The sequence below is a fragment of the Pristis pectinata genome, chromosome 8 (genome assembly GCF_009764475.1).
Source record: "Pristis pectinata isolate sPriPec2 chromosome 8, sPriPec2.1.pri, whole genome shotgun sequence".
Lineage (NCBI taxonomy): Eukaryota > Metazoa > Chordata > Chondrichthyes > Rhinopristiformes > Pristidae > Pristis > Pristis pectinata.
The window spans coordinates 77,012,942-77,074,142 of NC_067412.1; the positions used below are offsets into that span (position 1 = coordinate 77,012,942).

At 40.8% G+C, this 61,201-nt stretch overlaps 2 protein-coding genes across 2 annotated transcripts; both read left to right on the forward strand.

Moving 5' to 3' along the window:
• Window positions 1-8,445: 8,445 nt before the first annotated feature.
• Window positions 8,446-26,590, forward strand: LOC127573261 (cysteine and histidine-rich domain-containing protein 1-like). Its single transcript, XM_052021306.1, has 12 exons — window positions 8,446-8,631; window positions 9,363-9,530; window positions 12,310-12,359; window positions 15,737-15,793; window positions 17,163-17,326; window positions 18,048-18,151; window positions 18,735-18,796; window positions 19,497-19,567; window positions 21,218-21,323; window positions 24,016-24,135; window positions 24,874-24,936; window positions 26,097-26,590. Exons 1-12 carry the CDS (start codon window positions 8,517-8,519, stop codon window positions 26,397-26,399), a joined length of 1,383 nt encoding a protein of 460 aa, XP_051877266.1. The 5' UTR covers window positions 8,446-8,516; the 3' UTR covers window positions 26,400-26,590.
• Window positions 26,591-30,394: 3,804 nt separating this feature from the next.
• On the forward strand, window positions 30,395-55,820 carry LOC127573265 (ras-related protein Rab-38-like). The gene is made up of 4 exons (XM_052021313.1): window positions 30,395-30,652; window positions 31,402-31,570; window positions 49,273-49,553; window positions 54,380-55,820. Exons 1-4 carry the CDS (start codon window positions 30,617-30,619, stop codon window positions 54,533-54,535), a joined length of 642 nt encoding a protein of 213 aa, XP_051877273.1. The 5' UTR covers window positions 30,395-30,616; the 3' UTR covers window positions 54,536-55,820.
• The last annotated feature ends 5,381 nt before the right edge of the window (window positions 55,821-61,201 follow it).

Consider the following 61,201-nt stretch of genomic DNA (forward strand, 5'->3'; position numbering starts at 1 on the left):
CATGTAAATAATACCCTTGAGATGAAAAACCCAATTTGAATTCATTCCAAGTAAGAGGAAGATGTTCAGAAGTTGGAATCCAATCCTTTAGGAAAAAACCTGACGTTTTAAACTGAATCTTATGAAGGAGGATTGATCTCTATTGATGGGTTCAGTTTGTAGGGAATGCCATTTTAATTGGGGAGTTGTATTTTAAACAAAAAAACAAATAGAATTGTTACATGAAATAAGTGATTTGAAATATTGGCAGAGAAGGTTACTGAATTAGCCTCCTGTGGAAAATGCATTGAGCGTAATTCATGCCCTTCTAGAAAGGAAAGCTATGCAGGACCTAGTTGATACATTAAAGAATATGGAGTAAATTCATAAGAAACACACAGTCTGCGTATAACTCTGACTTCTACTTGTTAGAAGTGTTCTGGGAGTGGTGAATACAGTAATAATTTTATGGACAAGGCAGATTAATGTGAAATCAAATGTTTTGTTGAAATTGACTTTTGAAGGAAAATGATTACAGTCAATGATAATTTCACATTTGTATTGGGCAAATCTGGGTATTTATGGAGATTTAATGTGAGAAATTGTGTGGATGTGTAAAGTTGTCTTTTGAAAGTATTTGAACACACAGGAATATAGATCAAGAATTGTTTAACAGATTGATGACAAGGCTGCTCATGTGGAGAGTTAACATCAATGTGGACAGTTGGGCTGCAAGGTCTGTTTTGCAATTTCTATGTAGCCAAAGTCAAAAATCTGCACCTGGTGAAAATCTAAATAGATCATTGAATAGATGTGAAAAGAATAGTTGTGTGCTGGTTATCACTCATGGAACAAAGTGATTGTGCTGGAGAGAGTGCAGAGGAGATTTGCCAAAACATTACCTGGATTGGAGGAGTTTTTTTTAAGTAAGGGGAGATATTAAGTAGACTTGATTGAAGGAGCTTGAGGGGTGACCTGATAGAGGTATACAAGGTTTGAGAGTCTAAAATTTATTCCCCATGATATAGGTGTTGAAAACAAGAGGACATAGTTTTGATGTGAGAGGTAGGAGTTTTGAGGGGGATCTAAGGGGTGAGTTTTTTTTTCTGGAGTGGTTGATGTATGGAATATGCTGCTAGAGGTGGTGGTGGAATTGGATACAATTTCTTTGCTGAAGAGGCATTTAGACAGACAGTTAAGGTAAGCAAGGTATAGAAGGATACAGTCCTAATGGAGGCAAGTGGGATTAGAGCTGATGAGCAAAAAGATCAGCTAGGATGTGGTGGGCCAAATGGCCCATTTCTGTGCTCTTGACACCATAACTCTAATACACAAGTTAATAAATTGGTTGGTTTCTTATTGTCACATGTACTGAGGTGCAGTGAAAAACTTAGTTTTGCATGCCATCCATAAGGATCATTTCATCACATCACTACATCAAGGCAGTACAAGGGAAAACAACAATGCAGAACAAAGTATTATAGTTACAGAGAAAGTGCAGTTCAGGAAGACAATAAGGTGCAAGGCCATAACAAGGTAGATTGTGAGGTCAAGAGTCCATCTTAGCATACTAGGGGACTGTTCAGCAGTCTTATAACTTGGATAGAAGCTGCCCTTGAGCCTGGTGGTATTTGCTTTCAGGCTTTTCAATCTCCTGAAGTCTGTGGGGAGTTGGGTCTTTGATCATGTTGGCTGCTTTACTGAGGCAGCAAGAAGTGTAGACTGAGTCCATGGAGAGGAGGCTGGTTTCCATGAAGTGCTGAGCTGTGTGTCCACAACTCTCTGCAACTTCTTATGGTCTTGGGCAGAGCAATTGCCATACCAAGCTATGCTGTGTCCAGATAGGATGCTTTCTAGGGTGCATAATAAAAATTGGTGAGAATCAAAGGGGACATGCCAAATTTCTTTAGCCTCCTGCGGAAAGTAGAGGCACGGGTGTGCTTTCTTGGGCAATGGCATCTACTTGGTTGGACCAGAACGAGCTATTGGTGATGTTCACTCTGAGCAACTCAAAGCTCTCAACCCTCTGTATCTCAGTGCCATTGATGTAAACAGGAATATGTACATCACTATCCTTACTGTAGTCAATGACCAGCTCTTATTTTGCTGACATTGAGGGAAAGGCTGTTGTCGTGACACCATGCCACTAGGCTCTCTATCCTGTAGTCTGACTCATTGTTATTTTGAAATTTGACCCACTACGGTGGTGTCATCTGCAAACTTGTAGAAGGCGTTAGAGCAGAATCTGGCCACGCAGTCATGAGTGTATAGGGAGTATAAAGTAAGGGGCTGAGGACACAGTCTTGTGGGTACCATTGTAGAGGATAATCATGGCAGAGGTGTTGCTGCCTATCCTTAGTTAATTTGACGCAGGCACTGTATTTGAAATGTAAATTTGACCTCTGGGATATTTGCCTTCTGAGCAATATAGGGAAAAGATTGATACTATTTTAAGGTCCTTTTTTTTTTAAAAGCAATTGATTTGCTGAACCAATTTCATGGTTTGAAAACTTAAGTTAAAGCAGAAGCCTCTCCCTGCCTATAATTGTCAAAAACAACAGCTGCATATTCCACAGTGGGGTATTTGGTGCAAAATGTTCCATTAATATTTTCAAGGAATTGGTATTGGTTTATTATTGTCACTTGTACTGAGGTACAGTGAAAAACTTGTCTTATAAACCACTCATATAGATCAATTCATTACACAGTGCAGTTACATTGAGTTAGTACAAAGTGCATTGATGTAGTACAGGTAAAAACAATAACAGTACAGAGTAAAGTGTCACAGCTACAGAGAGAGTGCAGTGCAATAAGGTGCGAAGTCGCAACAAGGTAGATCGTGAGGTCAGAGTCCATCCCATTGTATAAGGGAACCATTCAATAGTCTTATCACAGTGGGGTAGAAGCTGTCCTTGAGTCTGCTGGTATGTGCCCTCAGGCTCCAGAATCTTCTACCTGATGGAAGAGGAGAGAAGAGAGAATGTCTTGGTGTAGCAGCCAGCATAATCAAAGACCCCACCCACCCGGGACAATGAGAGGTAAAGAGAGAGTCCAAGGAGGGAGGCTGGTGTCTGTGATGCACTGGGCTGTGTCCACAACTCTCTGCAGCTTCTTGCAGTCCTGGGCAGAGCAGTTGCCGTACCAAGCCGTGATGCATCCAGATAGGATGCTTTGTATGGTGCATTGGTAAAAGTTGGTGAAAGTCAAAGGGGACAAACCAAACTTCTTTAGCCTCCTGAGGAAGTAGAGGTGCTGGTGAGCTTTCTTGGCTGTGGCATCTATGTGATTTGACCAGGACAGGCTGTTGGTGGTGATCACTCCCAGGAACTTGAAGCTCTCAGCCCTCTTGACCTCAGCACCATTGATGTAGACAGGTGCATGTACACTGCCCCCTTTCCTGAAGTCAATGACCAGCTCTTTTGTTAACATTGAGGGAAAGGTTGTGTCATGACACCATTCCACTAAGCTCTCTATCTCCTTCCTGTACTCCGACTCATCGCTGTTTGAGATAAAGCTTACAACAGTGGTATCATCTGCAAACATGTAGATGGAGTTAGAACAGAATCTGGCCACACAGTCATGTGTATAGGGAGTAGAGTAGAGGGCTGAGGACGCAGCCTTGTGGGGCACCAGTGTTGAGAATAATCGTGTCGGAGGTATTGCTGCCTATCCTCACTGATTGCGGTCTGTTTGTTAGAAAGTCAAGGTTCCAGTTACAGAGGGAGGTGTTGAGTCCTAGGTCTCGGAGTTTGGTGACGAGCTTACTTGGGATTATTGTATTGAAGGCAGAGCTATAGTCAATAAACAATGGTCTAACGTAGGTGTCTTTACTGTCCAGATGCTCCAGAGCTGAGTGTAGGGCCGGGGAGATGACATCTGCTGTAGACCTGTTTCGCTGATAGGCGAATTGCAATGGGTCCAGGTTGTCTGGTAGGCTGGAGTTGATGTGTGCCATGACCAACCTCTCAAAGCACTTCATGATGGTGGATGTCAGAGCCACTGCTGGTCAGTGGTCATTGAGGCATGTTACCTTGCTTTTCTTTGGTACCAGGATGATAGTGGTCTTAAAACAGGAGGGAACCTGAGATTGAAGCAGGGATAGGTTGAATATGTCCACAAATACTTCTGCCAGCTGATCAGCACAAGATCTGAGCACGCAGCCCAGGACACCATCTGGGCCAGGTGCTTTCCTCGTGTTCACTCTCCGGAAGACTGATCTTACATCCTCCACTGTGATCACAGGTTCAGCTGCATTGGTGGCTGTTAGGGTGGATGGTGACAATCCACTTCCCTTTTGTTCAAAACACACATAGAATGCATTAAGTTCATCAGGAAGGGGATGCGCTGTTGTTAGCTATGCAGCCCAACTTCATTTTGTAGCCTGTTATAGCATGTAAGCCCTACCACAGCTGGCGGCTGGTCAGGGACATCTATTTTGAGCTGGTATTGCCTCTTGGCATCCCTGATAGCTTTCCGAAGGTCATACCTCAATTTCCTGTACAGATTAGGATCACCCAGTAGGGAGTGGATCTCCTGGTTCATCCATGGTTTCCTGTTTGGGAACACCGGTATTGTCTTTGGTACACAGTCCTCCACTCACTTGCTGATAGTCTGTGATGTTGGTGACATACTCATCAAGGCTGGCAGCTGAGTCTTTGAACATGGACTAGTCCACTGTCTCAAAGCAGTCACGTAGGAGCTCATCTGCTTCCTCAGACCAGCACTGCACAACTCTCAGTACCAGATCCTCCCGTTTGTTTCTGTTTGTATGCAGGGAGAAGGAGCACAGCCTGGTGGTCTGATTCCCAAACTGAGGACGAGGGGTGGTTCAGAAGGCATCTTTGATGGTTGTATAGCACTGGTCAAGGGTATTGGCGCCCCTGGTGGAGCAGGAGATGTGCTGATAGTATTTTGGTAACACCGCTCTTGAGGTTGGCCTGATTGAAGTCCGTTGCGATGATGAAGAGGCCTCGGTATCCTGTCTCAAGGTTGTTGACCACGGAGTATAGCTCATTGAGTGCAGGCTTCATGTCCATCTGTGGTGGGATGTAGACTGCCATCAGGATAGCTGAAGCGAACTCCCTTGGCAGATAGAATGGTCGACACTTCACAGTTAGATATTCCAGGCTGGGTGAGCAGGAGCTCGCCAGGACCATCACGTCCAAGCACCACAAGTTATTAATTAAGAAGCAGACCCCTCTGCCTTTAACTTTGCCTGAGGACTCTGTACGGTCCATTCAATGAATTGAGAAACCATCAGGTTGAATAGCAGAGGCAGGTGTGAGCATGTTTCAGTGAGACATAGTACACAACAGTCCCTCAGTTCTCTTTGGTAGGTCAGTCTTGCCCTTAGTTCATCAACTTGTTCTCAATGGACTGGACATTAGCTGGGGGGGGGGGGTGGTCTTGTAACCACGCTGTTTCAGCCTCATCTGCAGCCCAGCCCTCTTGCCACGTTTCCGAGATACACAGCGGTGACTCTTCGTTCTAGAAGTGGAGCCACCAGGTAAGTTATTGTTAGGGTCAGACCTGTATGACCTGGAGTGGATTTCTCCTGGACTGGATGGTAAGTATTTCTTGCTAGATGAAGACCTGGGCAGATTCACCTGGACTGGTAGGTAAGTGATTGCCAGTGAACAGACTTGGAAAACCTGGACTGGATCCACCCAGACTGGGAGGTAAGCTTAGAAGACCTGGAGTGAATTCTGCTGTGAATTCCCTCTGTTTTGGAGCCCACACCAGTCCAATCTCGTGGATCAAGGCAAGAACTTCAATTGATTTTGTATCCTCTTCATATGGAGAAAAATATGTACATCATGCTCTAATTTTGACTTAACTGGACTGAATGCAAGTTAAACACTTGGATATTTTTTACTTCCTGGCAAAGTGGACAATGCCACAATTTCCAACATTATATTCTATTTGCCAGATCTTTGCCCACTAACTTAACCTGATTTTGTAGCCAGCTTTGTGTCCTTTTCACAACTTACTTTCTTGTCTATCTTAATCTTCAAAGAGCTCCAATATATCAAACTTCTTTCCTTTCACTTTATCTGATTAGCTTGATCTTTTTTGAATCCCCCAAGCATCCAGCTAAAACTTGCATTAAATATTTTCTCTCCTTGTCTTCCTCTAAATATATCATACCAACTTAAAGGTCCATTAGTCTGACACAAGGGATTGTTGGACGTGATAGCTCATGAAGTGAGGCATTAAACTGAAACCCTGTCTGACTACTTGGGTGGATATGATAAACCCCACACTGTCTGTCAAACATCAGGGAATTCTAGCCAGTATTCTTCCTTATCCTAGAGCATAATACATATGGGTTGGGTTTTTCTGGCAGTTCCACATGGAATTAGTGGCATTTACCCATATAAACACCAAGCACCAATTTTGGACTGTCACGTTAATGTGGATATCCTGATCTTGCTGGATTTCTATTGCCAGTAATTTTATCTTCCTCTTTCCCTCCAAGTTGTGGTCCACTAATGTAGTTCAAGGAAAGTGGAAGCCTGCTTGGATATACATCTGCATTTATGTTGGGGAATCTGCTTTTGAATCATGAGCTGGGTTAGACTTGCCACATGGTCCATGAGCCCCTTCATTTTCAATGGTGGTTGCACAGCTGCAAGAAAGATTTAATTTTAAGTGATTTGTTTTAGAATTACTTTTTAAAAAGGACAAAAAGTTACTGGAAGAACATACTTGACAGCATTGACATGAGATTTTTGTTTGCCAGGAGTTTTGTGGGTGGGGCTTGTTCTGGCCCACTTACATGCATTGGTTAACATTGTTCATGTCCCATATCCCACAGCAGGCCTTGTTGCTTTTGCGCCAAGATAATCTCAGCTGGTAGGAGTGGCTGTGCAGACCTGAACTGGGTAAATTTGGAGGATGTTGACAGTTGACCCCACTCAGAAAATTTAAAGTGATTGCAACTGTACCTCTAGGGCAGGAAGAACCTACCAGCTGGCACTGGAGGAAGGAGGGAGAAAAAGAAATACAATCTCCTTGCCATTTCCTGGTATTCAGTCCTCCCAACCTCCTGAAGAAAAACTTAGTGACTGATACAGGACAGTTTCACAATCTCAACATGTTTTGGGACAGAAGCATTTCCTATATTTTATACCTGATCTATTTCTTTCCTGCTCTTAATCTATCCTTCAACCAAACATTTTTTTTAAATCACTATTCCTTAAGGGGATTGGTGTCAATTTGGTTTGATCTGGACCTCTTGGCCTTGGATAATGTTTTTTGCCCAAGTTACAGATGCAACAAATGTCTGTAAGGCTGCAAATGGATATTGAAGTTTTGAGGCTGGAGGTTGCTCAGATTTAAATAAGACAGCATTGAAAACCATTTCTGTCCTCTTCAATGTTCTCCTTTGATGCCATGATCAATTTTCATACCTAACATTATCTTGCCTGATTCAGAAGGTACTTCAAGTGTGGTGGTTATGTTACAACTGTACCTTACTGTTTCATTTGTTGCATATGTATGCTGAGTAGGAGTAATTCAGAACACCATAGGCAGATGTTGATCTTGAATTCATTTCCATCTCTGATAATGTAGCATACTACTTAGTAAGATTAAGGGTGCTCTCTGGGGTATTGTATTGGATGACACAGTGGGAAGGAAAAAATTGTACAGCAACAAGAAAAGTTGTATTTCTTTGAGCAATTTAGGTCCTTGTATAATAACAATGCAGAAAATAAACTGGTTACAGACTTAATGCATTAGTAACTCTTCCTTTTATATTGCATTTGCTTGCTAGAGTAAGGAACTAGAATTTGTCTTTTAACTTTAACCTGACTCAGAAGTGGAGTGCAACCAGCATGGTTTCCAGTGGAAGTTTGTACAATAATACAGCTGTGAAAATAATTGCACATCACTCATGTATTCAGGGTCATAAATAATGGAACATCTGTTGGGAAAACAGTTCTACAAGCATACTTTTCCCTTGGGCAATTTTCTCATTGGTGGAATGGCCATCAGGTGAACTAGAAAGGGGAGGTTAAACTAATGCTGATAAAGTTAATGAAATTAATTGTATTTTGTACATTTCTTCCTGTGGTAGAGTTAAACAATAGTTCAAGTAATCGTGCAGTCAAGTCGATTAATAGAGAACCAAATTAATAGCGAATGGTGATCACAGCTGAACGCTGGCTAGCGAAAAGTTATGACGCTGACTAACCAGCACTTATTGCTTAAACTCGGCACTAAAAATAAAGTTTGTTCTTGTATTGCTGTGCGAAGAGGTTCGTCTCCAAACAACTGCATTTCGTTGAACAATGCCGAACTACAATGGCTGATACAATAATGTAACAGTTCTTAAAGACCAGGAGCTAGAAAAGGAGAAAACAGGCCGTTGGGTCTGTCGAGTCTGCTCCGCCATTCAATCGCGACTGTTTTTATATGAGGTACTTCGTCGTCCGGTGGCTCGGCTTTAGCTGTACTTGTATTGTCTTATGACCTGACTCGCCTATGAGGAAGATGGTTAGTATTCAAATCGCTTTAGGCAGACGGAGGAAGATATGGTTGGAAATAATGAAAAACTGGAGAAGGAGAACAGTGTGGAAAATAATTTCTGTTCTCGGTCAGGACGAATCAGAGCTGTACTGAAAGGAAACTCAATATCCAGAGGGAAAGGTAACCTCAACGAATTCGTAGAAACAACCAATTTGAATTATTACAACTTCTTAAGAATCCACCCAGTGTCACTGTATTGATGTATTCATTCGTCAACACACGTATTACTACAACGGTTATCCCAGTTCTGTGTGAGTTTACAGTCCTCCAACGAGGTAGACGAGTGGGAAATTCCCGGGGGACTGGCAGAGGGAATAATCTTTCCCAGCTGAGGAGAGATCCAAGTGGTCTCAGCAGCTTGGGTTGGGATGCGAAGATCAGGCCGGGAGGATTCCTCCGCTTAATCACTGTCCATATATAAGTGTGGACCTTGGCTGAAGAATGCGGGGGTGTTCTGCAATGCCTCGCATAGTCGAATCCCCACCAACCGAGCTCGGATACCGGTGACTCCCGAGTGCCCAGCCGGCGGCACAGTCTAGAAAATAAAATCGCAAGGAAAACCATGCGTCCACTCCTGGGAAATTAGTGAGCGGTTCAGAATGTGAAGAGGTCATGTGAAATGCAACAACACGGCCTCTGCTCCTTTTAAATGTTTGTTGAGAAGGATTTTGACTAAGCTCCGCCCCCCAGGAAAAAACAACCGGCCTGGCTCCTGCCAGTTGTCTCTCTCCTGGACACTTGGCGGGTTGGAGCATGTCTGGCCTGACTATCTTTGGGCAATACGCACTCCTACCCCTCCCCCTCCGCGCTGCCATTTCTCGTCATTTTTATCTTGCTTCTTAAATTTCCAGGCCGCAGAAGATGCTTCTGGAACAGACTGCAACCATTTAAGTTCTGCGGAACCGGATCTGACTTGAAATTCCTGGGTCAAAGCGCACAAAGTGAAAGTGATTTGATGTCCGAGCTGTGTTATAACCGTGGCTGCGGACTCCGTTTCGAACCGCACAGTAACACAGGCGGTGAGTCACAAACACTTCATGCTGGAGATTTAATCCGAGGGTTTCTCTATAATCGGGTGTCCCCTCCTCGCAGCTGTCGACGCTCTGGACAGTTTATTCTCGTTTACTGTATTTTGTCCGTAGCGCGGTATCATATTCAGACAGCTTGCCATATCTCAGTTCAAGCCTTGCGGTCGCCGCCTAGGTGAGGGTCCGCCCGCCTGGGTGGGGGGTCCGCCCGCCTATCCCTGTCCTGTGATCCCCGTCTGTTCCTCTCACCAGATTCGCTCTTGTTACTACTCGCTACAGTAGGCATTGATATTTTCCCTGCCCCCTCCCGTAGCTCACACTGTTAAATCCCTACCGATCGATACTAAAGATCCTGTTCTGTGTCGTACCGCGCCGTGCCACCGACAGAAAGTTGTCGCACATGGGGGTACTTGTACATTATTTCAGTACCCTTGATCGGTTGATAGTAATATACCCCAGAGGTCAGTACCAGATCAGTTATATCCTGACAAGCACATATAGTTTGACCCATGTCATTAAAGCATAAATTATCTGGTCCTTATCCCTTTGTGGTAGCCTGCTGCACGCAAATTGCCTATCGTGTTTCCTGCAGTGCAACAATGACTGAACTTCTACTTCATTGCTGTAAAGTATTTTGGGACATCAGAAGGCGCGAGGAGCTCTCTGGAACTGCAAATCTGCCTTTCATTTGAACACCAGCCTTTCGGGATACATTAAAGGGTTATTTAGCCCACATTATGGAAGCAGATTAAGCAGTAGATTATGGCATTAAGAAATAAACAGAATGTGTACACAGATTATATCATTTTGATACTAATTCAATCACCCATTTATCCTGGGCTTGCTTATACAACCTAAAATAAACCCCTTTCCTTTGCTGTCCATTTCGAAGTATAATTTCCTTATTCAGTGATTTTTATGTTGTGACTCTTTCTGTTTCCTTTATATACTTCATAGATCTGGCCTTTAGCTCATTCTCATAACTGAAATTTATTGTTTATAGTTTGCATTGCCACACATTCTGCTTATAGCAATATCTAATAAAACATAAAATTATTTCAGTTTTCCAACATCTACAATTTTTTTGATTATATAATAAAATGGGTCTATATTGCCAGATCCATATTTAAAATGTATGAGCATGATTCCCTTCAAAGCTTCCCCACTGTATTTCCTGAAAACAGTTTCCCCTATTCCTACACTTACTCTGAACAGTAACCATCTTATAAAACTGAGTCCCCCCAGTCGATGGATATCCAAATTGCACAAAGCTACATGTAGTCAAAGAATATTGTGGATTTCCAACTGTTTAAAACAAATCCCAACACTGTTTGGTGCTAATGTGGTGCACTGGGTTTTGGCTTATAGTAACCAAGAGTTCATTGCTGAGCTTCCTGAGCTTTAATCACTTTAAATTACTGGAGATCAGTTGAAATGCAAACAGACACTAGATGTGCTTTAAGCTCTTTGAAAGAGAAAAAATATTTTTATGGTGGCCTTATGCCTTAAGACAATGAAGTATGCTTGAAGTGTTATAATGTAGGAGATGCAGCAGCTAATTTGCACATAGCAAACTCCTACAAACTCCAACATCACAATGTTCAGGAAATCTGTTTTATTATATTGATTGAGGAATAGCAATTATCTATGGGGGAATAATTCCTCTGCTGCTCTTCAGAATTGTCATTGGTTCTTTTGCATCTGAAGTAGAGAACAGGGTGGGGCTTTCATTAAGCTCCCATCTAAAGTTGGATGCTGGAGCAAGCAAGATTATTCCCACTTTTCCTGCCCCTTTCCCAGAGTCTTATGTTTTTCATCTGACAACCCATTCCATATTTTAGTAACTGCATAACTGCACTTCTACTATCCCCTCTGAATTCAAATTAAAATTGAAATGTGTATCTTCTCAAGACAAATCCACAACGTAACCTCTAGAGGAAACAATTTTTCTGACAGACCGTATCAAAATCTTCTGTTATTCTAAACATCTTTATTAAATCTCTTTCCTTACTACCATGGAGCCACTGTTATCTGACTATAATTTCTTATTCCCAGCATTATCCTCTGATATTTAATCCAATTAGTACCTTGTAAAAAGTTGTTTTTACTTTGCTGCTGCAGCCTTTGCCCTGTTTTTAAGATGCTATTAGACTTATTATGACTAAAAATGCTCTTGCATTCTCTCTTCATCCACATTGTACCAATGCCTTCCTATTGCCTGCCTTCTGTCACTCTTTGGTTTTCCTTCCCAAAATATATTACTTTGTACATTTCTGTATTAACTTAAATGTCTCACTTGCTTACCCATTCCTCAGAGAACTCTCATTCATAGGGAATGAAAACCAGAATGACGTATCCAGTGTTGGCATTCTAGTCTGCATAATACTGTAATGCAATATTTTGCTTTCCCAGCACATAAATGTTTCAATTGAGAAATCTGTATGAAGGCCAATGCCAACCATGTTGGGACTCCATCAATTTTGGTAAGAATATGGAGAAAGTACCTGTAGATTGTAAGTGGAAAGGGAAACTTCACGAGTTTCAGGTGCTGCATAAGAGTAAGAAGGAGTTGAACTGTTGATTGTATCTCATTTTTGTGCTGGCTTATGAGCAATTGGATAAAGAAGATTACAGTTTATTCGCTCCTCTTCCTCCTTCTCATGAAGTGACTGAAAGAGTGCATTAAATAAGGTCTGTTAAGAGACCTTGAGCTGCTTTTTAATTGCCTTCCCTGTTCACCTTTTTAAATATATGACTTTTTCTCCAACAGATGCTTGCTGTTACCATCCTGGCGTTCCCATATTCCATGATGCACTCAAGGTAGGTTCAAAAGTAGAGACTATTTCTAGATACAATTAAAACACATGCTCTAGAAATTGTCCTGAGCTTGAAATGGGTGTGATCTGGGTGCAGCTTCACCATATGTACTTAAAAAAAACAAGCCACACACTAGACCCATAGCTTTCACATATGTAACTTTTCATGGTCTTGTGAGTTTGCAGTCAAAACCCAGTGGTGCCATATTGCTGGCAAGGATGATGCACAGTTGCATCACAATAGAAGGACAAGTGTGAGCAGCATCTGCTTTCACTCCATGTCCAAGATCTACCAACCCTTGCATCCCATGGTCTTTGGAGCCCCTAATATAGTTAAAAGGGACAGACCAGACCGGTTTCACACTACTTCAACTGAGCTATATCATAATTTACTGGGAATTACATGCTCTAATGCCTCCAGGATATTTTTTTAAGGTAGAGGTAGATAAATTCTTAATAAGCAAGGTGTGAATGGAGATAGGCAGGAATGCAGAGGTGAGATACAATCAGATGGGCCACATTCTTATTGAATGGTGGAGCGGACTTGGGGAACTAAGTAGCATATTTCTGCTCCTAGTTCATTTGTTCAAATGCATGTATGTTCATATGTACAGTTGAATCTAATTATATCCTCATCTGATATCCACATGTGCATTTCCTTGCACAAGTCATTGGAGAGTTATCATGAGCTTTTACCCTCCCTAGACTGCTGGGGTCATGTGTCATGCTGCTGTCAGGAATTTAGAAGGTCTGCAAGATTCAGTACCACTGATCTATAAGTGAACAGCACACTCAGACTTTTATTCAGTTCTGTTTGGTTCTGTGTAATGTATATATGATTTGTAAACATGAAACTCTTCAGACCCTTTCTACCTGATTTGAATTTAGCACCAAGATTATTCTTTGGAATTTGGTTGATTTTGCCTTCAAAGAACTTACAGGCCTGTACTTCTTTACTTGCACTCCAAGGGCTAGAAATTTAATCACTGGTGCTAAATGGGTGCTTCAGGTTTAACTACCCATTGCAATCCCTTCCTGATATTCAGTTTCATTTCAGTCAATAGCAGCCAAAAAAATTCTTCCCCCACAGGTTTTCCTTCCACATTTACCTTGTGCCATGCCATATTCCTGGTATCAGTGTGGAAATGAAAGCTCTCACGCTTTGATCTGTAATCCTAAATAAGCCTTTGCGTGGCTCAAGTCTTCACCTGTTGCAGTACTCAGTGGGTGAGGTAGAGAGTCCACCAGTGGCAGTTTGCAGTTAGAAAGCTCAGCTACTTCTTACATCAATAATACATGCCCTTGATAGAAAGGCATGAATTCAAGCCAATGAATAAAGTCAGAAATGAACTCTAACAGGTGGCCATAAACTTCACTGTTTAGTTATCCCAAGAGTGAAATAGGAGAATGCTCCTTGAAAACTGAATAAGAAAAATGTAACCAGGATGAGCCTCTGCTTGTGCCTGGTAGCACAGTTTATTTAAAGTAATGCACACATTTCTAAACTTGTGTATATATTACAATTGTATAATTAATCTTTTCACTAGAATTTCCCACCTTCTCTCCTAAGCCAGTAGGACACAACTCCATCGATCTGGCCACCTCCATGATGGTCACCCTCCATATGGGAACCTAAATAATGAATGTTATCTGGCTATGTCACAACGCAGATTAAAAACAACCCGCTCCTGTTCTCACCTTTATTTCCACACACTTTTAATCTGAGATCACTGCAATAAGATTAGTAAATACACGGACTATAGTAATAAGTCATTAGGGCACAGAAACAAGGAGTTTGACCCAAAGAGTCCACATTGATGTTTGCTGCCTATATGTCTGTAGTATCATGTTCTCTTTTCCTCCAATCACATTGCTAATCTTCTCATAAAAAATGACATAACCTGCACTGTGATTATTCTCTCAGTTCAGGTTATGACTCTGGACTGCACAATGTATATGTAAAAAAAAAGTTCTGTTATCTGCCTTAACTTTTAAAAAAAATATGATCTTCTGTGTTGGGCAACAGGAACCCTGACTGATATTGTTCCTGAATAATACAAAAATTAAATATCGTGGATGCTAGAAATCTGAAATAAAAACAGAAGGTAGCCAACACCATCTGATGGAAGGTTATCAACCTTAAATACTAACTCTTGATTTTGATTAACATTGATTATTGAAAACTTTGATTAACATTGTCCCTCCTCTTTATTTTATGAGAGCTAATGTAGACCAACTGTAACCTTAGCTAAGATCAGCATTGACCAGGGCTTAAATAGAAATATCGAACATGGCATTGCGATATAGAATTATATGTTTGCTTCATCATCACTGGACTTCTGTCTTACTGACATTTCCTATTTTTACATAATATGTTAGCCTAGAAAGGAAAAACATTGTGACAGGCTAATCACACTCAACCACTGAGAATTGAACTACCCAACCAGCATTTTGAGGATCAGCTAAAATCATTCAATGTTAAGGTCTAAGGACTGAGATTTCGAATCTTTGATATCTTATCATTTGGAGAGCCGGAAGTTATGCTGCAAAACCTGAAGGCCGGCCATCTCTGATCCCTTTATTGCGAAGTGTGAGGATTCTTAAAATAGGACATGCAACTGAAAGATATCCAAGGCAAGAGGTTCACATTGATAGACCAAGCAATAATCTCGTTCATTGCCACCACTCTGGCATTAAGTGTATGCACTTGCCTTTAAGATCAGTTAATTCAAAGCCTTTCTGCCTGCTTGGGTAGGTGTTAACATATGCCACTTCTCAAAGACCAAGGTGTGTCCCTAATGCTTAAAACTACTGAACAGGTCGTAGGCCTCATTGCTGTTTGTAGGACCCTACATCATGCAAATTATCTGCTGTTTTCCTTAAAACACAATCATGAATATTTTTAATGAAGTACATCATTGGCAGGAAGTAAGTTAAAACCTTGAGTTGGTGAAATTGCCATACAAATATAACTTGCTTTCTTCCGTGAATGGGGAAACATGGTAAAAAGCTGGAGAAATCTTTAGCAAGTTTTTTCATTGCCACCTCATTTGTAATTGGTGGTAATGGAGCAAGAACACATGGCCTCCAGCATTTCCTTCGCCAACATATGGAAATTCAGGAATCGAGCACTTGGGGAAATGCAGAGAGATGTAATACGGTGCTATAATAAGTAAACATAGAAAATGCTCGAAACCCTCAGCAGGTCAGACAGCAGCTGTGAAAAGAGAAATAGAGTTAATGTTTCAGGTTGAAGACCCTTTGACTGAACTGAGAAAGGTAGAAAACAAGTTGGCCATCAGACCTGCAGCCCTAATGCTCATCAGAGTGGGCAGGTGGAAAAAGAAAGGGGATGATTATAATGGTTTCCTGTTTCACTAGGGATGGTCATGCTGCAAAAAGAAGACAACTGACTTTTCAGAATTTCTGGCAATCCCGGTAGGTAAACCTTATTGTTCTCATAAAAATATAAACTCAGTTGAAGTCTGAATTAAATGTTAGTAACTTTTTTTTAAGAATTAATGGAGCCTCTTTTCCTTCCTCACTGAGTGTGTGGACTTTGTAAAATGGGTCATGTGTCCAGCCCAGTACTGATTTATGTGGTATCCCACTTGTTATAGCCTGCCAATGTGAAAATAACTTGTTAATGCCTACTGTCTCGTTTCAGTGGTTAACCAGACACCTACCCAGTCTAACTTATTACTTGCAACCCTGTGAGCTCTTATTTTGTATATCAATCTCAGCAGAACCGTCAAATATCTTTCAATAATCTAGATATCTTACATCCACTGGTTTCCCTTTACTTACCATGCTGGTTATGTGCCTTGAAAGCTCTATAAGATTGGTTAAACAACAGCTTTCCCTTTGTTGAATTCTAATCGTATTATACATTTCTAAGCACCCTCTAACTATGACCCTACAGGACTCCACATAGGATGAGTAAGTAGTCAAATGGACTTGAATAAAGGAAAGTTTAAGGTCATTTTGGTCACTTTTTGTGTTCCATGCACAGAGGGATCTAGATGTTCTTATGCATGGAACACAAAAAGTTAGTATGCAGGTGAAGCAAGTAATAAAGAAGGCAAGTGGCATATTGGCTTTTATTGGTGGAGGGGTTGAAATTTCAAAATAGAGAAGTATTGTTACAATGGTAAGGTCATACCTGAAGTATTGTGTGGTGTTTTAGTTCCCTTCTTTAAGAAAGGATATACTAGTATTCCAGAAGAGATCCACTCGGCTAATTCTTGAGATGAGAAGGTTGCCCTGTTCAAGACAGCTAAAAAGTTAGACCTGTATTCTTTGGAGTTTGGAAGAATGAGGGGTGATGTTATTGAAGCAGATAAGATCATAAGGGGACATGACAAAGTAGATTGCAGACGTAAGAGCCTGCAGATGCTGGAATCTGGAGCATCAAACAATCTACTGGAAGAACTCAGGAGATGTTGAGATTTTTCCACCAGTGGGAAAATCTTGAATGAGGGTACATAGTTACAAGAAAAGGGAGTGGTCATTTAAAACTGAGGTGTACAGACCTTTGCGTCCCCTCCATTTTTGCGACATTTATTGTGTTCTCTACAATGAAGATGAGCACAAAAGATTTGCTTAATACCTCTTATTTCTTTATTCCCAACTATAATTTTTCCTGCCTTTGCCTTCACGGGATTCTCATTTATTTTTGTAATTATTGTTCTCCACTGATATCTGCCTTTTAACGTTCCATATTTAATTTTACTATTTAGAATTGTTTTGTCTTAAAAAGTGAAGTGCTGATTTACCTTGTTTAATGAAACATTCACACGTGCCCCAGGGATGCACCAAAGGTCGGCACTCCAATGTGAAGCCGCCAGAGTCCCTGAAACCCGAAATAACATGTACCAAGGATGGAGCAGATAACTTGAAGCCAGGGACTGCCACTGAGTACATCATGAAGGGTCCCAAGTCAGCAGAGCTGATGAAGAAAGAAAGACCAAGGTACCATGGGTGCTCTGTTTACACATTATAATTGTCTTAAACTTTAGCGATGACCAGCACAGTCTGCAAATACACGCTTGACTCTTGTTGAAACTACAACAGCCACGAATAAAACAATATGCTGAATGGCATGGACACTGCCTCCTCAGTCAAAAGGTCGGGATTAATTGTTGAGTGCAATTTCGGTATATTGCTAATCTTTGTACTGATTTTGCTATTGCCATGTAATGAATATTTGCACTGGATTGGTAATCTTTATTCAACGTACCTATTCAGGAGACCAAATTTCCCATTAGTGCAGAAGGGAACCACTGTCTGACATTAATTTAGGACACCTTGTTGGGATAGTGTGGAGTTTTATCCTGTTGCTAACTGGTATTAGCTCTAAGCTGGAAGTATCTGATGGAGCAGCAGAATTTTCCTCTGTATTGAATCCCTGCATTACCCAAGTTTGAAGCAATTGTTGACTGAAGGTGCATGATAGAATAGCATTGGAATTATTCACAGTCTCAGACCAGCTGACAGAATAATTTAACTGATACCTTAATTGACCTGTATCTATAAGTTCTGCACCTGGCCCGTTACTAATTTTGGAAAGTTGTCCTATTTTCCACCACTGAAATTCATCGCTTTGAATAGCAGACATTCACTTGTTAAGCTCATTAGATCTAAATACCATGCCTGATGTTTCCCCTATTAATTGATTCCTTTATTGTAATAGTTCTGACGAACCAATGGTAAAACTGCCTCAGAGAGTCTCCAAGTCACTGCAGGAGTCCCTGGACAAGCTCAGTGAATCAAATCAGAAAACGGACACAAAGAAAGGTAAATACTTTAGAACCAATGAGAGGAGGTATAACGACTGAATCTGAATTCCCAAAAACAGGCAGCCTCTTCATACCGAGGCAAGGGTTTAGTGACATGAAATACATTTTCTTTCTTCAGCCTTTGTTAATTGCAGAAGGTCATCAGGTAAGAGTCAATGAGTCAAGGTATGAAGTTGGATGAATATTCTGGTATCTTGTGGGATTTTCTTTGGGGATCAGTAAAAACAAATAGCAGGTGTTTTCTAGGGCAAATAAATGGGTCCTTGATGTTCTTTAAATTGCGCGTCTGAGTTATTTGGAAGGAAAGGAACTGGAAGGCTAGAAGGCCTTTCTTCATTCATCCTTTCTTTTGTTCATAGTTTTATTCTGTCAGCACATTATTAATTTAGACCAAAATACTACATCATATCATTATTAGACATTTATATAAAAAAATTATAATCTTTCAATAGATTGTAATGGTTGATCACCTATTTATCAGATCAGCCAATGATAGAAGTATATAGGAGCAGAGCTTTACAGAACTTATAACCAGGTTATGCTGGCAAAGGATTAAAGGAAACATGTACTGCCTTTTCCAGAGGACGACATCAGTGGTGGAGTTAAAGTGGGCACTTTGTGTAAAAATGCTGGCTGTAAGAAGGTGAGTCACTCACACTAACTTCCTTCTTTTCAAGTTGAGACCTTTGATAAGGAATTTATCCCCACAGTACTGTTATGTCATTTTCACTGTTATATTAGAATTGCCTACTGACATCCAATGAAAGGGAAACTTGGCTTTATTCAATTTCTTAATTACAAAGACAAATTACAAACACTCACAGTTTGCACAATATTACCTGCCAAATCACAAAGTGATCAGAGGCAATCAGAACAGTGGCTTCCCTCAGTTTTCTGAGTGCCAGATTTGGCATCTGTCCATGTGAGTGTTGGTCCGAGGGTCTGTCTGCAATCTCAGGTTCTTGTGCTTTTCCAGAATTTGGTAAGGAGTTAAATCCTGTTTCCAAGACATATCCATCCTATCCCTTCTGTTCTCCCCCAATGAGATGGTTACAGTCAAGGATCTTATTCTCCACATGACCAGGAATCATCACTCAGATATTTCTCTGTCTTAACCTAGGCCTCTTAACCTTAACCTACCATAGTAACAGCCAGCAATGCTCCCTTCCCTTGAGGCCATGGATATAATTGAATATATCTTAGAGTGAATCCATTTTTCATATCTCACTACAACCAGTCAGTCTCTTCCCCATTTATTAAGGCTCTAAGACCTTGTGTATTGGTAAAGCAAGTTATGATAAACCATTTCCATAACTCTGAAATGTCCTTCTCTGTGGTGACAGACATTTCTGGGGCCGGAGAGCGATCGGGAGACATGCAACTTTCATCCCGGAATACCCATCTTCCATGAAGGGTGAGTTTTTAAACATTACAATTCTGCTTAAGGCATTCAAATGTATGGAATCCACTCCCATGGGCGTTATCAGTCCTGCAACATCTTGCATGTGCTTTCCTTGATGCATAAAGCAATGAGTGTTATCAGATCAGACCATGTAGGAAGGAGTACAAACGGTGTACAGCCTCTTTCCCTCCTAATAGATATTGGAAAAAAAAGTAAAATGTGACATTATGAATATAACTACACACATTCATTCTATAACATTAAGGGCAAATGCAAGTTAATCCAAAAGCTGACAAATTTAAAGTCCTGAATACCATATTGTTTACTGTAGAGGGCATCACAGCCATGCCTGATCTTCCTCTTCCCATTATCTACACGTGCACTTTTCAACAGAACTAGGAACCTCCGGTAATTTTCACCTCCTCTCCCAGAGACGTCAAAACTTGGTTGTAGTGTTGATTGGTTGCCTTGACTACATTTGATAAACTCAGGTCAAGCCGGAATTAGAGCTTGCGATCTTCCTGCATGTTGAAGTTTGTCATCATGTAATGCAATAGCCACTTGAGCCGATGGGAGTTCTCTTTCCAACAGTTACTTTCCCTCCAATTAACACTCATGCATATTTGGGAGATTGGCAGTGAATGAATCAAACAAGATTTCAAAATTTATCATTGAAATCTGCAAGAACAAAGCACAGGCAAATCTGGACTAAAGTGTATAAATGGCCCTGTGGCATTTCGTCCTAGTCAAAATTAGTGTGGGTTGGCGAGTGAGAACTATAATACTCCTCTTGGGAGCAGCTCAGAGTAGGGGTATGATTTGACAGAGTTTATCTGTATTACACAGCACTTCAAATACACCATGTCACCTGTAGGGACTTATTTTACTGTTCTCTGGGGCAACCATGGCATTATGGAATCTGACGTCTTTGGGAAGTACTAAAAGGGAAATGAAAATTGGTGAGAGTCAATGAAGTGAGAGGGAAGGAAGACTGGAGAGTTACTGAGGGAAGGCACCTCAGGATAAAAGTCTGCAAGGCAGGACATTCTGGGGCAGTTCACTGCAGGTAGAGATTGGGGGAACAAGGGAAATACTGCAAGAAAAGAGGGAGAAGACATTGGAGGGATAGGCATTGCAGTAATAGAGTCTGAGAACATTGAATAAGACTCTCAGAAGGGAGGGTTAGCTACTGCTAGATATCCTTACAGGCCTGTTATCAGTGCATTATAGAACAGCACTTAATTAAGGATGAAATGTGGCATAGTATATTAGAAGAACCTAACTGTAGAATTCAAAAATATAAATTAAACCTTATGTTTTATGAAAAGTAAACAAATCTTTATTTTTTTTGTAAACAATATTGTGATAACTTTTGTTCCACTGCATTGTTCCAACAAAATCTTTCCACATTTGCATAAATATCTGCATAGGAATGAACTTGAGGTACAAAGATGATCAGTGGAAATTTTATGTCAAGGAATAAAATTGTTCAATATATGCACTAGGATGTGAAGTTAGCAATATTAGAGTTTTGTTTGATTTACATTTTAACAGCAACGAATAACTTTGCTGAACTTTTTTCCCCCCAGATTATGTGGTTGGGTAGACTTTGTAGGCCTGATAGAGAAATGGGTTTGAAAGTCTTTTTTTAATTTTCCATAGAATGAAGTACTGGAGCTGCTGTAAGATAAAGACCACTGAATTTGATGAATTCCTTGAACAGCCTGGCTGTGTTAGGGGCAAGCATCTCTGGACCAAGAAAGAATCAGTAAGCTCGTCATGGATTCCATTAGACTTTTGCAACAAGATGAACACATAACTGATATGACAGTGTTGCAGAATCAGTCTGGTCTACGGACTCATTTGGACTAGCCTGTGAGCTTAGTCTGTTATTGACACAATATCCATGTGTCGGTAATCAGAAGGCAAAAAACTGTAGACGCTAGAAAGCTGAATTAAGATGCCTGTAGAAAGTCATTGACTTAAAGCATTAACTCCAATTTCCTCTTCACAGATGCTGCTCGACTTGCTAATTAGCATGGCACAGTAGCATAGCTAGTAGAATCGCACTAGATACCTGGGCTTAAGGGCTCAGTCCTGACCCTGGGTGCTCTCAGAGTTTGCACGTTCTCCCTGTGACCACGTGGGTTTTCTTCAGGTGCTTCGGTTTCCCCTCTCATCCCAAAAGTACATTGCCCCTGGTTAGATAAGTGGTAGAATCTGGGAGAGGGGTTTAGGGGGGGTGTGATGGTGGTAGAATCTGGGAGAGGGATGTGGGGGGGGGGGTGGTGATGTTAGAATTGAAGAAAATGTGGGGAGAATAAAAGAGAATGGGAGTGGTGTGGAGTGAGTGGAAGTGGGTGTTTGATGGTGGGTGCAGACTCAGTGGGCCAAGCTGTACCTTTCTATGACAATTTCAACTGCAGAAGCCTGGCTTGGGATATTGATATGTAATGTTACATGTTCTATTGATTTGTGGTATGAATATGCGCACAGGGTGACCTTTTCACTTCGCCTTTCATTCAAACCAAGTAGTATTATCTGAAACTAAATCAAACATGGAGAACCCACCACAAAATTGTACAACTTCTGGCACTAACATCCATTTTGTCCACTCCCCACAGTATCTATATGTTTTTTGTAAATCTCCAGCATGATTGAATATAGATTTCACAAGCAGAATCAATGCCCAAGATGTGAGAAGTTCCTGTTGCATCATATATCATGAATGGAATCATTGCAGTGTGTTAGTTGTTTTGTAATGGGTTCAAATGGCCAAGACAATGGGAAGAGGGGACTTTAATAAAGATGGCAGAGCCCAATCCATGAGTATCATGGTCAATACTGAAGCTTCTGCACCCACCTTTAACCAAAACTGACACGTGGATGGTCCATTTTGGCTTCCTCTTAAGGTCCCCACCATCTCAGTAGCCCAGCTACTGTCAAACTGATTAACTCCATCCATTATCAAGAAATAGCTGAGAGCACTGAATGCAGCAAAAATTACAGGACCAGACATCGTACCAGATGTGGCATTGCAACATAGAACCAGCCGTGCCTCAATTCATTAGTATCTACCTGATGATGTGAAAAAATACCCAGAGCAGGACAAATCCTATCTGGATAATTATCACCCCATCAGTATGGACTCAAATCATCAGCAGAGTGACAGAAGAAGTGCTATAAACTGGCACTTACCAACAACATGCTCATTGATGCTCAGTTATGTTTTTGCCAGAATCACTTGGCTCTAGTTTTCATTATGGCCTTGGTCCGAACATGGGCAGAAAGGCTGAATTCCAGAGGTGAAGTGACAATGACTCCTTGACATCAAGGCAACATCTGACTGACTCTGATATCAAAAAACCATGGTTTAACTGAAATCAAGGAGAAATCATTCCAGTGATTGGAGCTGTACCTTGAATGAAGGAAGGTGATTTTAATTGCTGGAGTTCAGTCACTTCAGGATAGTATCCTAGGCCCAGCCATCCTCAGCGGCTTCATCAATGATCTTTCCCTCATAATGAGGTCAAAAGTGGGCATGTTCATTGATGGTTGGAAAGTGTTCAATTCCATCTATTACTGTAAGCAACACATCCAGACAATATTCAGGCATTGGCTGATTAGTGGCAAGTAACATTCAGGCCAAGCCACGCAATAAACATTTCCAGCAAGAGAGTGTCTGACAACTCACTTTCTACATACAATGACATTACCACAATGACATTACCACATTGCCCATCAACATCCTGTGGTCAGCATTGACCAGAAGCTCAACTGGACCATCACATAAATACTGTGGCTACAGGAGCAGGTCAAAGTTGGTTATCCTGTTTCAAGTGAATCAACTCTGATGTCTCAAACCTTTTCTGCTATCTACGAGGCACAAGTTAGGGATATGTTCCGTTTTCATGAATATATGCACAGTATCAATAATCATACACTCATTGCTATCCAAAACAAAACAGCATGCATGATTTGCACCTAAACCAGCAAAAACATTCACTTTCTTCATCACCAGCTCACCTTGACCACCATGAGTACCATCGTAATTGCACTGCAGCAATGTACCCAGGTTTCCTCAATAAAATTTCACAAACCTCCACCATGCAGACAGCATATGGGAATCCGACGACTTAGGAGTTGCCCTCCAAGTCCCCCACTATACTGACTTGGAAATACATCATTATTCTTTCATAATGGGTCTAAATTACTATAACTCCCTACCAAAAGCACTGTGCAAGTACCCTGAGTGGTTCAATAAGGGTCTACTACCACTTACTTGAGGGAAAATTAGGGATAAGGCAATAGTTATTGGTCTTGCCCGTATAGCAACGTCCCAAAAGAGAATAAAAAATATCCATTCCTTTGAGTTGGAAACTGAACTGGCACTTGACAAAAAAAAGCTTCTTTCCCCTCACCAATTCTGCTTATAAGCCTCTATCTTTTTTCTGTTTTAGGATAAAAAACTGGTTGGCTGCCGGCATGATTGGCATCAGACTGGCAGTATGGTGGTCCTTACAGTTTATGCAAAAACCTCCAACCCAGAGCACAGCTACGTAGATGCTAACCAGACAATGGTAAGTGTGGCATCATTGAAACCAAAGAGTTTTAAAACCTCCCAGCAAATGTAAACCTAATATCTTTATTTGTTTTTCAGACAATTGGATGAAAGCTTTTAAACTTAAAAGATATTGTAGGGACATTATGATGTTGTTTATGGAGGCTCAGTGCAAATTTTTACCATGGTGACATGCTCACTTTGCTCTGGTTGTCAGGAATGGTGCAGCGGTAACTGTGGACTAAAGCTCTGAAGGTTCAAAGCCAGGGAGAAAAGATTTTTAGGAGCTGATTCAACACTGGTACCACGGGTGCATCCACTATAAGTGAGCCACAGGAAGTGAAGGAGTTGTGCCTTGCTGTAGATATATGTCAGTTTCTAGGATCAGACTGAATCAACCTTTGCTTAGAATTATGCAAAGCCCTTGATGTGAAAGCAATTAATTTCTTGCATTAATATAGATATCAACTTACTGCGAGTATTGGAATAGTTATAGGTAGTGGACTGTATTCACACTTTCATAATGTGGCTCTGTAGCGAAGTCATTATAAATATAATGCAATGGTCCAGTTGATATCAGGAAGGTGTTTTATATCCAGTATACTTGGCAAGCATGCGCTTAATTGACTGTGACTTTTGTCTCAATGCTCATTTAAAACTTTGCATTGAGGTTCAAACTTTTAGTCTATTGCTGCATTCCAGAAGGGGAAACGTGAAGACCGTAGTATTTACTTGTTTTGTATTTTGTCTTTTACAGTTGACTATCCACATCATGTTTGAAAAGGATAAAGTTTTTCACAAAGTATTAAACCTATGGGGTGTAAGTACTTTCTGAGATTTTTCAGTCTTCCTGCTTGTCTCGTGTAGCTGCTGCTTCTCATAAGGTGTGATTTTTCTGATACAAAGTGAAAAAACAAACTGGCAAAGAAGTATTACTGTATCACATCACAAATAATTATTGCCCGACCGGTAAAGGATTAAATATAATTATACAGGTTTGGGTTATCACTAAATTCCAACTAACCAGCAGAGGGTGCTCATATCACACATGGTTTCAATGTACAATGACATTCTGATGACTTGGCACCTTTGAGACTTAGTGGCGGACCAGCAGATTTTCTGAACTGTTGGATATAACTCCAATTAACACCCAAGCCCTCCTTTATTTCACTTTCTTACATGTTTTGTAATGGGATAATAAATTCTCCGGTGAACCCGGTGAGTTTAAAGGGACTGGGAAATATACATGCACTCTGGCTCACCACTGACCCAGCCCACAATCCTACTTGCACCCAGGACCCCAAGCTCACCTTCTGGACTAATGAGTGAACAGATACCAGACCATCTGGACAATCAGAACAATTGAATGGCAGATTATTTGAGTTTTACTATTTGCTGAAATAGAAATTAAAGCTCCTTTTAGCAAATCCTTTTGTAACAAAGGGACACACAGTGTGGAATTTGTGGCAATCATTACTATGGTATTTGGATGTGACATCTTTCAAGTGTCATGGTTCTGAGAGTATCCATCAAACAGGGAATTAATGGGAAAATAACTCCCAGGAAAAATAAGCGCGACGCTATTACAGCGCCAGCTATCGGGGTTCGATTCCCATCGCTGTCTGTAAGGAGTTTGTACGTTCTCCCGTGTCTGCGTGGGTTTTCTCCGGGTGCTCCGGTTTCCTCCCACATTCCAAAGACGTACAGGTAGGTTAATTTGGGTTTAAAATGGGCAGTGCGGACTCATTGGGCCGGAAGGGCCTGTTACCACGCTGTAAATAAAATTTTTAAAAGAAGTAAAATACTGCAGGTGCTGTGAAAATGTTGGAAAATCTCAGCAGGTCAGGCAGCATCTGTGGAGAAAGAAACGGTTAAAGTTTCAGGTTGACAACCTTTCACTAGAAAAGAGATTTAATGGATCTTATGTGGTCAAATAAGAGACTAATTCTGATTTAAATCTCTCCCCCACCCCCACCCCAGGTTATAGATACAAATAAAAGCTTTGTCAATATGGGCCCAACAAAAGTGGAAATCAGCCTTCAGAAAATGGATCCTGTGACCTGGGCCAAACTTGAACTGCCACCTCGTAAAGTTGAAGAGAAGGAAGAAAAGAAAGACAAAGAAGAGAAAGAAGAAAGCCAAAAAGAAGAGAAAGTAAAGGAGAGTAAACCTATAGCCCAGGAGTTAAATGAAATGTACTTGGGAGATGAACCACCACCTCTAGAAGATGATGAGTCTGATGATAGTTTAGGACTTTCTGATACTGATGAAGAATTTGATTGATGATTCATTCGATGTTGGGTAGCAGCATTCAAGATCCAACAGCATAAATAGCAAAGTACTGCAATTTTATGCAGTTTCACTTTTCTGATATTGTGTATGTGATTATCTTATTCTGAAACGTAGTTTGCAGTGTGGATTATCCACTGAAAATTAAAATCTTTGCAGAATGTAAAAAAAATGCAAATAAATGATCATTCAGTGACCATACTCCCAGAGTGCAGTCTAACTTTAAGGTTTTGTCGGATCTGGTTATTTTTAAATCTGCAGGTTCTTTCAGGAGTCCAGGAATGAGTTGAAAACAACTTGATGCTTCACAAAGTTTTATTGGAAAAGTTTAAAGCAAAGAAAGTTACAGAGCACATGGCACTAGCTTTACTAGTAGGAGATGAGCCGAGACAAGAGAAACTAAAGATGAGCTAGGGCCAGTGGGGGGGGGGGGGGGGGGGAGGGGGGTGTGAAGAGAGCAAGAGAGAGATAAGCAAGAGAGTGATTAACAAAAAGCAACACCTTTTATACCTGAGATAAGAGCTACTCCTTAGCTAACAATAGTCCAATCAGGAAACCTATTAGATACCTGTGGCCAAACCAACTAATGAGAAAACACATATTCACCTGATGGACGAACCAATAAGCTAGGAAGTGGCCATTCCTTGTGCAGCCACTTGAGATGTATTAAATACTATACACATTTAAAAAAAACTGCATAAAATAGTCGAATCCAACCATTTCAAAGTTGTCATGTTGCTTATCTAGGATTCATTACAGGGATGAGCAGAAATTTTCTTCAGCTAAATGTTGGGAAGACTATAACTTTTGCCTTGAGCTTCTCATCCTTCTCCCCAGCGACAATCCGAGACTACACTAGACCATTCAATGCCTTGGTGATTCTTTGTCTGAGATCTGCTTCTGATGTCTTATCTGAGACCAAACCAACTGCTTCAGTTCCTGGCTTCTGGCTCAGCTCATCTGCTCTGAAATCTTTACCTGTCCTTTGTTACAGGGTTCTCCAGATTGGTCTCTACTACCATCTGGATCATATCCAAAATTTTGCTGCCCACATTCTCTGTCTGATAACATCACAGTTTTAAAATTAATTATTTTCAGATTTCTTCTGGCTTTGCCTCTGCTTATTCCTGTAACCTCATTCAACTTTGCAAATTCTGGCTTTTCTAATTCTGGCCTCTTGGCAATCCCCAAATTTAACTGTTGCACTATTGGTAGCTGTCCTAAACCTAAAACTTGAGTATTCACTTCCTAAACCTCTTTGTCTTTCTTCTATTGTTTCCTCCTTGAAGATGCTCCATAAAACTTACCTCTTCAACTGAACTTTGGACTTCTGTCCAGTAGCTGTGTCAAATTATATCTCTGAAAATTTCAGGGGAGCATCTTTGAACACTATTATATTAAAGGTATGTATAAACTGGCAACAATTTGTGTTCAGATTTGGTATATTATTAGTTGCTTTAAAAGAGAAGAGGTCTCAAACCAATTGTAAGTAGGCTGATGTCTCACCAGTTTGACTTCCAATTTTCCCATGGTGGGGTTGTGTAAGTCGAGAGGCAATAGATTTAAAATGTTAAATTTCCTTCTCCTACCTTAAGTAGGAGGTTTAGAGGGGATCCAAGGGGGAACTTTTTTACACAAAGGATAGTTGGAATCTGGAATTCACTGCCTGAGGAAGTGGTGGAGGCAGGTACTCTCACAACATTTAATAAGCATCTAGATATGCTCTTGAATTGCCAAGGCACAGAAGGCTATGGATCTTTTGCAAGTACATGGGATTAGTATAAATGGATGTAATGTCAGTGTGGATGTGGTGGGCTGCAGAGTTTTTCTATGCTGTAGGACTCTATGACTATGACCCTATTGCTATAACAAAGCACAAAAAGGTGATGGCTCAGAGGCAAAAATTTAAAAAAGAATTTTGAGCTGTAAACATACACTGACACAAAAGTTGGAACAGTTACGCATGATATATGGGCATTAATTCAAAAATGTGGCTAATGCATGTGAGCATATTTGTAGATGGAGTCATGCTAAATACCATATTAGTCCATGCGCAATTAACACATACTAGAAGCAAACAGAGTAGCCAGATAATGATGTCAATGGATAGTACTGATCTGATCCTAATGCTGCCATTCCAGGGCTACTTTTGCATAGCTGAAAACATGTTCAGCAGCATGAAATCTTACCCCAGCAATCTATTGCTGCCCCCAGAACATTATGCAAAAAGATGCATTTCACTGTGTGTTTCGATGTACAAGTGACTAATAAAGATATCTTATATCTTATTGAAAAGGATCATAAAGTACCGCTGTTTGATTTCAATTGGTGGTTGCATCATCATGCAAAGGATTAGCTGCTTCATGCAGATCAATACTCAGTACCCTGGCCACATTCACGATGTCTTCATTATTTGGTGTTCTGTCTTCAGCACCATCGTGAATTTGTCATGTTGTGGGCTGCTCCAGCACACTGGCATCATTTCAGCATACTGATGGTCTGCTCCAGCACACTACACCTGGCAGCAGGGGTACAGTAGTATGGTGGTTAAGTTACAAAACTAACTGCCAGGGTTCTGGACCATTGATCTAGAAACATCCCACCATAGCATCTGGGGAACTTAATTACATAAAATCTGGAATTTTAAAAAAAAATTATTCTCAGTAATGGAAGGCATGAGACTTACCAGACTTTTGTAATAAAATACATCTGGTTCATTAATGTTCTTCAGAAAGAATAATGCTGTCCTTTCGTGCTCTGGTCAATATGTGGCTCCAGACAATGCATGCTCAGTTCAGTGACAATTAGAGATGGACGATAATGCCGACAGTGCTGGTGTATGATTAAAAACAACCATCTACGTTTGAGCTATCAAAATAAATGAACGGGTGATAAACTTTGCACTGAAGTGGCTTATGGACCCAGCTGTGTAATCCTCATGCATGTGTGTAGTATGCCATGTGAAATAGATGCAGCAGGTCACTGGCATGCTGCTTGGTGTACTTCACAATATTTTTCAAATTCATTATGCTTTGTGGCACATTGCACCAGACCTCCCCCACTGAGGGCAAAAGCCCTGGACACCAGTTTTACAGACAGAAGCTGAGAGGGAGCAGAGAGCAAGAGAGGAAACAAATCTTGTCCAAAATGTCCATGAACAACTCACCTGAATGCAGCAAACAAAACCAATTATTCCACTTTCCTGTGGAGGACATGCTCCAGACCCTACTGCTCCTCTGTCACAGGAGTCCACTTGGCCACAATGCAGAAATAAAATCCAATGTTAAAGCTAGTCATCAAGCCTCTTCAGACCAGTACATAGAAACAACAAATGACCTTCAAAAGGTTCACAACCCTGCAAGTGAAGAAAAATTTCCTGATCATGGCCCTGAATAGGTGGCCCCTTTTTCATTGAAACTCTAGCCAAGGGAAACAGCATGTTGGTGTCTCTCCTGTTAACCTCCTTAAGAATGTAAGTGATTCAATGAAGTAAAATTCTGTTTTCACTTGCCCCAGAATTTTTAACCTTGAGCTCCAGAGAGTTTGGGTGGCGGGGGGGGGGGGGGGGGGGTGAGATTGGGACAGAGGGTACAGGCAAAGCATTCATTGGTCCAGGAAGCACAAGGTCAATTGGGTGGTATGAGGTAGAACACTCTGACTTCTTGCCCTGGGTGACCCTGAAATGGAATCATTCCATCCCAAGTTTTCATGGGCTAATTTAAAATCTCTCGAGACCAATGGGTACTGCAATCATACATTAAATTGTTCTTATCTTCAAATAAATGTCATTTTTACTAGATGCACTGGGTTTTAGTTAGTTAGTGCTTGTGATGCTCCAGAGAAGGTCTAAGGGTGTTGCAGGTATTGGGAATTGGCAATCTCAGTCAGATTAAACCCTCCCCCAGATAAATGCAGATCCTTCCCACATTATTGTGGAAAGTGCAGCTGAGATCTGATGTTATGAAAGACATCATTAAAGCCAGAGAGTTGTAATAGGTCGAATAGAAAGGTGAGGTATTGGAATTAGTTTTGGTGAAAGGGGGAATTAAATTTCAGCAAGGCAACCCCTTCTCTCCACTTAGACTCCTCCCTACAATAGACGCCACATCATGATCAATACATAGAGCACGCTAGAGTGCAGGAAATATAAACTGAATTTACTCCACTCTAGCGTGCCGTTATTGATCTCGCATGCTTGGTTGAGACTTTTAATGCTGGGACGGCAGCTTGGAGCTCTGCAGTCCGAGGTAGGTTGGGTTATGTGTCAAACATGGAGCAATTAAATCTCTTCTATCTAATGAAGTTGTTTTAGGTTGGAGCTAAGTGTTTGAAACGCCTTGAAATGCAGAACATTTAAAGAGAAAGGGTGCAAGGGAAGATATTTTAAAAATCTAATAACTTGAAAGACAGTGTGTGGAGATACGAGAAACAAATAAGCTAATGCAGTAAGTAGAATTTACAGCATAAATATAGGTTTAATAATGATTCACATGGGACTCCTCCCATCTATCCCAACCGCTTGACGTGTCCTCTTCGCCCGAACATGCTCCTTCATCATTCCTTAAGCACACATTCCTGTCTGCAGCAAGAAAAGGAACTTCAGTTTCCAAAATACTTCTGATCAATATTATGAGAAAGTATTTTTTTTCAGAACAAGCATCCTATTTAGGCTACACTAACACTTACTTAACAATCACTGACTCATAAAACGGACAAGTGAGTGCACAATCACACGCGTAAATGCTGCAGATAATTAAAGCTCAGAGACGTTGGCTAAAGACGTTGCCCTTTTAAATTTTTCGGAGGGTGGGAAGTGGGGGCCGAAGACACTTGCTTGACAAGGAGCATGCGCGTCAACTAAATAGCGAGTAAAGTTATTTTCGAGAGTTTGAAAAGGGTTCAAGTATAGAGCGTCTAAAGAGAGCGAGTGGGAGGAGTAGTAGGGAGATTGGCTGGAGTATCAATGGAGAAAGCTCAGAAAGAATATCTATTCAAGGTATTAGTGATTGGAGATCTGGGCGTCGGAAAGACCAGCATCATTAAGCGGTACGTCCATCAGATCTTTTCGCAACACTACAGAGCCACCATCGGTGTGGACTTCGCCCTGAAAGTGCTGAATTGGGAAGAGGACACAGTGGTGAGGCTACAGCTTTGGGACATTGCAGGTAAGAGTGGGCGTTAGGGCTGGTTAACTGTGTGATTCTCTGTACGTGAATCCATACCTAATTGGAGTGCTTTATGTGTAAGAGTTAAGTAATTTGGTATTCTCCCCGAATCAAACTATTACAGGACTTTTTGTTGCAGTCAGTGATACTCTTTCATAACACTTTGTGTATCGCCGCAAACTGAACCATAATGTAAGGCATGATGCCTGATGTAAAGCAGAGCAATTACGAATAGTGCCCGTGTTTTGACCGTTAATCAGTAAATTGGTGACTGAGACTTGAAGGCTCGATATTCCAAGACTTGTTCATCACTTCTCGCCCTTCCATCTGACGGCAGGAGCGATGACTCTTTCTGAAGCAGCTTTCTCAACAAACGGCGACAACGAATTTGCAACGGCCTGTGAAACTTCACATCTTTATTTGAGCGTCCGCCGCTTTTTTTCAGGCTGCCATCTAAAACGTCGAGAGTAGGCGGTAATTAAATTGAATTTGCCCTTCCCTTGGACAAGACATACCTGGGCGATCTTCCACGTGGGCAGGTATTGATGTAACTACAGCTAGTTTAGAGGCGTGGTTAGTTCTGGAGTGCATGCCTTCAGTACTGCAGCTGGAATATTGTCTGATCTGATAACCAGACGCAATCTCCAGTGTTCTTAAGCCGTTTATTTATCACGTGAAGTACATTCACTTCTGTGGTTGAGAAGGTAGGCTCAACCACACAGCTGCCCACGCTGGAGCTGGTTGCAAATGCTCCAGGCTCTCCTTGGCCCTTTGTCTCTGCCATTCAGGATGTCCTTCGAACAACCTCATGGCACTAACTCATGAATTGTCTCTCCACATTCATGACTAGATGTGGATGGACTGTCGTGTGATTGCTTGGCTCTGTCTGTTGGATGTTGCTTTTTTTGCTGTTAATCACACATATTTGGAATGTATTCTGAGGCTGAGAGAGCTTTAACTGCATTAGAAGTATTATGGGGAAACGAAGCAATCTTGAAAAATAAACTACTCTATTTGTCTTGTACAATAGTTATATTGGATCAACTCTTGATACTGATATTGATGCTCTAAGTATTCTTGATAAGGTTTAGGAAAGGAAAACTGAGAATCCCTGGAATTTTTCTTGTACTTCTATCCATGTTTCTTAAGCTGGGGGCAGGAGGTATAAACTTTGAGCTTTTTAATAGTTTACTTAATAGTTAAATCATTTGATCTTCCCCTCTCTGTGTTATGGAGAAAAGAGGAAGTGGCGGGAGGTCTGCGGGTGACTTCCCCTCCAAACCAAAGGCATGAGGTAGTTATCAACTCCTACCAGGCTGGTTGAGCACCTGGACATTCCAGTCTGTATAGCACAACAGTTTTGAGTGAATGCCTTGACTGTAAAATTGGCTCCTGTCACATAGACAAGCCTTAAAAAGTACTTCTGTACAGTTCTGTCTTCTATTCTGTTGCTTTAATAAACTCCTGCATGGGTTTCTTTAATGTTTTATTTGGGTCACTAGTCATGTAGTATTCAAGTGTTTGGACTAATGCCAGACATGCTAAAGATCAAAGGACTGTGGAAGCTGAGAAGACCTGAGGAGGTGCTGGCACAGGCAAGCAAAGTTAAAATTGCTCCTAAAATTCCAAAAGTTTCATTCTGAATGGCCAGGTTTTTATCTGATTTGACTGGCCCACTATTAATGATTTGTAATTCTTGTGATGGACTGGATGTTGCTACAGAATGTATGTTGCTCTCCATCATTGTCCAGTTATTTGTGTAGAGGGGCAGTGTTTCAAATCTATTTTAAAATCATTTCTGATTCCCATGTTCTATTTTGGGTCTAAATCAGCATTTCTTATTTTGAATAGCTATTCAAACATTGAGTGGGTAAAGGTCCATGCAGTCGCTACTTGGGTGATACCTGCAGCCATTGGAGTGAAGTTAAAACAAACATTTGTAGTGAAGTGCAACTGTTGGAGAAGTAGAAGATGCTCCATAGAAAACTTCCCATGTTGAATCCCATTTTTCCCTTTAACAGTTGTACACTCTTGTCATGCACCAGTCAGTGTTTGTAATGTGTGTAGACCCGGTATTACTCAAGTCTGCCTTAAGGGTTGTAGCATGTGATCAGCACAGTGGCAACTGTTTCTTGGGGAAGCTTCCGGAGAGGCTGCTTGTCCATCTATGGATCGGAAGCACAGCTGAAAGAAATGCTTTGTCCCTCAGTTTCGAACTTAATAAAGCAATTTGTTTGTCTAACTTGCTATCTGGATGACCTCTGATACCTTTAGAAAATGATATCAATATAGACTAGTTCCAATTGGTGAGATTTAAGAAACTTTTTAAGTGGGATTACAAATCTTGTCACTTTGATTATATCCCAGTATATAAAAAATCATAATACAGCAGAAAGGGGTCATTTCAGATCTAGGTGTTCACTAGCTCTTTAAGGAGCATTTTTTCCTCCCACCCCCGATTTCCTTGCATTTCACCCAGTATTTGTACAGTTTTCTGCAGGATGTCAGCATTTGGTAAAGCAGTTGGAGCTCTTTTGGGGAAAGAAAAGTGTCTTAAGGCCTCTTGTGTAAAAACAAGCCATTTTCCATGAATTGGTTTGCATTTCTCTCAGACATGCACATAATTTTAGTTTGAGTTGGAGACTGCCAAACTATTGTCCGTGGGCTAAATTTATGCCAGGGCAACATTTGACTTGGCTCGTCCAGGGGAAGGCCACATAAGTGGCCCAAGTTCTTGTCCATGGCAGAGAAGGCCTTTCCTATGATGTTCTTCCATTGTGGATTTAGAAAAAATGAGTTTGAGGAGAACACTTTAATCCTGGCAATAAGCCAGGTAGGGTTGGGCCTGGATCCTCCTAACATCTTTTTCTCACAAGCATTACAATGCACAATGGTGTTTTGCACAAATGTCAGTCAAACAGTTCACACCGATAGAAATCGCATTGTGCACTACACACAACTACAAAAGTGGCATTAACAATTTTGGTTTGTGGTCTTCCCTGACTGGAAAGTGGCCCTTCAAGCCCATTGGGTGTCCTATACTGAATTCAACTGAAATGGATTTGGCCTTGTGCTGTTAAGTATGAGAGTGTAACCTGGTATTGCTTCTAATGACATTCAGTTCCACCATCTTACCACCAGGCTAATAAGCATAACTGAATTTGTTTTAATCTGCTCTTGTAAACATCTGTATCACTTGTAGGTTGATGGTTAGCACATAATTACTAGTCAGTGATTTACAAGGGCAAAGAGCACCAAGAAACAACTTCCAGTTATGGAAGCACTGGTGGAAAATTGGGAATTACTGTGCAAATTTACTTTTTTATGCATGGTTTGTGTACAAATTGCATAAAGTGAAACTCTGACACAGTATAAAAGCTCCTAAATACAAAAAGAATTGCAGTTTGAAGGCAATAATTCTCTTGCCTCATTTGGTATTTTTGCTCTGTGACACATGCTGTGGTTCTAGTTTCAAACAGATTTGGTTCCAGAATGAGCTGAAAGACTCCTTCCCTTGCAGTGTTGTTGTGCATCACCCCAAAAGCCAGGAGTTGTCCTCATTCCAGATGACATGTGACTGGGTGAAGAGGTTTCATGGGACAGGAAGAGATTTGAGTTCAGCTTTTTGATGCCCTGAACAAATTGCTTCAAACAGTGTGATTTGTTAAACTGGGAAAATTAAACTTGTTTAAAAATAGCTGTGGGGATTTTGCTGCTCTAAAAATATTAGGTTCATTTCCAAATAAGGTCTTGTGTAATGAGTGCCTGAACATTTCATTGTTGCAATAAACTCCTTATGATGTCATTTTAAAACAAGGATGTACCTAGTAATTTGTGCAGGCTGACCACATCCTATCATGGAATCCTACTCCTCTTCAAACCTCATTTTTAAAAACTTGACTTTTTTTTTTGTAAACCAACAACTCCTGCTTCCCAGACTCCACATTGCTTTAGCACTGCTCTTATCCTCTAACATTCCTCCCGCCCAGTACCTAGGACCCCTTGGCCATTACTCCAATGTCTTGCCAAGTGTCATGGTACGTTAAAGTTCACTCCTCTCTTGTGTCTGCCCTGAGGTGCTGCCACTGAATTCTAAAGGTAATGTTTAGACTCTCGTGTTTATTGGAGATCGTTGCCTGACAGTTAAATGGCCAGTAAATTCACGCTGCACAGCAGGTCAGATACCTGAATTTTGTTGAGGTCTTGAAGCAGCTCAAGCCTCCATATAACATTTTCTGCAGATTTGCAACTGAAGCTGAAGGATGTGTGATCTTTGGCAAATGTCCCAGCTGCTTTTTCTTTATCTCTCCACGAAGTTGTTGTGGAAGGAAGGTCATTGAAGCAACTGACTGCCTGGGACACTTGGGGCCACCTGGAGTTGTAAATAATACTTTGTTTGTTCTGGATTCTTTTGAAATCAGAATTGAGTCTACATCTGCAATGAAATCCTGCCTATCTAAGTTTGCAATCCCTCAAGTAGAAACGAACCTACAGCGAGTTGATTCTAAATCTGCAGTTTACTTCTGGTTTTTGTTCACTAACTAGACCTACCTTGGATTAAATTTCCAATGAAGACACTGATTCCAAGAAATTGTACTTGCAGTATCATCTGTTATTTGTCTCAAAGTGCCTTGTAGATAATTTAATTTCAAAACTCAGCAGCAAATTCCTGCAAATGGCTATGTAATGACCATGGTGACTTAATAAACATTAGTCAGGATGCAAAGGGAAGGGGGGGGGGGGGGTGAAAATCACTGATTTCAAAATGGGATCAGGTTTATTGTGTCAGCTAGAAAAGAGGGGAAGGGCATGTATTCTGCAGTCTCCTGCCAGCAGTTAATCCTCGAATTGCTGTTGCTTGCATCTTCCTGTCATTAACATTTTTTTTAAAACAAAAAAAAATCCCCCCTTTAGATCAATAGAAAGTACTTCAAGTATATCTTGGAGCTGATCGCAATTGAAGTTGGTGCATTCTCCTGCAAGGAATTTTGGGTTATTACTGGTAAGAGATTGCACAATGACTGATTTCAAACTGCTCCAGAGTACAAAATAATGCTTGTGCATTGACAAGTGCTTCAAGTCCATCTTTTGCTCTGTAATGGCAGTGAGCATCTCCAATATTTTGGAGTACATGGTAGTCCTTCTGTTACACTCCACTGAGATTAGTTTGCCTGTACTCTGTTTTAAAAAGGTAATTAACTTTTTTAATAGGAAGCCTAAAAGACCCAACACATGGGTTGAAAGATGTGACTGTGATCTGTCACCAGAGAGACACTGAAGCTGGTGATAGAAGTCTTTATTTATCACGACAAGTAGACATTCTCCTGGTGACCCTCTCGGTAGAACCTCCCAAACTCAGTGTATCACACTTTTGATCTTAAGGGTATAAAAGTAACAGCAGGTGATTCAATCCAAATTCAATAGCTACAGTAATATTTTGAGTTTGACAGTGTTTCCATTGAGTTGCATATCTACAATGGGGGACACCTGAATGTCCAAACACCCTTGCTAGGACCAAGTAATTCACAAGAATGGTCTAAAGGCTTCTGAGGACAGAACTCAGACACTCAAAATTAATGTTGTGAAGGCCAAGTACACATATCCCAACTTTTGATAGAGCAAATATGCCTGTGACCATGTTTGATGTGCTGAGTGACAATATCAGTCTGGTCTGCAAGCTTCTGTCACAATGTTGCAAAATAACTTGGCCCATGTTGCCTAGGTTGATGCAGGCTAATTAACATGCCCCCATTGTCTTGTTTAGCTGATGCAGACCAGAACATCTCATGGTCATTTCACTTTGCAAACCATATCTCTTGAGCAGTCAGTCACCTGCTGTGGGCAGCAGCCTGTGCTCTGCAGATGGTGCTGTTAATTTACAAAGTTGTCCTTTTAACTTCAAACTGATTTCTGCTTGCAATTTACATTAAGAACTGAAGACTGGTTCTTGTTTGAATTAATGTCTGCTCTATTCACATAATTCCATAACTCCTGAATCCCTAACAGGATAAAGCTTCATTACAAAAGCCTGGGGAAGTGAACTGAGCTGCCCTGCAGTCTGCTTCCCTCTTGGGAATTGTACCATCAGGTGGTAGTGACCAGGGAGTCAATGCATCTGACGGCCTGGGGATGGACACTCACCAGCTGTCAGGGCTGCAGGAGCTTGGGGCTGGTTGCAAGGTCAGTAAAACCCTGTGCTTGCAGCCTGGTGCTGGGTCTCCTTGAAGAATTTGTCCTTCGGCCATTGTTGGAAGGAACTGTTTATGACCCAGCGATCACTAACCCTCAATGTCTGTACCTTGATATTGACAAACCTGAATGGGACTTTTTTTTTAATGAGACTATAATAGAGAAGAGACCACCCTTGGATATAAATTGAACAAATTTTCCAAGATTTTTAATATTTAATATTTGTTCTTTGGGATCTCCAGAATGGGTAGCAGTGTTTAAAGTCACCAGGCTTGTTGGGAAATATTTTTTGCATGCAAATATGATTAGAAATTTGGAACTTTATTCTGGAAATTAAGCTTGGGTAAATTGTCTTTAATTGCAAATTCAAAGGTTTTAAGAAATCCTGGGAGGAAAGGAAGGGGACATGGGTGATCAGTGATCACTGGCAGAAAAGTTGAGCAGCAAAGTGGCTTTGTCCCATGTTACCAATACAGCCAACCTCTGGTCCATTCTCTTCCTTTCCCCATCCGCCTCCCATTCACTAGGATCGGTCTGGAGCCACAAATCATCCAGACAGTACAAGGATGACTGATTTCCTCCCCTGAATATTAGTGAAACAGGTGGCTTTTTGTAATGATTCTTGAGTTTCTTTCCAATTCCAGATCATTAACTGAATTGAAATCCCACAGCTGCCAGGGTGGGATTTGAACTCTGGGGGCTGGATTGCTGTAGATTACTAACTTGGGGGGGTTCGAGGATGGGGGCCGGATTACTAGTTAATTTCACTGCTGCAACACCACTTGCAATGTAGGAATTCTAGTTGTTACTTTTAATTTCTGCCAATAGTAGCTCCTAAAGTCTGTTCTGAATTGCTGGTGCACTGGATGAAATTTGGGATTGGAGTTTATCATTAAATAGCATTGAAAACCTTCCTGCTGCCAACATATATGACAGCTATTGGTATAAGAGAAGCAAGGTGATGGTGGGGTACTTCATTTCATTGATTTATCTGAAGAGCAACTTCTCTAACAAAGTTTTGTAATACAATTCAGCTTGGATATTTGTGCGAGCTCTAATTGGCAGTGAACAGTATACTTATTGTTAGGGTTGCTTTTTTCCCTTGTACTCTCAATATTTCTATGAGCCATTATCAGTGTGGTAAACATAATCCTGAGAACTTGTGAAGTTATCTGGGCTGGAAACTGCAGTTGCTGAGAACTGGGTGCAGAATTTTACCGTATCCCAATTTGTCTGCTTCATACAGTACAAATGTACAAGAATCATTGAAAAGTTTGGCAGACAGACACGGACTTGTCAAGCTTCTGCAACTTCACTTTTGTTAGTGACTCCTATAGAAACTTGATCAATGACAAATTTTAAACAATTAGAAATATTACTATTTTAAGCTAATGTAATCATTATAATAATGAGTCCTGATAACTTCCCATCGATTACTTGTGTACTTAAATGATCATAAGTCTCCCTTGTGAATTGGATGCAGTCTCTAGAATTCTCTAGGAATCACCAAAAAGCCTTTAATCTAGACAGGCTGTGGCTGAATACAAATTTTGTGGATCCCATTGCAATTTGGGTTAGAAATTATTTACAATGGCTGTTTCCTTGGGTGCTCTAGTTTCCTCCCTCTTAAAGATATGTTGGTAGGTTGGCTACTAAATTTCCCTAAGTGGCTAGGATCGTAAGAGTTGATGAGAATGTGGGGAGAACAATATATAAAACAAACAAATGGGATTAATGTAAGATTAGTGTAAATGGGTGGCTGGTCAGTAAGGACTCAGTGGGCTGAAAGGCCAACTTCTATACTGAATCCCTAACCAAACTTGCACATAATTTTCATTGCTGAAGTTGACTGTCAGTAGTCACTAATCTGAAATGACTGTGGTAATTAACTCCACAGCTATAGTGCAAGTATGGGCACTTTATGCAAATTTGTATGAAGCTTTATACATTGAATTTGGGGGCAAGGGTAAATCCCAGATAGTGCTTGCACAAGGCTAACTGGATCAATGGATCTTCAGTCTATCAGTTTCCAGATGGTGTATCTGCTGGTGTCTGCGATAAGTGTTGTAGTTTGCTCACAATTTGCCTCTCCATTACAAGAATTATTTTGTGAGGAGAATTGCTTCACAGGACATAAGCCACTGACAAAACTTCAATTTTATTTTTGCCAGGTTGGGAAGGGAGGAAGGAACAGTTAATGAAGGCAGTTGGTGTGCATTTGAGATGATCTTTCCAAGCTAAATTCAACTTCAGTTCTAATTTGGAAATGAGAATGTTACATTGACTTTAAGGAAAACAGTTGTGTTTCATCTAATGATGCAGTAACATGATCATGGACTTTGCATTCAGGCTTGGAAGTAGTTTTGTTCAACAAATCACACAATTTGGATATTTCATACTTTGGGTGTTGCTATATTTTGAGAGGACTGAGTACCTGTTGCCTCCTGTGATCTTAATCTACATCCATAAGAATGCCCAAATTATAAACCAGCAGTTGGAGCAGATAACCCTTGTATTTCAGTGTTTGAGGGCAAAGCTATTCTTCAGTGTTTGGGAGCACATTGGATTTATTTTTCGTGACTCTATAACTGTGTTCTTGGGATATGAATACTTTAAGTTCAGCTGGGGGGAGGGGGGGGAGAAAGAGGTGGAGATCAGAGCTAATATTACAAATGGACAACTGATACAGACTGAGAAATCAAGTTGCCTTAAGTTGTAGAATTCAGCAAGTCCAGAAGGCTGCAATGTGCGCAGAAGGAAATTGAAGTGGATTCTTCAAGCTTGTGTTGGGTCTCGCTGTGACAGTATAGGAAGCCACAGACCAATAGGTCAGGGTGGGATTGGGAATTGCCTTTGCAGGTAAGGGAAGCTCTGGATTGCCCCTACAGACTGGATGCAGATGTTCCGCAAGGCAATCAACCAATCTGCATCTGTTTTTTTTCCCAATGTAGAGGAGACCATATCGTGAACACCGAATGCAGTATACTAGAGCGGAAGAAATGCAAGTGAATTGCTGCTTCATCTGGAAAGACTCTTTCCAACCTGGGTGGTGGGAAGGAAGAAGTGAAAGGACAAGTGTTGCATTACCTGAGGGTGTAAGAAGGGGGTGGTTAGTGGGAATGGGAAAAGTGGGCCAAGGAATCAAAAGGAAGGGTCCATGCAAAGTGCTTAGAAGGGAGGAGAAGGGAAGATGTGTCTGATGGTGGAATCTCTTTGAGGGTGGCAGGAATTGCAGAGAATCCTCTAAATATTGAGGATGGAAGGTGACTATCTAGAGAACACCATTCCTGGAGGAGAGGGGCTACAAGCAGAGGCTCAGGAAATGGATGAGGTGTAATCAAGAACTTTGTTAACAATGGTAGAGGAGAAACCACAGTTCAGGAAGAACTTTTGGAGGCTCCCATACAAGAAGACAGAAGAACTAGGAGAATGGAATAGTTCTGACAGAAGGCAGGGTAGGATGAAGAGTAGTCAAGGGAGCTGTTGGAGTTGGAAGGCTAGCTACCAATATCCATACCAGCTTCTCTCCAGAGATGGAGACAGATCCCTAAAAGGAAAGGAAGAGTTGATGACTGTGTGAAGGTGAGGGCAGGGTGGAAATTGGGAACAAAAGTAATGAAACAGAGTTTGGGTACCAATGCTTTTCATATACCAGAAAGAGTTGAGGGAGTAGGCCTGGATAGGATGTCCCAAATGGACTTTCTCTTTTTCTCCCTTCCGCCTCTTTGGAAGCTCTTGAGACATCCTGAAGTTGTCATCACCTTAATACTTTGAGTAGAACAAAGTTTTTTTTGCAGCTCAGAATGGATATCATGAATTTCCCACTTAATCTAGGCATGAGTCATGGTGTATCCCTTGGACTGACAGTCTTCTGTAATTTCAAACCTCTTCCCTGATGGCTACACTAAAGCCTGTGGAAGTGATACATGGGCTTTGCAGGCACAAACCACCTGGCATTTTTATGCTCCATGAGCTAAATTTTTATCCTTCTAATTTGCATACAATTACTTCATATGTCTGAACAAAAGCATCATATTCCACCATGGGCAAGTTTCTTTGGGAAGAATTTGAGTAAACTTGACATCCATCTCCAGTTCATGAATCACTGGAAAACCAGCTACTTGGTGGTTCCTGTCACTGATGTCCAATGTGAATCCTTGTGTCCTCCAATTTGATCTTGCATCTACTTTAAAGATTTTTGACCATTGAGCACTCCAAAATTGATGCATCATATTCTAGATGTTGATCTGACCTAAATATTTATACCACATGTCACTGTTAATCCTACCTCTGATTCATGCCCTCTTTTTAGAAACCAAAGATGGTTCAGCTACTTGTGTTCCTTTTCCTTTGGGGGAAACTCCAGGTTTTGCTAGCTTTATCCAAATATATGGTGGAAATACCAACTTTGCTATGAGCAAATGATGCTACTTCCCTGGCAATGAATCCTAACTCAGCCAGATGAGTTCAATTACCTTCATGTTCCCTCCAGTAATCAATGAAAACCCAAGTTCCTTTGTTCACCAGTGTATTCAAGCATATGCAAAGTAGTTACCTAAAGATCCAGAATGATTTTAAAATTTGAAATGGTGCAGTGTTTATTGTACCCTTCACATAATTACATGTGACCTGTTGCACAGCATAAATGAACATTTTTCTTGACTAAGCTTCCAACATTATCGTTTGATCATCCAGAGATGAGGTCTCTATCCCAGCAATATCTTGATTATAATAATGTCCTTTGATTCAACTGATCAGTATTGCACCCTTTAAGTCATTTGTTGTAACAACTGGCTTGTTATTAGTAGCCACCTTTGTTTCTAAAACTGTCTCCCCTCTCCACATTCCTACAAGGGGTATCATCTTGGAAACAATTCCATTTGGAGCATGGGTCATTTATAGAAACTAGATTGGACTTAAATAGGATGGGGACATGTGCTCTTTATAAGATTTTACCAACAACAACATCCCAAGTGCCATTTGAAACAAAAAGCACTTCCAGTAGCGTTGCAGAAGCCTTGGTTCTTGCACTGGTCAAACAGCTACAGGCTTCTTGCAGCCTCTGAGCTCTGGGTAAATGAGACCCCCCCCGCCTCTGCCACCCCACAGTACAGTGAGACCATTCAAGTTGGAGTGAAACTGAATTTGGTGATATTGTGGAAGTCTTACTTGGGGGTTGGTGGGGAGAGGGGAAAACAGATGCTTTGTAATCCTGTGAATGAGATCTAAATATTTTTATCTGTCTGATGCCAGGATATTTTCTAGGGATTAGAGAAGAATGAATTGGGACCAACAATGCAGATGAGACGAGGTGAATGGGGTAGCAAGCATCCAAATTGTAAAAGCAGAATCACAAAAGTGGTAATCTCTAGATTATTATCTGGGCAACAATGCAAATTGGCCCAAGGTGAATAAACTCGGAATTGAATGTGTGACTCAAAGATTTGTGGGAGAGATGAGTACTGTATGAGGGAAAGGAAGTGTTTCTCTGTTGGGACCAATGCCCCAGCAAATTCAATAATTGGGTCTGTAGATGAGGCTTTTAAATAATTTAGGAAGTGGGGTAAGGCATTCCCAGTGAGGAGAAATTTAAAAGTTAAAGCAAGGGCAAAGTGAGTGTAGGATAGCAAAATGGAAAATGATAGCTAGAGTCTCAAGGGAACAGAGCATACAATCATAATGATATGCTTCCTCACTAAACCAGATTAAAGAAAAATGGCACAAAGACAATAGTGAGCTCTGTATTTGTAGCAAGGCAGTTGGAGTAATAGCCTAATAGATTAATATAAAACTTCTAATAGTATCTTGTGGTTATAGATGAGCACAAAAGGTAATGCTGCAAGCACAAGACACCTTACATAAATTTGGTAAAGTATAATTTGCTGCTAACTTGAAGTGCAAATTTGCAGCGTATGTGAAAGATGATTCCTCCAATGCACTGGTCAAGAGAATAGGCTGTTTTGGGTCTGGTATTTTAAAATGAAAAAAATTAGTTAAAAATCTGGTGGCTTGGGGAACAGTGATCATGATTTTTTTTTAAATTAAATATAAGATTTGAAAGTGACTTGATTCAAACTGAAACCAAGGTCTTGAGTCTGAATAAAGCAAATTATGAAGATGAGATGAGAATTGGCTCTGATGGATTGGGAAACTGCATTAAAAGATTTGACTAAACAAGTAATAGCTAATATTTTAAAGGATTTGCATGTAATACATCCTTTTTAAGAAGGGGTGGGTGGGGAAGGTCCAGCAGAGGCATCATGAAGTTAAATAGTATTAGATCAAAGCAAAGGTGTAGACTATTGTTCAAAATGTAGTAAACATAAGGAGTAAGAAAACTTCAGAATTTGGCAAAGGAGGACTAAGACTTTGGTAAAGGGAAAATAGAATACAGGAATGGTCCTGCAAAGTACATAAACACTGACTGTAAAATCTTCTACAAATATAGGTCAGCAAAAATTCATTCCTTGCAACTGAGATGGGAAATGGCAGAACTATTTTGTCATCTTGGATCCTTTATCAGAAATACTGAAGATGTATAAATTTTAAAGTGAATGAAGAGATCAAAGGCATTAGCACTAGGCATTTAAAACAAAATCAAGTTGGAGAAATTAATGGGACTGAAAGGTGATTAAATTTTCAGGACCTGGTGGACTGATTCCTTGCCCTTTGGCAGGGGTAGCTACAGAGCTGGTAGATGCATTGGTTGTAATTTTAAAATTCCATAAACTTTAGATGATTTTCACAAACTTGGAAAGCAGCAAATGTAATGTTTGAGGAAAAGGAGAGAAATCTGGGAACAGATCAATTATCGACAGTAGTAGGGGAAAAAAAGGCTAGAATCTATTAAAGCAGTACAAAGGTACTTAAAGCAGGATTGGACATAGTCCACATGGATTTATTGCAAAAGGAATTGGTTCGCACAAATCTGAAGTTGTAACTAGTGGAATACAGTGGAAACAAATATGGTATATTTGGAGTTTTGAAGCTGTTGATAAAGTGCCACAATCTTTTGGATGAAAGATCAGTTATTGGATAGAAGGAACAAAGTGCCATTTTTGAGTTGAGACACTGAATAATGGGGTGTTGGTGGGGCCCAGCTGTTTAATCTAAATCATTGATTTGGATGAGGGGATTTTATATATATTCAGAGTTGCTATTGATTTTAAAGATGTCTGGCAATGTGGCCTGTGAGGACAATGCTGAGGATGAAGCGAACGGGTGAAGACAGCAAATGGAATATGTGGAAAATGAAAGGTCGTTCACCTTGCCAGAAAATAAAGGCTTTTAAATGGTGATATTGAAGTGTGTTGGTGTTCAGAGGGCCTGTGCATGGATCACTGAAGGGTAACATTGGTATAGAAAGGCACTTGAATATTGTGTGTGGGTTTGGTCTCTGTACCTACTAGTGATAGAGGGAGTACAACTAATATTTGCCAATGATCCTTAGGATAGGGGTTTGTCCTAATGAAGAGGTACTTGGCAGATTGGCTTAGCAGGTTGGACATCATCTGTGGGAAGTTAATGTTTCAGGCCAAAGACCCTCCTTTAGAACTGGGAAAAGATGAGAAGACAAATTAGTAATACCATGAAATTTTACAAATTGTGATCTCATTGAAATGCACAAAATTCTTGGCTTATCTGGTGTGAAGTGGGTGTTGGTGCAAGGAGGTTTTCTTGGCTGTGGTCTGGAGGTAAAGTGTTGATCGTTCAGGATAGATGGGAAGAAATTTCTTCTTTCAGGGTTGTGAATTTTTGGACTTCTGTATTTGAGGGATGTGGACACAGCTGAGGATATTCAAGACATTAATATTTGGATAACAAGGGAATTGTGGAATCAAAGACTATACTAGAAATTCTGAGATAGAAAAGCTGATGTTCCCATATTGGAACAGGTGGAATAAGCTGTATAACTAACTCCTACATCTTGTGCATGTTTTTTCTCCCATCTTGCCAAGATGATTAGCTATAATTATATTCTGTATACATATCTAGAATTGGCAACACAGCAAAGACTATAGGACCTGACATTCCTTGTGATACTGCTCCAGATCTAGCTCAACTTCTAGCCAAGGTGTTCTGTTTACTGTTCCAGCACTCTGGGAGTACCCTTGCCACAAAGCAGTAATTCAAGGATATGGCACATCCACCATCAAAGCTGCCTTTGAATAAAGTTCTGAAGTAACCATTTCAATTCTGCCCATTTTATAAAATCCAAGACTAATGTAGTCTCTAAGTTGCTATGTTGCACATTCAAGATGAACTGAGAATTCGGGGGGGGGGGGGGGGGGGGGGGGGGGGGGGGGGAAGTGTGGCTTAAACTTGCATAGTGTTTAGCGAAATGTTTATAAATGATCATTGTAACTGAATGCACCCACTTTACACCAAATGGTAGCAAGCCAGAGGTTTAATGGCCTGGAACTATTAAAAATGGCACCAGTTCAGCACTCAATACCACTAAGTTTCCCACAAGTCTCGAACCTACTGGCTTGCCAATTTCCCAATTCTGGTTTGATGTTAAACTCTAGGGAAATCTGCCTGGTAAACTTGTGCTAGATCAGAACTTTTAAATGGCAGTGAGGGACCAAAGCAAGCATAAACTGAACTTTAAATTTTTTAGTATAAATTTCTCTCTTTTGAATGTCCTGACATTCAAAACTCTGACCATTTGGACAGCTGGTTAAACCTAGAGATGTGGCTTAGCCAGCTGTTTTTTGTTTTGGGACAGGGTTTGTTCTTGGTGATACTCCTTTCTTAACAAAATCTGTACATTCAAAACCATGCTGCATTGCCTAGTTCTGTGACAGACTTGCTGCTTTGAGCAGCATCTACAGCAGTGGGTTTGAAGGCAAGTCTGTACTTGTCAGTCTTCATCCCACATGTGTATAGCCCTGGTCTAGCAGTTCTAGCCCATGTACCCAAATGATTGTAATTTGAAAAGCTAGAGACACGGGAAAGTGCAGTCCAGCAGAAAATGAGTTCAGCTGAAAGCTGCGGAACATATTGGTAACTATTGTAGTTCATGCCTGTAAATCTATTTAGCTTGTTTCTTCCCCACAGACTGCTACACCATGCTGAAATGTTGCATAACTTGATCTGGACTTCATTTGGTGACATGGACACTTATTGTGCTTCTGTTGACTTGCCACAGCTTTTCTTATTGCTTCAGAGCAACTGGTAAAACTGTCCATGGATGTTTTCACCATATTGCTTGAGCATAAATTGAAGATCCAGTATATCTAAAGAGATGGTGATTTATTCTGGGAACAGATTTGATTTGGTTGCCACACTGTTTCTGTTAGCAGTTTTAAATCTACTTTAAGATTTTGTTCAGAATAGTCTGCATTACTATAAATCAAGAATGGAAAATTTTCATGTTAATCGAAGGCTTTTCTTGTTTGAGGCTGCCATTTGACTTCAGTTGCAGGATTTTACAGCTGCTTTCTTGTAGCATGCCTTGTGTTCTGTCGACTAGAATTAGTTAATCTTGTTTAGATCTTAGTCCCATGATCTCAGATCCTATGATGACACTGCTGACTGTTTCATTGTGGAACAGCTGTATTGCTTCAGATTGGTCAATTAAAAGGGCAACTACCATGAATAAAAAATGCAGATTTCTTTCAAGTCTAGATGGCTACTCGGTTCACATAAGTTTTGGATAATCCTAATGGTAACTAATCTTAACTGACATTCTGCTATTCGTAAACTTTCAGCTCTTGCTGCAAAACATGCTTTTTCTTGCACAGTGCATTCCCACCACAAACTTTATCTTTTATTTTAATCGTCACTGGTAAATGCCTGCAAACTGTATAACCAGAAAATTAGCATGGTACTGAATACTTTGCTCTGATTTTTAACTGTACAATTTGCTTGATTATAACGTCTTCAGAATGTATTGGGACATGTGTTCCAAGTTTATTTTTAGGAAGGTGCACTGTTTGCATACAGAGCCTTCCTGCAGATTAAATGTTTGACTGTCTGTAAAACTGTTGCACCAAAGCAAGCACACCTCTTGACTCTTGAATAATTGCATGAACAGAAAGTGGCACCTTTCATGCTCAAAGGCCTTGATGACTGGCTCACTGAACTTGCAAGTGTACCCTGTTCTGATGTGATTTTGAGTGTCATATCACTGATACTGACTCTGCTCAAAAGGCACAGACAACAGTAGCAGGATGAAAAATGGTACAGCATATTACAAGTTCATCAGATAGTGGTGGGGAGGAAGGGTGGAAAAACAAAGGGACAGAATGATATCGGTAAGTGTCTGATTTGCTTTTGATTTTTGTTGATGATTTTGTATCCCTTGAGGGGAAATCAATTGCAGTAGTAAGGGGCAAAAAAACAAACTGAGGAGCTTGAGCAGCATCTATGGAGGGAAATGGAAATGGACAGGCAATGTTTCTGTTCAAGACCCTTCATCTGGGCTGTAGGGTAGAGGGGAGATGGCCAGTATAAAAGTGTCAGGGGAAGGGATGAAACAAGAGATGGCAAGTGATAGGTGGATCCCCCTTCCCAACACTCCAACTGGGTCCCCTTTTTGTTCTCCACTGTTCCCACCTGCCCACCCCACCTCTCATTTTGTTCCAATCTCCACCTTCCTCCCCTATCAGATTCCATCATCTGCAGCCCTTTGCCTCCACCTATGACCTTCCAGCCTCTACTGTTATTTCCACCTTTCCCCTCCTCCTGCTAATCACCCCTCCTCAGCTGGATCCACCTATCACTCCCCAGCTCTCGCTCCACCCCTTCCCCTTGCCTTTACCCTGGCTATCTCCCCTCTATTTTCAGTCCGGGTGACAGTCTTGACCCAAAACATCAACTGTCCATTTCTCTCCACAGATGCTGTATGACCTACTGAGTTCCTCCATGCTTTCTTTGCTCCAGATTCCAGCATCTGTAATCTCATGTCTGCAGTGGTAAGGAGAATTGCAACCAAGTCTAATTCTCTATTAGTCTCATGTCCTTCAAGCAAGGACCATGACTACGTGAAATGTTTCCATTTATCCTTTGATTTTTTTTCCACATCTGGAGCTATGACAGTCCTAAGCACATAACTATGCTGAGGTGGATCAAATTGTCAATAGTTGGCTGGAGATGATGTTTGGGCTTGTTTACCAATGGTGCTAGATGCTTGTGTGAATCCCATGGCTTGGGTGACTGCCCAGGCTTCTGCCTGTGGTGACATTGCTGAAAATATGTTTGCTGTTCTCCAGAAATGAAGATTTGGGCCTTCCTTGATGGACCAAACACTATGCATATTTGACTTCATGCAATTTCTCCATCGTTCATCTTGAATTGACTATGGCTTTTCCTCTTGTATCCAACATGTAACTGATCTACATGCTCCCATTATTTAAGTTTTATAGTTGATCACTAACAAAGTGAATTAAAAATCTGAAGGGTTATTTGCTATTCTATTTGTAATTAATTTGATTTGGTTGATGGTTAGTGATTTGTATTTTTCCTCTTCAAGGCAAAACAATTTTTTTAAAAACTTCTTCTCTTTCTAGGGCAGGAGCGGTTTGGTAACATGACTAGAGTTTACTACCGGGAGGCAGTGGGGGCATTTATTGTCTTTGATGTATCCAGAGCATCAACATTTGAAGCTGTTTCAAAATGGAAGAGCGATCTTGACTCTAAAGTGAGGCTGCAGAATGGCAGGCCTGTGCCTGCAGTCTTACTGGCAAACAAATGTGACCAAGCTAAGGAGGGACTGACCAACACTTTGCCCAAGCTGGATCAGTTCTGTAAAGAGAATGGCTTCATTGCCTGGTTTGAGACATCGGCAAAGGTAAGAAAATTTAATTTTGCGGGGGTATTGGTGACACTTGGTATTTTAAATATGGCCCTAAGCTCCTGGTTAACAGAATGGTACAGCAGAGGAACAGGCCCTTAAGCCTGTGATGTCTGTGCTGAACATCATGCTGAGTTACACTGAATCTCTTCTGCCAGTAATTATCCATCTACATCCATTCTCTGAATATTTGTGTGTCTATCCAATAGACTCTTAAATGGCACTATCGTATCTGCTTCCACCATTGCCCCAGCAGCCTGGTCCATGTACTTGGCACTCTTTTTCTAAAAGAAGCACTTGTCCCACACCTCAAACTCCACCCCCTACCCCTCCATCTTAAATGCATGCCTCTTAGTACTTGACAATTCTAACCTGGAGAAAAGATTCTGATCATCTACCCTATTTATGCCTCTCCTAATTTTATAAACTTCTATCAGGTCTCCCCTCAGCTGCTTACACTCCAGAGAAAAAAACCCAAGTTTGTCCAACCACCTTTTTATAGCCCATACCTTCTAATCCAGGCAGCATCCCAGTAAACCCTTCTTCTGCACCCCTTCCAAAGTCTCCACATCCATCCTGTAATGGGGTGACCAGAACTGCACCCGATCCTCCAAGTGCAGCCTAACCAAAGTTTTGTACAGCTGCAACATGATTTCCTGACTCTTGCCTTCATTGGTCAGGGCACTGAGTACAAGCATACTATAAGCCTCCTTTATCACCCTATCTACTAGCATGGCTACTTTGAGGGAGCTATAAACTTGGACACAAGGCTGGAGTAGTGCAGCTCCAGGGGCTGAGATTCAATTGCTACTTCTAGTGCTGTCTGTATTGGATTACAAGTTCTCCTTGTGATTGGAGATGAGACTGCAGATGCTGTGATCTGGAACAAAAATAAACTGCTGGGGCGGCATGGTAGCGTAGCGGTTAGTGCGAAGCTATTACAGCGCCAACGATCGGGGTTCAATTCCCGTCGCTGTCTGTGAGGAGCTTGTACGATCTCCCGTGTCTGTGTGAGTTTCCTCCGGGTGCTCTGGTTTCCTCCCACACTGCAAAGACGTACGGGTAGGTTAATTTGGGTTTAAAGTGGGCGGCGCAGACTCGTTGGGCTGGAAGGGCCTGTTACCATGCTGTAAATAAAATTTAAAAAAATTTAATTTTAAACTTAGCAGGTGAGGCAGCACCTGTGGAGGCAGAGGGGTGGTTGACATTTTCAGTTGTGATCCTGCAGTTGTCCTGAGAAGTCGACCATCCTTCTGCCCCTATAGATGCTGCCTTACACAGTTACATCAGTCTTTTTTTAAAACTCCAAGACAGTGTAGGTTACCATCATCCCAGGGGCTCTGGTTTCCTCCCACATTCCTAAGACTTGCAGGTTGGTAAGTAACTTGGGCACTGTAAATACTCCTTAATGTGTTGGTAAGTGATGGAATCTTGAGTTGATGGGAATGTGGGAAGAATAAAGATGAATGAGTTCTTGATGGCTGGTACTGTAGGGGTGGGGAGGTGGTGACAGGCCCTGCTTGCAGGCTATGATATTTATAAAACTGGAATGAAGTTCATAACTATAAACACTAATAGCTATAAACATTTAAGTTTATTCCTTTAGTGAATGTGTGCCTACGAGATGCTGCTTGGTCATTTTGACTCAACTGCTGGCAAAAGACACATCAGTACTGTACTCAATTCATGTTGATGGCTTTTATACAGATATTTCTTGGGCAATGGGGACAGAACTTCACTTGGCTTCTATAGCTGACCTGGGTGCAGAATAGGGATGCACAGTAAAATGATAGGAAATGCAATAGAACCTGAAGTTGCTAAATTTGTCACAAGTACGGCCAGATTTTTTTGCATCCTCCAGCAAGAATACAAAAACTAGGAGAAATGGGATGTCTGAGTTTTCTTGGGGCTTTGTGCTGGATTTTTTAGACTTTACATTTGACCTTCTGAATAAGAGGTTAATTTAATCCCTGAAAGAATATGGATTTTTGCCCCACCAACTATCAAGGGAATTGTTAAACCCACATAAACACTTCGTTAACTCCAACCTGGAATCCAGTTATCCAGGAAGGGAATAATGGCTGAGCTGCTCTCCCAAATGGTCTTTGTTGGAGGTGATGTAATAGTTCAATGGGAGCATTTCTCTAACAGTAGATGGTGCAGCTGTTTTCAAAACTGTACCTGGTGCTGAGTGAGCAGAGCTCAGCAAAGAAGTTTACTCAACAATGAGCTGTCTTGACCATACACAGATCCTTAAACTTGTGGGGGGGGGGGGGCAAGGTTCAGGGTTTCTTCTGTCCTCTAACACCTCTTTTGTGAAGCCTTACATTAGGAATTAGTTGCCTTGCTTTCCCTCAAACCAATGAACTATTCAGAACCTACTCTCTGACTGTGGTCATACTTTTTTGAATCCTCAGACTAACACTTGTAAGATTAACAAGAAAATAATTTCAAATTCATTGAGTAAATGGACCTGAGAGAGTTGATTTACCTTGGATTGTTTTAAAAAGGCCTTGGCTCTGTCTTAGAACATAGAACATTACAGCACAGTACAGGCCCTTTGGCCCACGATGTTGTGCTGACTTTTGGTCCTGCTCTAAGATCTATATAATCCTTCCCTCCCACATAGCCATCCATTTCTATCATTCATATGGGTTGGGGTTCAAACTTGTTCCTGACTGAATCCAACAAGCAAACTTGATAAGTCTTTCTGTCGCTAAAGGTGGGAGTGGCCTGCTCATTTAATAAAACAAACTTTCTAAATTGATGCATTTTGTTCCAGGGAAAAAAACTGAAGAATATTGCATTCAGTTCCAAGGCATTCATAGCACAACATTTAGTTCTCCACAGCTGTGACCTTCAGCCAGGGGCTCTGATATGACTTAGTTTTGTCCAAAGTTGTATACAACAACCAGGTCATTATGTTTGAGATTAAGTCCTTTCTTGCCAGGAACTTTTGTTTAATCCACTGAATAAATGTGTAAGAAATCCTGTTGTCTGATCAGGTTTGTTAAACAAACCAGAGCCATGTTAAAGAATGAGGCCTTGCAAGTTAAACACCTGGGTTGTTGAGAATGAGGTGGTGGTGGTGATGCTGATGTGAGGGATGTTCTCTGCATACCCCAACAATTCCATAACAGGAGGTATACCTAGTAATAGTAATCTTTCTACTTTGCTATCCAGTTTTTTATGCTTAAATATGAATCGAGTGGTTTTTCTGCTTTAAAGGAAGGAGCCAGGTTATTTGCTTTGGGAGGCTTGTTTTTGCCTTTGGCAGGTGTGAAGCTTGAAGCTATGTAGGTCCTGGTTTTCAGTTCGCTGTTGTATTGTGCTGAGTTTACTATTGGAGAATTGCATGGAGTGAATACAACAATTGCCAAAGTAATGCCCTTGGTTTAAGAAGTGAGATGCCTTTTATCATTGGCTGGGGCCTCACTCATCCTCTTATTGATGTTTTCTAAGTGTGAACTTGTATGTGCATCCACTGCTTTAATTAAACAACTTTAATGCAAAGCCCAACCTCTAGGAAAGAACATTGACCACTCATCAGCCAACTTCTCATTAGCTGCTGGATACTCCATAGTTTACCTGCCAATGATACTTTAATTTCACAACTGCCTAGACCTCCACCATCAACTTCTTTTCTATGGTACCTTTTTAATATAAACATCCACATGGGCATTATCAAACAAAACCTGACAAACTCAAGCATCTGGACCAAGTGACTGACAGCTGGATTCAAAAGCTTTAAAGGTGTCTTTTGGGAGGAAGAGGTTTAGGATCTCTTTATAGCTGAAACTTTGGTTGACATTGGTCAAATAATTAAATCGGGAATAATTTGCATTCAGAATTTGGACTCTGCATAGGAGATCATTCAGCCTATTCTTCTGCAATTTAAGCTAATTTCTGAAACCTTTGGTCTGTTAATGGCAGAATGCTGTTGCATTGTCACCTCTGGTGATCTGGTTATAAGTCTTTTACTGATTTGAAATGGTTGAAACATTTTGCACAGAGCAGTTCGTGAACAACGTAACAGTCACAAGATGGTACTGCAGTTAAATACTTGTGGATCACAAAATGAGAGCAATACAATCTGATGCATAAATTGACATCAAAGGGGAAAGGCAAGCAGCCTAACTTCATTCTTGGTTGTGGTAACTATTTGTTCCTGAGCACCCACTTGTGCTGTAATGGAATCTCTAAATTATGTGCACAAGGTCAACATAGTCTGTTTTGCTTTAATATAAACAAGGATGTTTCTTTAGTACTGACATTTTTTTAAATATCATTAGTGCTTTCTCTCCTCCCCTGCGTGCCCCCCACTCCCCCCCAATCACTACCACAAAATGTCTTTTGTTTGGGCAATTGTCTTCAAAGGTGACTGTCCACAATAGGAAGCCTCCATTTGTATAAATCACCTTTAATATATAGTATTTAGGATGGCTGACAGGCTGGTGCATTTAGTCACTCATAATGATTTGCATCATTCCCCTTCAGGGCCCCCTGGAGAATGATTATAGGTTTTTGTATAACTTGCCGTAAATGCAGAGGCTAAATTAAACAAGGAGTGCTTCAAATGATGAACCTGAAAAATAAGTGTCATTGCAAGATTTATCATTGAGTGATGCCCTTCATTCAAAATGGTACCTCCCTGATCATTTTATAGTCTTGACTCTCAACAGGAGTTGAATGGAGTTTGGTTGACTTGAAGGATCAAAGATGGATGTGGTTTTTAATTTGTTAATCACTTCCTAGGTGCCTGGGTTTTTTAATGTTTACTTTGTCTGTGCTATATACAATCTTTCTCTGCCTTTGTTTTTGAGGACAACATCCACATTGAAGAATCTGCCCGCCTCCTGGTGGAAAACATCATTAATGCTGAAGATGATGATGCAGCTCCAACAGATCCTGAAATTATTTCATCCCAGCAACTCTCGCAACACAGTAACAATTCTGGCTGTTCTGCTTGTACAAAATAAAGGAAGTTGGATCACTCCTGGGGGGAGGGCAGGGGATGGTGGGGAAATGGTGGGCTTTGGAGAATGTGATGTGGAGTTTAAAAGGCCAAACAGCTCATTTGGTGAGGCACTGGAGAGTGACCACTGCATGTAGTCAATGACTCTTACAAAAACACTTGGGTTAGTGGTGATCATTTTGCCTCCATAGAAAGTTCTATATTGATCAGGTCCTTGTTCTATTAATGTCATCCAGACCATTTAATTGGTGTATCAGCTAAAATTTGTTTTTCTGCTGGGTTGGGATTGAGGGCAACCTCAATTTTTCAGATGGCAGGCAGTATTTTTTAAAATGGATCTAGGCATTCTGCTGATTATGGTAGTTCTGGATACTGGTTCTATTGGAAGAAAATCTATTTTAAATGATGGGCATTTAGCTTTGATCCTCCCCCCCCCCCCCCCCCCCCCCAATCTACTGGACTTCAATTGGCTTTATTCAATTGGCTTTACATTGCTTGCATCCATTTTTTATGTACATTGCTTCTATAGTGTTTTGTAGCTTTAGTCATGTGCAATAAGAAATGGTACCTCATTTTGGAAAGCAAGAAGTCTGTTTTTCCAAAGAGTTTCTGAAAATATCTACTCCTGTGCCAGATTCACATTTTTGTGCTGTAGCCAAACTGCAGTTTTCCTATTTTTGTTAGCTTGTGATCAATGGATCCAGAAATAGCAGACTCTGGTACTATGTTCTTTGCTTGCATGCCACCTTGTTCTTGTCCATGTATTGGAAGGGGAGCGGTAATCCAGTGGCAGCAATGGCAATCCAGTGGAATTTCAGAGGATGTTTGAGTCCAGACTGACGATGCACAAATTGAATTTCTAATCACTGAACATCCAATTCTCACCCTATCACTTTCATGAATATTGCACACTTGAATTTCTTTATGGTTTACTGGCCCTGCTGTTTCTCTCCACACTTAAATGTAACCAGTTATTATGATCACTATGGTGTTTAATATGGGCGACTGTCTAGAAGAGTGATCCTGTGTATTTGCTGTCACTCCTTTCCACTCTTCAGTGTCAATGCAGCTTGCCAGCATCAAATTGCATGTGAATGGTCTTATTTCTCCACCCATATTGTCCTTGGCACATTCTAACTTAGATTATTTGGGACTTGGAATGTCTCAGAATATATGGATTTTGATATCTACCACATTCTCCTGATTTGATATTTCAGGAAATTGACTGTATTAGTGCAACTTATTTATTAATAAACTCACTCTGTCTAAACACATTGAGTTGGTTCAACTTCTACTGTGTGCTAAGCATTAATTTTGATTTGGGATGCAATGTATAGAAATCAAAGTTTAATGTGCAGGACCACTGGACAGGCAACCAGATCAAAGCTGTACAGTCCTGTAAAATTTAAGAATGCTGGTGGGTAATTAAACAATTAACAGGAAGCGGCAGCAGCAGCAGCACCACCAATCACATTCTCAACCCAAATGATGGTCAGGCCTGAGTGCGGAAGTCCAGACCAGAGTGTTTGCAACAATCTTTGATCAGAAGTGCTATGTGATTTCTCCATTTTTAGTCTTGATCCCAACCATCTCAAGTTGGCACCTAACTTGATTCACTCCAAATGCTGAGGAGAACCAGCTTAAAGCATTGGATACAGCAAGAACACTAGGATCAGATGACAACTTGGCCTTGGTCTAAATATCCTGGAGAACTTGGTTCTGGAAGAGTTCCCAATGTTGGTATTTGAATGCATTATCAAGCAGTGTTTGTAAAATTTGAATTATGGGAGTCACCACTAACTGGAATCAAAGCATCTAAATCTGGGATATTGGAGTTCACCACAGCCATGGGCAAGACCCACAAGTAGTCATACAGCACAGAAACAGGCCCTTTTTGCATTCATGCTGACCAAACACCCATTTACACAAACCCCATTTTATTGTTTCCCACATTCCTATTTATAATGGCCAAGCCCTTCTCCCCTATCTCTTTCCCTTTTTTCTTTCTTCCAGCACTTTCCCCCCCCCCCCCCCCAAATCATAATGCACACCTACATAGTTGGGCAGTTTATAGTAGTCAAGTAAGTTAACACACCTTTGGGATGCCTAGAAGAAATCCAGACACATGGAGAATATAAATTCCACACAGCACCAGAGGTCTGAATTCAACATGATGTGGATTGCAGGAACTGAGGCAGCAGTTTGACTAGTTATATCACTGTGCTGCCCCTACTTCAAATGTTTCATAATGGACCACCACACACTCGAGGCCTTGGAGTGATGGTCATTGATTATTAGTGTTCAACTCCTTTCACAACCCCTTGAGTTATGAAACTGTCTGAGCTTGCACCAGGCCTGGCTGATTGACAATGTTGGGTAATAACAATTTCTAACATTTTGTTTTTGGTGACCTTGCTATTGCTGAGCATTGTGGGTCCCATTGCAACAACACTGCAAGGTCATTATCATTTGGGATAAAGCAGCCTATTTGATGGGTAGACCGCCACCTTTTAAATTTATTCCCTTTCCATTGATGCATCATAGCTGTACTAGTGAAGGCTTCTTTGGGAGCACCTACCACTTCACTTCACTTTCATTCCTGGGAGCTTAGGAATGTGATCACCTCCATAGTCCTGCATCATCCTACACTGGACATGTGTAGTTGAGGTTTTTCTCCCTCCCTTAACTAGGTTGGTGTCCTGGATCTCCCTATTCACTGGTACTGGTCATCTGCTCTAATAGAGTATCCTGCTATTTGACTCTGTCAAATTTTGTCAGTTCTGTGAATTGGTTTGGGACATTGCTCTCTTTTAAGATTATTTAAATACAAGTTGGTTTTGGAGCAGATTTTGATCTTTCACTCTCATTTCTATTTCCGTTTGGGAGAATGATTTGGGTTTGGCGACAAAGTTGTGTATGTAGGATTTGCCTGTGATTCACTGGTGAGCCTTCCCCCTCTAGTGGGGAAACATAGACTTCTAAAATGATAGTCATAAATGTAAGATAAAAGGCTTCTGTGTTATAAACATGTTCCAATTTCCTGCAGGATTAATGTTATTAGGGGATCATGATCACTATATTTGACCCTTGGCCAATCCAAGATATGAAGGTTGCTTTATAGCAATGCTGCAGCCATCCTGACTGGTTTTAAACCATTAAAACATAATAGAAATATGATTTTTGCTTCAGAATACCATGTGCTGAATTCCATAAGTGTGCTTGTAACAATGTACAGCAAAGAATGTACTATTCCAATATCTTAATGGCTTATGACTTCCCTTTTACAAAGTAATTATTCAAAGTCCTTGAATTCAAAGACTTGGCTAAATGTCTCTTAAACACTGCAATTGTTTATGCCTCTAGAGCTACCTCTGGCAGTTTATTCCATATACTCATCACCTGTGTGTGGGGGGGAACATTTCCCCTCTGGTCCCTTTTTAACTCTTCCCTCCCCCTCTTTTTCTCTCTTTTTAACCCCCCCCCCCCTTTTTGTTTTAAAATCTATGTCCTTGGGTTTTGTATTCCCTTGCCCTGAGGAAAAGACTGTGACCATCAACTTTTTCTATGCCCCTCATGATTTTATAAACCTCTAAGGTTTCCCCTCAGCTCCTACACTCCGGGGGGAGGTTCACCACCTGTCCAGCCTCTCCTTGTAACTCAAATTCCCGGTAGCATCCTTGTAAATCTTTTCTGGACCCCTTAATGATGCCCTTCCTATAGCTGGGCAACCAGAACTGAGATCAATACTCCAAGTGCAGTCTCACCAATGACTTGTACAGTTGCAACTGTACGTCCCAACTTCTATACTCAATGCCCTAACTGATGAAGGCAAGTGTGCCAAATGCTGCCTTCACCACTCTGTCTACTTGTGCCACTTTCAGGGAATGGTACCTGTAACCTTGGGTCTCCCTTCTACAACACCCTCCAGAGCCCTACCACTTGCTGTGGAAGTCATATCCTGGTTTAACTTACCAAACTGCAACACCTTGCACTTGTCCTGTAAATCAGAGGCTTGTCCTTGCAGTCCTTCTTAAATGAAGGTACAATATCAGCCATCCTTCAATCTTCTGGTACCTTGCCTGTGGCTGAAGATGATGCAGATATCTCTGCCAGGGCCCCTGCAACTTCTTCCCTATCTTCCCACAGTGTCCTAGAATACACTTGATGTCCTGCGGATTTATCCACCTTAAGACTGCCAGCACCAGCTCTGTTGTAATGTGGTTATGTTCCAATACATCACTATCCATTTCCCTTAATTCCTTGGCTTCCACGACCTTCTCCATGGTAAGTACAGGTGAGAAATATTTATTTATCTCACCCATTCCCTGTGGCTTCACACTGATATTTTAGGCAACAAATGTCCAAATTCATTAGCACATTATGAGAATGATTAGCCCAAGCTTTCAATGCATGCCAAGAATTGAAAATATGGTTTGGGAGATATACATAAAATTAGTTGAAAAAGTAACACCCTCCCAATGTAAATAGCCAGTCCAAAAATAATGATAACTGCAAGTGAAAGCTGAGCTGCTTTGATAGAACAGGAATATTTGTGACTATCTGGATCCAGAGATTACAGTTTGTATTTATTGGTGGAATGAAAAAGGAAGTGGGAGTAACTCTGAGATTGCATGCAAATGTTTTCAGTGTGACAGTTTCATTGCTGCAGTATCATTTAATCTGTAGATATCCATGGAGAATGTGTAGATAATGGTTTCAATTTACAACGTCACTTGAGCTTATTCTCCAATTTAGTGGCATAGAGCAAAAGGAATGAGTTAATATGTGATTCCTTCTACGGCGAATCTGTCAATTTTGTGCATTAGTATCAGGGCCTTCCACCATCCTTCAAAAATTCCTTGGCTGCTGATATCAGTCATGCCAGCAGCTCTGGTGGGGTTGAGCATACTAGTATTGATCATACCATCGTTTGTCAATAACACCTCTGGAGGTTCCTCTTGAAAATCCCATTAGACATAGTGTGATTCAGCATATGTATAGTGATCAGATACAAAAGTTAGGATTGCATCAACATCTGCAGTTCCCATAATCTTGAGATTAGCCACACTGAGCATGAGGATTGTGATGTCATCTGGTACCAAGGCTTGTAAGGAGGGATTTAAATGTCAAGGAGCTGCATTTTCCACTGTAATCCAGAGGGATAGTGGGAGATTTGATGTTCTTGAAAATTGTGGCATGTCTTCTGAAATTTTAATGTTTCTGTTCATAAATCAGTGTTATATCTAAAAGGATTTTCAAGAGGAATTTCTGGAAGTGTTGTCAAGGATTGAGCAATAGCAATTGGGCTCCCTAACGATTGATTGTTAGCTTCAGTACTTTATAACTACACATTTCCCAGATGAGAAATGAAATATCAAACAAAACTGGTATTGTCCATTACTGATTCAGTCAATTTGCTGTTCTGGACTGCATTCTCCAGTTAAATCCTCAGTAGGAGGTTACAGATTGGATGCATAAATGCCCAGGGAAGTACTGACGTCGTAAATCAGAATCCCCTTACCACGGTCTGTCAGTACTCATGATGCCATGCTTGAATGACAGCATAGGAACTGATCCCATCCATGGGTCTTTGTATGGGGAGGGGGTGGTAGGGATGAACCTGGGGCTAGGAGAAATACTTTCCTTGCCCACAAGGAATGCTCTGAAGACATCTGCCTACTTTGCAAAGCCAATTTTACCTCAATCCCAGACACGCACTGGAAGGCAAGTTAACTCACTATCTAGCAATGTTGTTGAAATAATTAATAGCTGACTTGCCTCCTGGGATTTGGTTGATTTTCCACTTAAGTAAAATACTCGTGGGTAAGGGTGGGTTGAGTGTTTGTATTTTTAAAATATTTACATCTCACCCAGAACGTGAGCTCTTTTTTGTTGTGCTGAAAATTAGCCAGAATTTTAAATAAAAATCATTCTTCCTGGAAAACAAAGGTTTCTTGCCACCAACAATAACAAAGTTCAATGCGATGAAAGTCAAAAGTTTATGCAAAACCCACAGTAGAAAGAATGCTTTTCTTTCAAGGTATGATAAACATCTGGAATAATCTGCTATTCTAGATCAGAAGAACTCTTTATCAGTTGCTTGTTTTGATGATTTTGAATATTGGATTTCGATCTTCAAATGAATGTCTGGTTTTTTGTTTGCTGAGTTTCTTTCTACTTTTGTGAAGTATAAATTCACATGCTGCTCTCACATGATTAAAGCTGTTTTTACTTATTACCTTTCCTTTAATGAAAGCTGCATTTACAATATTTGCTTTCCAAAGTTCCTGTTCTAGAGAGAAATGGAATTTTAAAAGGAAGCTTCTGAAAATACAGATTTGCACACAATTTCAACAAAATAACCTGCACAACAAGAAGTTAAAGGGAAACCAAGTTATGGATCTGAGTCAGTCTGGTTTATAAGTAAACTTTTATCATGCAACTTGCAATACCTTTGAGGCATTATTGTCTTTGTGTCTTTTAGTTTCTAGACAGCAGTAGCAAACTAAGAAACACTTAGTCACAGAAAGAATCTGAAGGCATTCAAACAATACAAAATAATAATTCAATCAGCTCTGTGAAAATTACCAAGCATCACGGTACATGTTGAGCAAAATTTTGGGGATCTGACTTGGTTGAATATTTGAAGCAAGTTTTGAATTGCTCAGCT

Excerpts from the sequence above, each read along its gene's own strand:
- LOC127573261 (XM_052021306.1), top strand. The coding sequence starts at position 8,517 with ATGGTTGGAAATAATGAAAAACTGGAGAAGGAGAACAGTGTGGAAAAT. Across the intron at positions 8,632-9,362 it reads CTCAATATCCAGAGGGAAAG|GCCGCAGAAGATGCTTCTGG; the intron begins GTAACCTCAACG and ends TTAAATTTCCAG. Across the intron at positions 9,531-12,309 it reads ACCGCACAGTAACACAGGCG|ATGCTTGCTGTTACCATCCT; the intron begins GTGAGTCACAAA and ends TTTCTCCAACAG.
- LOC127573265 (XM_052021313.1), top strand. The coding sequence starts at position 30,617 with ATGCTGGGACGGCAGCTTGGAGCTCTGCAGTCCGAG. Across the intron at positions 30,653-31,401 it reads TTGGAGCTCTGCAGTCCGAG|GTATTAGTGATTGGAGATCT; the intron begins GTAGGTTGGGTT and ends TATCTATTCAAG. Across the intron at positions 31,571-49,272 it reads ACAGCTTTGGGACATTGCAG|GGCAGGAGCGGTTTGGTAAC; the intron begins GTAAGAGTGGGC and ends TTCTCTTTCTAG.